The following is a 72,089-nucleotide window of genomic DNA, read 5'->3' as shown; positions in this document are numbered from 1 at the left end:
CTGTAAATCAACTATATTTCAATGAAAAAAAATCTCCAAAAACTCCTCCTTTAGCTATCTTGTTAGTGAGTATTTTAACTCTTGGACTGTCTTATGTATTATAAACATTTTTTCCAGTTCATCATTTATATTTGCATGTTTTTGTATATAGTCATTAAACATTTTTATATACACTTCAATAAAAACACCTCTCAGTAAACTGGGAATAGAGTGGAACTTTCTTAACTTGCTAAAAACTAACTGCAAAACTCTTAGAGCTAACATTATACTTAATGGTGAGAAACTTGAAGCTTTCCCACTAAAATCAGGTACAAGGCAAAGATGTCCTCTCTCACCAGTCCTTTTCAAACATCCTAAAAAATGAAGGAAATGGACTCCATGTTCATCGATAGAGAGCCTCAATATTGTCAAGATGTCAGTTCTTCCCAACTTGATCTACAGATTCAATGCATTCCCAGTCAAAATTCCAGCAATTATTTTACAGATATCAACAAACTAATTTTGAAGTTTACATGGAGAGGCAAATGATCCAGAATAGCCAACACAATATTGAATAGAAGAGCAAAGTGGTAGGACTGATGCTACCTGACTTTAAGACAACTTAAAGCTACAATAATCAAGATAGTGTGGTATTGGTGGAAGAATAGACAGATAGATCAATGGAATAGAATAGAAAGCCCAGAACTATATCCTTTTAAATATAGTCAACTGATCATTGACAAAGAAGCAAAGGCAATACAATGGAGCAAAGGTAGTCTCTTCAACAAATGGTTCTGGAACAATTGGACATCTACATGCAAAATAAATGCATCCAGACACATACTTTATACCCCTTCACAAAAATTAATTCAAAATGGATCATAGATCTAAATTTAAAACACAAAACTGTAAAACTCCTGGAAAATAACACGGGAGAACACCTATATGATCTCAGGCACGGTGATATCTTTTTAGACACAACATCAAAGGCACAATTCATGAAAGAAATAATTGATAAGCTGGACTTCATTAAAATGAAAAAGTTCTGCTCTGGGGGATCCAATGTCAAGAGACTTAGAAGGCAAGCCACAGATTGGGAGAAAATATTCACAAAGGACACAACTGATAAAGGACTCTTACCCAAAAATACATAGAACTCTTAAAAATCAACAAGGAAACAATTTAAAAATGGGCCAAAGATCTTAACAGACACCTAACCAAAGATACATAGATGGAAAATAAGCACGTGAAAATATGTTCCACATCATATACAGGAACTCTCATACATTGCTAGTGGGAATGCACCAGTGGGGTACAGCCACTTTGCAAGACAGTTTAGTGGTTTCTTACAAAACCAAATATACTCTTACCTTATGATCCAGCAGTTGCACTCCTTGGTATTTACTTAAAATAGCTGAGGGCTTCCCTGGTGGCACAGTGGTTAAGAATCCACCTGCCAATGCAGGGGACACAGGTTCAAGCCCTGCTCCGGGAAGATCCCACATGCCGCAGAGCAGCTAAGCCCGTGCGCCACAACTACTGAGCCTGTGCTCTAGAGCTCGTGAGCCATAGCTACTGAGCCTGTGTGCCACAACTACTGAAGCCATGCGCCTAGAGCCCATGCTCCGCAACAAGAGAAGCCACCGCAATGAGAAGCCTGCACACGACAACAAAGAGTAGCCTCTGCTTGCCACAAGTAGAGAAAGCCCACACGCAGCAATGAAGACCCAATGCAGCCAAAAATAAATAAATTAAATAAATAAATTAAAATATATATATATAAAAATAAATAAATAAAAATAAAATAGCTGAAAACTTATGTCCGCACGAAAACCTGCACCTAGATGTTTATAGCAGCTTTGTTCATAACTGCCAAAGCTTGGAAGCAACAAAGATGTCCTTTAGTAGGTAAATGGATAAATAAACTGTGACACATCCAGACAATTTAATATTATCTGGCACTAAAAAGAAATGAGCCATCAAGCCGTGAGAGGACATGGAGAAAACTGAAATGCATGTTACTAAGTGAAAAAAGCTACATACAGTATGATTCCAACTCTATGAAATTCTGGAAAAGACAAAACTATGGAGATAGTAAAAAGATCAGTGGTTGCCAGGGGTCAGGGAGGGGCAGGAGATGAGTAGGCAGAGTCTAGAGGATTTTTAGGGCAATAAAGATACTCTGTATGGCATTATACTGATGGATGTATATCATTATATGTTTGTCCAAATCCATAGACTATACAACACCAAGAATGAACCCTGAGGTAAACTATGGACTTTGGATGATTAGGAGGTGTCACTGTAGGTTCATCCTTGGTAACAAATGTGCCACTCTGGTGAGTGATGCTGATCTTGGGGGAGGCTATACATGTGTAGGGGGAGGGGTGTATATATGGAAAAGCTCTGTACCTTCCTTTCAATTTTTTTGTGAAACTAAAACTGCTGTAAAAAAAAAATACAGTCTTTAAAAAAGAAAACAACTTAGATGGCTGGATGTAGGGTTGTCTAAGGGTCCTTCCTGGGGTAGGACCACTGTCTGCAATAGAACAAGCCTCCCCCATCAGATTCTCTTGCAGCAGAAGCAGAGGTTCTGTGCACACCCGGCCCATTGCCGCGGGCTGCCAGTCCCGTCTTCCGTCTCATTCAGTTTGGACACTGCCTCAATGGTAAATACTAGCGTGCCCAACCTCCGCCCTTGATGCAATCACTGCTGCCTTCAAGAGCAGCTGGAAATCCTTCCTGCCAGGTGTATTTTGTCTGATAATGTTGGTCACTGTGGAGGTGAAAACAGAACTAAAAGGCTCTCTGTGTTTCAGGGAGCTGTGAAAATCTGGGGCCAGGCAGGTGGGCTCCAAGCACCATTCCCAGAAATAGCAACAAAGGGATTCTTTTAAAAGCCTGGTGTTTTCCTTTTGATTGAACACTCTCTTAGCGACCAGGCATTTTGCTCTGGACAGAGAAATCTGTGTGCCTTTCTTTGTTATACAACAGTCAAGCAGAGCCAGGACACGTCAGTCAACCGCTCTGTGCCTCAGTTTACCCATCTGTTATAAATCACCTCTACTTGGTGGGAAGCATGTCATTTGTACAGTGGGGAGGGAGAAGGAGGGAGGGAAGTAGAATAGAAATGAAAAGCTTCTTTTTTCTTATTTCAGTCCATGGCCAGAATGTAAACAGCAGCCTATTTCTAAAACTCAGCCGACAGAGGAATAGCCGTGAGCCGATGCTGGCGGGGCCCAGGACCAGCCTGACCAGAAAAGACTGACGTGGTTCTATCTTGGTCCCTTCACAAATAGTGCTCACTGGGGGTTGCTCCTCAAGGCCAGGCCTCCTGGGCTGTCCTGGGCGTCAGATGGAAATGATTTGGGCACATCCGGTATGGCCTGAATTTGATCCTTTGGGTAAGATCCGAAAAAGAAAAGAAAGAGAAGAGGGAAGGCAAACCAATTCCCTTAAAAACTATGCATACTGAAAGCTTGATATTTAAGGCTCACCCCTTAGAGCTGTATTCCTAACTCTGGGTTTGTAAGACACAACATGTTTTTCCCCTAATCCTTTCCAAAAATGCATTCCATAAATTGTTAACATCCCTGCCAATGGCCCCAGTAAACTCACATACCAGCTTTAAAGTCAACCCCTTTTAAACCAATGCATCAGTCCTTTGAGTTAAGGGGATATTATTTCCAGATTCCTATAGCTGCTAGCTTCTTTTTAAAGTTGCAAATGATCTGTTTCTTTGTTGCTGTTAATTTTTAGAGAGAAATAGATACAGTGGCAGCAATACATGTATACAGTAGCTGTGACATCCTCCACGGCCCCTTAGTATCCTAAGATGCTCTGACAACCCCCCACCACCTGCCTCCTTGTTTAATCGCCCCTCTCCCAAGGGCTCAAAACTCTCCTTGTTCAGAATGACCAGAAGTTCCCATATATGGTATTACTGTGCCACTGCTATTATTATTTGTTTTATAACAGAGAGTGAAGTGTGGTGGTTTAACACATGGGCTCCAGAGCCAAACCACCTAGGTTTGAAGTCTAGCTCTACCACTTACAGCTGTGTGACCTTAAGCAACTTGCTTAACCACTCTGTGCCCAGGTTTCCTTATCCATAAAATGAGAATGATGATAGTACCTTCTTTATTCACTAATGTATATAAAGCAGTTAAGCAGGGCCTGCACAGAATAACTTCCACACAAGTGCTAGTTGCTATTGCACAATTTTTCTAGGTAGTAAATTCAGCCATCGGGCACGGCTCTAATGAGTCAACCATCAACATGGAAAATGTCTAGAAAGATCTGGGGACCAGTTAAAATGTATGCAGGGAATACAGGAAAGCAAGCCTCATGACTTATGGCCCCTCAGGGTCACAAAGGCTGCTGAAGGAGAGCATCTTAGACTTTATGGATCAGGGTGGGACTCACAGACTGTCAGGCCCTACTCCTCATCCTAGAGCCTCGTGTTGACAAGTTGAGAGCAAACCTAGTGCCAGTCTCTAGGTCTCCATGTTTTCTTTCCCCAGACCAAGTTTTTCCCATTGCCTGGAGCTGCTCTCAGAGCGGAGAGCTGTCATGCCCCACCCAGGTCCTCATCACACCCAGGCCTCGGGTAGTGAGTGTCCCTGTTTGAGTTTTCCCTGCTCTGATCCCCTTTACATCTTTTTGCCAGAATAGTTTTGCTCAAATACAATTTTTTCTCACTGAACTCCAACATCTAAGGATCTGCAGGTCTTCTCTCCTGTATGTGACGTGCCACTGATTTTCATGGAGACATAAAAAACCAGTTTCATTGCTTCTCATTTTTTATGTGACTTCTTTTTCTCTCCAGTGCTTAATAATTTGCTTTCCCAAGGGGTAAGTGTTCAATAAATGCTTATTGCCAAAAAATAGGACATTGGGGCCCTGAGATATAAATACAGAGACAGAGATAGAGATAGAGACAGAGAAAGAGACAGAGATAGAGATCCTCTGGCTCCCATGCACAATCCCTGAGTAGAACAAGGTTCATGGAGTATGTGCCTTGCTCTAAAACAGGACTGCCAGATTCTCAAAGCCTGTCTGCAATGTTCTTACAGGAAAAGCTACTTTTTGATGAACTCAAGGAGACTTTATCCATCATCTAGGCCAATGCAGTTCAAACTGTCCCAAAGATCGGATGAGGTACCACACAGGCCAAGCGAGGAAGGCGGGGAGTGAGTAGGGAGAGTTCTGGGGCCCTGGCTCTACTTCCAATGGGACAGCTCTGCTTTCATAGTGTCCTGGTTTAGAAAGAAGGAAACCATAATCTAGAGCACTGCCCAAGGCAATTAAGTTTCAGAGATGAAGCAAGTGACCACAGGTCATTCAGCTAGTTAGTGGCAGAGCCTGGCGTCAAACCCAAGTCTTGGGGTCCTTTGCATCTCTCCATGCTGTACCACCAACTGTCTCATACATAAGGTATCTCAAGCATTCTGTGGAATGCTCAAATACTGCTTTTTAAAAAGCACTAGGAAAGAAAGCACCAAAATCTCCATAAAGCGTACACAACACTATCTATTGCCAACAGCCCGAGACAAAGATATCTTCACATCCAGCTTGAAAGTGTACTGTTTTCTCTCCTCCATCCCAACTGAAGATAAACAAGGCCAACGCTTACTGTAATCAGCTAGTCAGTAACTTTGTTTTCCAGGTCTTTCTTCAACATAATGCTTTCCTCTGCTTTAGCATCCTTTTCCTCTGTTAAAGCAGAGAGAAATCTACCACCAATAATTTTACCTGTGGTTCAGTTTACTGACTACTTTTTTCCTTATGAATGGCTGTCTTCAGTATGCTCTGTTCCTTAGTGGTAATTGCTTTAAAAATTTTATCTCTAATGATTTAATAAAGATTTTTGGTCCCTTATTAAAGGAATTTCAGGCATATGTGATGGAAAAAGGAAAGATACTTTTTCTTAGTGGTTGGGAAGATCTTGTGATCATATTAGGTACTCATTCAAGGTACCCTTAAGGTGACTTAGAAGAGCAAATGCTATTTTGATCTTTCAAAGGCAGAAATCCCTACCTAGTCCTCTGGATCTGCGTAGAACTTGGAGCATCCCTTGCTGATTTTTTCAACCACAGGCTACCTCAGAAGCCCTCACATGCATATTTGCCAGAATTCTGCCCGGTGGGGAGAGAGACATAGGTAGCTGGGGTGCTCTATTCCCCCTCCCCTCGTCCAACTCCACCAAAAATCTGAACCTTCCCCTGCCTCTGACAATTCCCCTGTTCCAGGAAACGAGGAGTCATTCTTTATTTCTTGCTCCATAAGGGGAGGGCCCACGTGACTCCCTGTGGAAGGGGACGGTGGGGTGGGGAGGCTGAGTGGCTCCTCGAGAGCCCACAGCAGCCCCTGCTCAGGCGTCCTCGGGGAGGACAGGCTCTGTCCCTTGCAGCTCAGCATCACCAGCCTGGAGACTGACTCCCCTTGGTACAGCCCCACAGCAGTGTCCTCTTTCCCCTCTCGTCTTCCTCACACATCCCGCCTTTACTGAGCTTTCCCCTCCCTCAGCCCCAGGGCTCCTGCTTGCATTCTTTCTATCTTCTGGCATTTTTTTCATGTTGTTTTACTTTGTATTTAATAATAGCTCCACCTTTTTTTTCTTTATCTGAAATCAAGAATCATGCCTGTATCATGTATTGCTTTGGGAATAAAATTTATGGCAATGTTTGCCATTGGATTAATTGCTTTTCATTAGTTTCATACTTCTTAATGATTACAAATTGTTTTGCCTGTACAAGAAACAGTTCCATCCTGTTCTCTGAATTTACTGGCCTTCAATTGCAACCAGAAACTGGAAGTCTTGGATTGCCCGTACTTGCGGAATGAGGTTCCTGGCTTTTTGCATCAGGGTCTGGCTATACTGAGGGTGGGTAATCCTAGATCTTTAGACTTCAAAGCTCAGATCGTGGTCCATGGGCCAAATAAAAAGTGAACTTAGCTTTTCTAAAGCATAGACTGTTCTGTGTCTTGGTTCTCAAATCCATAAAGTGGAGTGAGAAAGACAGAAAGACAAGATATAGATATTTAATAACCAGTTTACTTTAAAATCAGTTTCAAAAAACCTATACTTCATATAATGAATGGGGTTTTAAAAGCAAGCAGGAAAGAATATACCCACCAAAAGGGAGCAGCAGAATAAATCCCAATGGAAAATGTGTGCCTTTCTGTGGTTGGAGTCATTTGGTCAAGAAATGATGAAATTACAAATTTCTGAAAAGGGTGTGTGTTTTGGAGTTACTGAGGTCCAGGTCTCAGTGTGAGATTTAGGCAAGGCCAGCATTTAACTTCAATGCAGAATAAAAAGAAGGAAGTGGTCACGACCAGCATTCTTTCCCACCAAGGCAGCACCTCCCTGGTCTAATGTTGCTCATCAGTCTCTTGTCTCCTGAACTTGGAATCCAGCTCTCTCAGCAAGCTTGTGCGCCCAGCATTCCCTGCGAGATAATTCGTCCTTTAACTCTATATGGGAATGGTTGGTAAAGAGTGAACTGCGGCTGGAGGTGTAGGGGAGCTCAGCCGTCTGGCCCTGCACAGAGGACCTGTGTGTGCAGCAGTATCAGCAGCTCTGGGAGCTGAGCGCTGGCGTTGGGGAGCAGCGGGAGTTGCTCCGTGCAGAGCAGCACCGCTGCCCTTGCCCACAGCCCAGCTATTGACTTTAGTCCTTTCAGTAACTAGGATCCGCCTCGGACTAACACATAGGAATAGAGGAAAGTAGACGCAGAAGAACCAAGCACTCCAGACCAATCTGTGTGTTTTGCTCCCATAAACACAATGGTTCACTTATTCAATCATCCAACAAACAATTGAGTACCAACTGAATGAGGAAAGAAGCTAAGCTATTATGACAGAGAGGCACACACTACACTGACACTGGCTTAAGTCTCTCTCTCTCTCTCTCTCTCTCTCTCTCTCTCTCTCTCTCTCTCATCCCTGTTACATAAATCCTTAACTATTGCTAACCTCTTTTCCCCTAGCGCAGTGCTATTCAAAGTATGGTCCAGAGCTCCCCTGGTGGCGCAGTGGTTAAGAATCTGCCTGCCAATTCAGGCACATGGTCCGGGAAGATCCCACATGCCGCGGCGCAGCTAAGCCCGTGCACCACAACTACTGAAGCCCGCGTGACACAACTACCGGAGCCCGTGTGCCTAGAGCCCGTGCTCCACAACAAGACAAGTCACTGCAATGAGAAGCCTGCACACTGCAACAAAGAGTAGCCCCCGCTCACCGCAACTAGAGAAAGCCTTCGCTCAGCAACAAAGATCCAACGCAGCCAAAAATAAAAGTAAATAAATTTATATTAAAAAAAAAACTACGGTCCAGGGATGGGCAGCATCAGCATCACCTGAGAGCTTGTTAGAAAGTTCAGTTCTTAGGCCGCAATTCAGAGCTATTGAACCAGTATTTCTGGTGGCTGCACCCAGGAATCTGTGTTTTACCAAACTCTCTAGGTAATTCTTCTTTTTTCCTTTCAATTTTTTTTATTGTGGTAAATTACACATAGATTTACGATTCTAGCCATTTTTAAGTGTATAACTCAGTGGTATTAAATACATTCATAATGTGGTACTACCATTACCATCAGCCACCTCCAGAATTCTTTTTATCTTGCAAAATTGAAACTGTACTCATTAAACAATAACTTCCCATTTCCCCAGCCCCTGGCAAGCACCATTCTACTTTCTGTCTCTATGATATTGACTACTCTAAATATCTTACATAAGTGGAATCATACAGCACTTGTCTTTTTGTGATTAGCTTATGTCACTTAGCATAATATCTTCAAAGTTTATCAATGTTGTAGCATATGTCAGAATTTCCTTCCTCTTTAAGGCTGAATACTGCATTGCATGTATATATCATATTTTGCTTATCCATTCTTCTGAACACTTGGGTTGCTTCCATGTTTTAGCTATTTTAAATAATTCTTCTGTGAACATGAATATGAATGAATATCTCAAGAGCTTACTTTCAGTTATTTGGGATATATACTTAGAAGTAGAATTGCTGTCAAATTGTAATCCTATTTTTAATTTTTAGAAACCACCATACTGTTTTCCACAGCTGCTGTATCCCTAAACATTTTCTACAGCTGCTGAATGTAAAATTCCCATCAACAGTGTACAAGAGTTCCAGTTTCCCTACATCCTCACTAACACTTGTAGTTTTCTGTTTTGCTTTTGTTTTTGATGGTAGCCATCCTAAAGGGGGTGAGGTGGCATATCATTGTAGCTTTGATTTGCATTTCCCTAATGATTAGTGATGTTGAGAATCTTTTCATGTGCTTATTGGCCATTTGTATATCTTTGGAGAAATGTCTGTTCAAGTCCTTTGTCTATTTTTGAATTGAGTTGTTTTTTTATGTTGAGTTTTAGGAGTTCTCTATATATTCTGGATATTAATCCCTTATCAGATAGGTGATTTGTAAATACTATTTCACACTCTGTGGGTTGTCTTTTTACTCTGCTGATACTGTGTTTTGATACACAAAAATTTTTAATTTTCATTGTCTAATTTGTCTATTTTTTCTGTTGTTGACTGTGCCTTTGGTGTCACGTGAAGAAATCATTGCCAAATTCAATGTCATGAAGCTTTCTTCTAAGAGTTTCATAGTTTTAGGTCTTATGTTTAGGTCTTTGATCCATTTTGAATTAATTTTATTTTTTTTTGCGGTACGCCGGCCTCTCACTGTTGTGGCCTCTCCCATTGCGGAGCACAGGCTCCAGACGCGCAGGCCCAGGGGCCATGGCTCACGGGCCTAGCCACTCCGCAGCATGTGGGATCTTCCCGGACCGGGGCACGAACCCGCGTCCCCTGCATCAGCAGGCAGACTCTCAACCACTGTGCTACCAGTGAAGTCCCCATTTTGAATTTTTATACACAGTATTAGGTAAAGGTCTAACTTCATTCTTCTGCTGGTGGGTAGCTATCCAGATGACGCTTATGCACTTTGGTTTGAGAAGCCCTGGTCTCTAGCACTGTCCTCACTTACATGGTCAGAGCCAGGACTCTGAATGTTTTTGTGCCAGCTTGAAGGAAGGGAGGAGAGAAAGTAAGTCCAGGGCAGCAATTTCCTTTTAAGGATGTGAGGGTGGGAAGCTGAACTCTTCATTTTAGCTCACACTCCATTGGTGAGAACTTAGAAACATGGCCACTCGAGCTGCAAGGGAGGCTGGGAAAAGTAGTTTCTGGCTGGCTGGCTATGACCCTACCTGCAGTGTTTTATTATACAAGGAGAGATTGTGTCTTAGGTGGGTACCTAGTGGCCTCTGCCACTCGTGTCATGTGCTAGGCATGGTGCTAGTGGGAGGAGATGATGCTTGCTCTTCAACAAGACAGTCCACGCACTCAAAAGCGGTCTAATAAGGTGTTCCCTCCTGGTGCAATCATTAAATAACAGGGCCTGAGTATGGGATAGTCCCCTCAAACTAGAGTGCACTAAATATGCAAGTCTCTCATCTTTAAAAAACGGTATTAATATCTATGGACATTCACATCCTAATAAGGCCACCAAAGACATTGCTCCAAAGTGGGGATTGGCCAGCTCTGACCAGTGAACCAAATCAGGCCCACTGCCTGTTTTTGTAAAAAGAAGTTATTGGAACACGGCCACACCCTTTCATTTTCAAATAGTCCATGGCTGCTCTTACACTACGACAGCAGAATTTAGTAGTTTTGAGGGAGTTCGTACGACCTGCAAGGATGGCCGCATTTACCAGCTAGCCCTTCACAGGAAACGTTTGCCAAGACCTTCACAAGCATGCTTAGTTGTGAAGTTCACAAACCATTCTTGGTGGTGGGTGCTTAGTAAAGGCCTTTCAGGTAGTCTTGGCAGATCCAAGGAGACACCCAAAGTTAGGCTCCCCCGTCATCAAGGGAGAAGAGGGAATTCAGGTAAGGAAGCTGTTTATTCTAGGGACTGAATGATAATTTAAACTTTCTTCTGCAGCTAAGCACTATGCTAGACATTTAGATATGTTATCCTATCTAACTCTCACAAAACTCCATAACGTAGGAACCACAGCTGAGCCAAGCTGAGCCCCTTGGCTTCTCTCTTGTGGTCCAGGGCTGTGTTTTTAACTGGTCACAGGACATGCCTATGTAGATAATCTATTGACACCTTAAGCCCAACGTATTCAAAATAACTGATTGTCTGTTTCCCTAAACCAGTCCTTTGCTTCTTCTTTGGACTGTAAACTAACACCTATTTCATTGACTTCTTATCATTAGCAAATCCTAGACTGGTGCACTTATGAATCAGTTCCTTATTAATTAAGGTTTTTCTGGTCACTCCTGTTTAAAACCTACCTTAGTGTGTCTGGTCTTCCCATTTACTCAGATCCCTTCTAATCAGTCTCCAAGTCCTGTGAAATTTATTCACCCCTCTGGCTTCCCGTCCTTCTGTTGTGATCCTTAAAGCTCAGTGTCAATGATATCACCCTCATGAACATTTTGTGAACCTGCAAATGAGCACCAACAGCATTTTATTGTTGCTGTTTCATGACTTTATGCATATTCCTCCTAGAACCACAGCTAACACGACATTATGCATATTCCTCCTAGAACCACAGCTAACATGACATTATGCATATTCCTCCTAGAACCATAGCTAATGACATTATGCATATTCCTCCTAGAACCATAGCTAACATGACATTATGTATATTCCTCCTAGAACCATAGCTAATGACATTGTGCATATTCCTCCCAGAACCATAGCTAACATGACATTATGCATATTCCTCCCAGAACCATAGCTAACATGACATTATGCATATTCTTCCCAGAACCATAGCTAACATGACATTATGCATATTCCTCCTAGAACCATAGCTAACACGACATTATGCATATTCCTCCTAGAACCATAGCTAACACAACATTATGCATATTCCTCCTAGAACCATAGCTAACACGACATTATGCATATTCTTCCTAGAACCATAGCTAATATGACATTATGCATATTCCTCCTAGAACCATAGCTAACACGACATTATGCATATTCCTCCTAGAACCATAGCTAATGACATTATGTGTATTCCACCTAGAACCATAGCTAATGACAAACTTGAGTTAAGCTCCTTAACAGAGAGTAGGCTTCTTGAGGACCAAGAACTTGCCTTGGTATTAGCACTGAGCCAAGATTCCATCCTAGGATCTTTGCTTATAATATGCTGAGCACGTTTACCTACACTGACATCTGTAAGAGTTAACAGCAAGTGAGAAACCATAGCAGAGACCTGTAGAGATTGAGATACTGATTTCCTCCAAATTATGCTTTTCATAGGAGATGTTTGTCTGCTTATTCCCTACAATCACCTGAAAGTATCTCTACCCAAGTCTGGATACTTTGATAATTGTTTGTAAATGATAGAACAGATTTTGACAGAGGGACCATCCTTTGAATTTTAAGAATTTAGATGGTATTTGGAGGAGATAAGACTATATTAGCAGAACTACTGGCTGAGCTGAAGCCATAATTTCTCTTTTGCTTTACTCCAAACAAAACAATATAGTCAATATGTACATTCTGACTAGGGGGTCAAGGTAACTTCCATTCTAGACCCAGATTTTTATTTATTAGCAGTTTGATATTTGGCAGGTCATTAAGCTTCTGTGGAGCTCAATTTCCTCCCCTTGCAGTATGGGGATTACATACCTGCCCCTCCTGCCTTACTGGGTTACTGTGAGCAGAGTAAAGTGAGATAAGGTAAGTGAAAAAAATGCATAGCACATAGCTTTTGCTGCTGATACCCTAAAACACAGTGGCTTACAATAATAACCATTTATTTAGCTTATGACTTTGTGGATTAGCCGGACTGTGTAGTCTGGGTCAGCTTAGTTGATCATTGCTGGGCTCACTCATGTGTTCATGCTGAGCTGGCAAATTGGCTAGTGGATGGGCAATCTAGGATGGGCTCAATCACAGGGTTGCTGTTTGTCAAGCTGTAGGTCTGGGTAACAGAAGTGACTGGGCCATGTGTATCTCATCATCCAGGAGGTCAGTTTGGACTTCTTCATGGGCAGCCTCAGGGTTTTAAGAGAAGACAAGCTCCATTGTGCACATGTTTTTCAAGTCTCTGCTTATGTCACATTTCCTGACATCCCATTGGCTGAGCCCAGAATTATGTGAGAGGGCATTCAAAGTTCCATGGTAAGGAAGCATGGATGGGTGGATAAGGGAGGAGAAGAATGTATGGCCATTTTTGCCATCTACCAGACCACTGCCAATTGGGATAACAGCAGCAGAATTTCCAGCACCCAGTGAAGACATGCAAGTTTCTCACCTTTTAAAAATGGTGTTAATATCTATGAACATTCACACCCTAATAAGACCACCAATGACGTTGCTCTAGAGTGGAGATTGGCAAACTCTGGTTTGTGAATCAAATGAGGCCCACTGCCTTTTATTGTAAATAAAGTTTTACTGGAACACGGCCACACCCATTCATTTTCATATAGTATATGGCTGCTCTCACACTACAACAGCAGAATTGATGGTAATTTTATTTTTAAATTTTTAAGGAATCTCTATACTATTCCAACATCATTGGTGGGAGCTGCAGTATTTGAATCCAAGTGGCAGGGGCATTGGAGTCCTTGCTGGAGCCATCCCACACTGTGCTTTGTGTATTATTCTCAGCTGAGTGGCCTTCCAAGCTTAACTCTCTGGCCTTCCCAAAGAGTCTGTGAGGCATCTGATCTCTTCTAATAAATTCCTTTTTTGTTTAGACTAGCTGGAGTGGTTTCTACTGTTTCTAACTAACTAAGGATCCTGACACTGATAGTTTTCTAAGGCTGGGGCTCTATGGCTTTAAATACCCTATGCTGAAGAAGGCACAATATTTTATTTTTTTGCAAATAAAATGTTTAGTTTACCTACTCCTAGGTATGCATTCATATAATACAATTAGGCGTTCATACACCAGCTCTGGACTCCCCAAAAATCGAAGATGGTTTGAGAAAAGAAGGAAAGCAAACTCCATTTTCTCCCATTTAGAAAAGCAAACACTTCAATTTTGTTTGAAAAATCTAAGCTCACTAGCTCCACTCAGTGTCCCGATGAACTTATGTGGCACCATATTTGTTTGTAAAAGGATGAAAATAGCTTCGTTGGACAACCTTATTCTTTGGCCAGCTTTATAGTTTTACGTCTTATGGTTAGGCATTTAATTCATTTTTGAGTGAATTTTTATAAATGGTGTAAGTGTCCGACTTCATTATTTTGCATGTGGATATCCAGTTTTCCCAGTGCCATTTGAGAAGAGACTGTTTTTCCCCACTGTGTAGTCTTGGCACCACTATCAAAAATCATTTGGCCATATGTGTAAAGGCTTATTTCTTGACTCTCTATTCTGTTCCATTGGTCTCAACATCTGTCTCTTTGCCAGTCCCAATGGTCTTGATTACTGTTGCTTTGTAGTATGTTTTGAAATCAGAAAGTGCGAGGCCTCCAAATTTGCTCTTCTTTTTCAAGATTGTTTTAGCTATTGAGGGTCCTATGAGATTCAGCTTTAAGATTTTTTTCCCCTACTTCTGCAAAGAGTGCCATTGGGATTTTGATAGCGATTGCACTGAACCTATAGATCTCTTTTGGTAGTATGAACATTTTCACAACATTAAGTCTTCCCATCCATGAGCACTGATAACTTTCCATTTATTTGTATCTTCTTTAATTTCTTTTAGCAATATTTTGTAGTATTCAGTACACAAGTCTTTCTTCTCTTTAGTTACATTTATTCCCAAGTATTTTACTGTTTTTGATGTTATAGTAAACAGAGATTGTTTTAATTTCTTTTTCAGATTGGTCATTATTAGTGTATAGAAACACAAGTGATTTTTATGTGTTGATTTTGTATCGTGCAACTTTGTTGAAATAATTTCTTAATTTTAACCATTTTTTTGTGGAATCTTTAGGGTTTTCCACATATAAGATCATGTCATCTGTGAACAGAGATAATTTTACTTCTTCCTTTCCAATTTGGGTGGCTTTTATTTCTTTTTTGATATCAGAGTAATGCTGCCCTCATAGAATGAATTTGGAGTGTTCCCTCATTTGAAATTCTTTGGAAGAGTTTAAGAAGAATTGGTATTAATTCTTCTTTAAATGTCTGGTAGAGTTCTCCAGTGAAGGCATCTGGTCCTGGACTTTTCTTTGTTGGGAGGCTTTTGATTACTGATTTAATCTCCTTACTAGTTATATATCTCTTCAGATTTTTAAATTTCTTATGATTCTGTGTTGGTAAGTTGTATGTTTCTAGGAATATATCTTTTTCTTCCAGGTTATTCAATTTGTTGGCAAATAATTCTTCATAGCACTCTGTTATAATCCTTTTTATTTCTGAGACATTCTGAGTTGCAATGTCCCCCATTTCATTTCCAATTTTAGTTATTTGAGTCTCATTTTTTTCTTAGTTATTCCACCTAATTTGAAAGGATACATGCACCCTAATATTCATTGCAGCACTATTTACAATAGCCAGGACATGGAAGCAACCTAAATGTCCATCAACAGATGAGTGGATAAAGAAGATGTGGTACATATATATAATGGAATATTACTCAGCCATAAAAAACGAACAAAATAATGTCATTTACACCAACATGGATGGACCTAGAGATTGTCATACTGAGTGAAGTCAGACAGAGAAAGACAAATATTATATGATAGTGCTTATAAGTGGAATCTAAAAATGGTACAAATGAACTTATTTACAAAACAGAAATAGAGTCACAGATGTAGAAAACAAACTTATGATTACTGTGGGGCAAGTGGGGGAGGGATAAATTGGGAGGCTGGGATTGACATATACATTCTACCATATATATATAAAGTAGATAACTAATAAGGACTTACTGTATAGCACAGGGAACTCTTCTCAATACTCTTCAGTGACCTATATGGGAAAAGAATCGTAAAAAGAGTGGATATATGTGTATGTATAACTGATTCACTTTGCTGTATGGCAGAAACTAACACAACATTTTAAATCAACTATACTCCAATAAAAATTTTTCAAAAAGCTCTTGATTTTAATTTTTTCTATTGTTTTCTATTCTCAATTTATCTCTGCTCTGATCTTTTTTATTCCCTTCTTTCTACTAACTTTTGGTTTAGTTTGTTCTTTTCTAGTTCCTTGAGGTGTAAAATTAGGTTGTTGATTTGAGACTTCTTCTTTTTAATGTAAGCATTTGCCACTAAAACTTTCCTCTTATTACTGCTTTCACTGTATTCCATACATTTTGGTATGTTGTGTTCTCATTTTATCTCCAGATAGCTTCTAAATTCCCTTGTGATTTCTTCTTTGACTTGCTGGTTGTTTGAATCAATTATTTATTTCCACGTTTTAGTGGATTTTCCTGTTTTCTTCCTGCTATTGATTTCTAGTTCCATTCCATATGGTCAAAGAAGATATTTTACATGATTTCAACTTCTTAAATTTGTTAAGACTTGTTTTGTGGATTAACGTGTGGTCTATCATGGAGAATGTTTCATGTGCACTTGAGAACGTATTCTGCTGTTTGGGGTGGAGTGTTCTGTATGTGCCTGTTAAGTCTAATTGGTCTGACTGTGTTGTTCAAGCCCTCTGTTTCCTTATTGATCTTCTGTCTGGCTGTTCTATCCATAGCTGAAAGGAGGGATTAAAGTCTCCTATTATTATTATGTTGCTGTCCCTTTCTCCCTTCAGTTATGTCAATGATTCATACATTTGGGAGCCTTAATCTCTCTTTAAATAATATAGGATTTATGATTCTTATAGGGATCATATTTCTCAATAGTGGAATGTAAATGTTGCCTTGGGGAGAAAGTGTGTTCATGTAGCTGAAGCTCTTCAGTGGCAGCGAGGGCTTGGGCCACTGGACCACTCTTCTGTTTAGAAGACCTTCTATATCTTCCATACATCCCACCATGGCCCTGTCTGGCTTCTGTCTACTTCTCCAATCCTATATCATGATGCTTCATTGCTCATAACTATTCTCGAGCTATCCTGATATTATCTGTTATCTGTTTCTTAAACACCTTTTTCTGCCTCAGCACCCACACATGCATGCATGTGCACACACACATGCATGTGTACATACACACACATACACACCTCATTCAAGATTTTTGTTATGAAGATATATTTGTAAAGGTACATAAAATGTTAGCTTGATTGATATTTTAAAATATTTGGACAAATAGTATCAGGCCTCATAAACACTCAGGAAGGGCCTGGAGAGAAGTTATATGAACAGAATTAGTTATTATAGGAGAACATTGAAAGCATCTCATTGTTTCCCTTTGGGACATTTAAATTCTATCCAAATAATGGAATGGTATTTATCCATATAGTAAGACTGTTTGAAGCCCATGAAGCATGGAGAAATGCTTATGATGAAGAAAAGCATACAAAATCAAATATAAATTAAGAATATATCTATATGAAAATGCATATAAGAAAAAAATGAAATAGTTTTCAGGATTGTAGGATTAAGGAGTTTTCTGTAGTTATTTTCAAAATATTTATATTGCTACATTTAACTCTATAATTTGAATAAAAGGCAAGAACACAACTCATTAAATAACCTGTTTCCACACCATTATAGCAGCTGCCTATGGAGAAATGCTCTGAGATGAAGGACTACTCAGCCTCACTTGCCTTCCTATCCACTAGCAGCAGGGTTTCCATCTTTGCTTCCATGGATTCACAGTGGGAAGACAGCCACAAAGCACAGTACAGATTAAGACCAAATATCTCTAGACAAGAAATATTTTAAAATAAATCTACAATAAATGGACAGTTTAATGCTCAAGTGAGATAAATTTGGGGGATTCTTTTTTGAAATTTTTTTAAAGTATTTATTTATTTATTTATAGTTGTGCTGGGTCTTAGTTGCGGCACGTGGGATCTTCATTGTGGCGTGCAGGCTCCAGAGCGCGCTGGCAGGCTTCTTTCTAGTTGTAGTGCATGGGCTCCAGAGCGCACAGGCTCAGTAGTTGCGGCACGCAGGCTTAGTTGCCCTGCAGCATGTGGGATATTAGTTCCTCTACCAGGGATCAAACCCACATCCCCTGCATTGGAAGGCAGATTCTTCACCACTGGACCACCAGGGAAGTCCCTGGGGGATTCTGAAGAGTAAGTTTGCATGACCTTGTCTGGTACCCAGCTTCATGAGGCAGAGAACTTGAATTCATTCAATTCTTCTGCCAGTGAAAAGACAAAGGAACAGGTGAGATCCAGCACAGGTAAATCACAGGCATCCATGGGAGGCTAACAGCTCTGAGGGATAAGCAGATGTTAGGCAGGAAATAAAAAGAAGGCAAAGTGGGGCAGGCAATGGAGGGGAGATGAATGCCAAAGCAGAGCCTTAAAAAAAGATCATGTCTCTGAAAGTCTGCGTGAAGTTCTGTGTGGTAGATCTCGTGAAAAGTCACCCTGACAAATCTTGGAGAGGATTGAAGAAGAGCAAAAGCGGAGGCAGGAAGGTCATCTAGAAGACTGTTGAAATGTTTAAAGAGAGAAAAGATGAGGATGTGACTCAAGGCCTGAGCAATGGGGACAGAGAGGAGATGAATTTGAAAGGTATGAGGAGAACCAGCAGGACTCAATAAGTAATCAGAAGAAGGAAGGTCAAGGATGACGGCCAAATCCTGCCAAACATCTGAGTGCATCCGTAGGAACAACGTTGCCAGACAAGTCTCCAGAAACCAACAAGGACTTGGTATTAGTTTGTATTTTAGATTGAAAACTGTCTGCATCTTTCCCAGGTTACAATCCCATGGGGATCCACGATGTTTATATTTACATTTTATGTTTACCTAGGCTGAGCTCTGTAGTTACATAATCAGAGAAGGAAATCCCACAATCAATTCCAGGACCCTTTAGACATTACCTTTTGTAAATAGCAAGAGCTAGGTTTGCAGTCAAACCCAGAGGCATTTATGAATAAATACTGACCCCCAGTGTCTAAGTGCAGAAATAAAGATTAAAAATAAAGATAAAACACCAAGACTCTTAGGAGAGTACCTGGAATTCCAGCTACAAATAATGTTCCCTGCAATCCAATTCAGAATCCTGGGGCGCTTCAGAAACAGAAATACTGACTAGTATTTTACTATACCGATAGCTAGTGGCTGCCAGGAGAACTCTAGTGAATGTTCTATAGAATAAGTGTCAGAATGGATTTGGTCTCAATCATGGGTGTGTAACTATGTGATGGTCTTGGCCCTTTCTGCTCCAACGTCCAGGTTTAACTACTCCAAAGCGTCTTCTCACTAAAAGAGTAGATTTTTATGCAATTAATTTGACTGATACAAACTCCAGCTCTGTCTTAATCCCCACCTAGGTCAGCATTACATCAAATGAAGATTCCTCTCAAGTGGATGCAGGACAGTGTGGTTGGTGGATGTGCCCTTTTCAGTATCTGTGTGGCTAGAGTGAATTCATAAGAAATTCTTGAGTAAACTCTCTGCAGCAAAATAGCTCCTTCTGGACTTCCCTGGTGGTGCAGTGGTTAAGAATCCGTCTGCCAATGCAGGGGACATGGGTTTGAGCCCTGGTCCAGGAAGATGCCACATGCTGCAGAGCAACTAAGCCTGTGCGCCACAACTACTGAGCCTGCGCTCTAGAGCCCATGGCCCACAACTACTGAAGCCCGCACGCCTAGAGACCGTGCTCTGCAACAAGAAAAGCCACCGCAATGAGAAGCCTGCATACCGCAAAGAAGTGTAGCCCCCGCTCGCCGCAGCTAGAGAAAGCCTGCGCACAGCAACGAAGACCCAACACAGCCAAAATAAATAAATAAATTTATAAAAAGAAGAAAAAAATAGCTCCTTCAGCTGCAGTTGCTGTCAAATGGCATCTGTTTTTTGCAACTGGAAATGAGGCACTGGCTGTTTGGAGACAAGCTTATGTCACATTCTGGTCTATGCTGACGTTTTTAAGAACTTGGCTTTGCAGAGAATTAAATGAAGCCGTCTTGAAAAGGTAGAGTTTCCTTCATGAAAACAGGATCGTTTTCGTGAATGCTGTTTTTAAAGTAAGAATAGACTTCAGGCTTAAGTGGTCAACCACAACATAAATAAAAGGCCAATCTTTAGTGCCAACAGAACCTATTTGACTTCTGCTTTGGGCAATGAGAAGCATTCATTACAGGCTATTGACTCTCAGCAGTCTTAGTAGAAGGAAGCATGGAGCAGCAGTAGAAATCATGGCTGCTTTGAGGTCACATGGATTCAAGCTGGGCGATGACACTGAGCTGAGTGACACAAGGGACACGGGAGGTGGCCACTGCAAGGAGCTAAAATCGAAGGAAACGGAGGCCCAGAGATTAAGTAGAGTTTAGGAGCCAAACGGTGGCATTAAGAAGGGATGCCATCCTAAGGTACTAAAAGATTAAAGTAGAAGGTTTTGTATCAGGAGAAATTCTATTTGTTCAGCTACAAGGTGATGGCAATCATAATCCTATTTTTGACTTGTATTAGCAGAGAAGCTAATTGTCTGATACATAACTGTAGCACTAGACCTAGTAGAAAAAAATGAGTGTACAACTTGTTTCTTGACAATACAAAGAAGTTTTTCCTTTACTAACAAAAACTGAGATTTCAAGAATAAAAAGTATAGAAACCAGGCACCTTTATCCAGTCACTGCATATAGCGAAACATGTTTTAGTGACTGTACTTAATACAAGGTTGTTTTAGTTGCTTCCTTGCCAATTTTTTTTTCTCCTGTCACTTTATTTATTTGGGGGGGGGTTTATTTTGGAAAATGTCAAACCTACAGAAAAGCTGGAAGAATAGTACATTATTAACTCTTTCCTCATCAATTATAATATTTACTATATTTGCTTTCTGCGTCTCTTTAAATACATAGGAGCAATTGTGTTGGCTCAAACATTTTAATGTGAGCTGCAGACATAATGACACCTCACCCTTAAATTTTTCAGGCCCCCAAAATATCCTTTATAACTTTTAATTAAAATATCGAATTAAGGTTCAAATGTTAAAACTCTAATCCCCGGTGTGATGGTATTTGGAGGTGGGGCCTTTGGGAGGTGAGCAGATTTAGATGAGGTCGTGAGGGTGGATCCTTCACAATGAGAACAGTGTCCTCCTAAGAGGAAGAGACCAGAGCCCCCTCCCTCTCTACCATATGAGGACACAGCGAGAAAGCGTCTTTCTGAGCACCAGAAAGAGGGTTCTTATCAGACACTAAATCTGCCAGTGCCTGGATCTTGGACTTCCCAGCCTCCAGAACTGTGAGAAATGTTTGTTATTTAAGCCACCCAGTCTGTGGTGTTTTGTCACAACAGCCTGAACAGACTGAGACAAATGTTCTATAATCCATTCTTGTTATTCTTTTCTTTCATCTCAAACGGCCCCAGATTTGGCATTTGAAGCCAATTTTTGTGTCCCACCAGTCTTTGGGCATTTTTTTCTTTTCTGACTCAAGATGTTCTAAACTCACCTTATACTTTATCTGCCTCCAACCTGGAATCACCGATTTTCCCAAACATGCCTGGGTCTGTGGAACAGTATTTAGAAAACAAGATCAAGGGAACTACGTGTCCTATTACTAGGTTATGGCTTCTAGGCCCTTTCAGAGCACAGAGCCAGAGCTGGGGTTGGGGGGTGGGGGAAAGGTGGGGTGACGTTGCGAAGAAAGAGAGAGGAAAATGCACACACATTCCTACAGGTATCTCCAGCTCAAAACTAGTAACACGGGGGTCTTCTTTATCTTCCTCCACTTTCTATCTCCCTTCTCCCATTGGGAGTCACCTAATTTACAATGACATCAACAAATTTGCTCAATTTTTTAAATCTATGAGATTCAGAATTACATCCTAAAAACAGTCTCAGGAACATTTTCACCTTTAAACACTTGAATTTAACAACAGCGGCACCATATCATCCCAAATTATCCCACAGAAGTCGCACAGAACAGACTAACAGCTCTTTAAATAGCAACAAGAGATAATGCACCTATATATAGGACTCGAATTGGACAACTTAGCAATGGTTGTTTCTTGAGAGGACCAAAGAGGACAAATTTAGAACAGATTACGGTGGCTTCTGCTTTAACTGGTTGAGAATATTTGAGGTGTTTTCTTTTTCAAAATTTATCCTGTTTGACGTTTGGCATTTGTTTCAAAGCAATCCAGTGGACAGTGTGAGAAGATACACATAATGGTTAATGAGGTGATAGTGGCTGATGGGTGAGTGTTCTTTGTGTTATTTATACTCTCAGCTTTTGGGGATGTTTAAATTTTTTTATAATAAAAAGATTTAAACATATATATTCCTGTCAAATCAGAGTAAGCATAAGCTTAAATGGCTAGCCCCAACTCAAATAAATGGCAAATAAGATGTGGCTCTATTATGTGAAAATAGGAAGTATTGATGACAATCTAGCTTATCTTTAAAAACTTGTCTAAGGAACTTTCATTTTTTTTGGACTTAAGTTCCATGTTTTAAAGGTTAGTCTACATAGCTAGATTATCCTCCAATAAATAAAACTTCACCAATTGTGGAAAAAGATTGACTTAAATTCTGCCTAACAGTTTGCCAAATAGCTTTGTCACTAGAGGGAGATTGTATGATTAAAATATTCTTATAGAACGGATGCTTCATATTCCCCTTGGGATCAAAGTCCCCTCACAGACCGATGTGGAAACCATCAGGCTACAGCATAACATGGCATCTGTCACAGCCAGATCTTCTGAGAGGCCAGGCATGATTTAATACAACGAACAGTGTTACATAAGTGAGCCCCAAACTTGCAAAATCCAACCATGCAGAAGACAAAAACAGGAGAAACGATCAGGGTCTGCAATGTTGAGGTAATCTGAACATATGAAAGACTTTCCAGGTCAGAGGAAAGCTGAACTTTGAAAAGAGGCTTGCCACTTTATGTAAAAGCATAAAAATAAATTAAAAATGACGCTGGAGATGATGAATCTTCTGTCTAGTAAAGCTGGTTCCCCTACCTCATTCTGTCATAAACACAAAGGAGCTAGAAAAATAAAAAACTATAACTACATAGTAGGAATGGGGGGAAATGTACATGACCTCTGGCTTCTCTTTCCTGAGACTGTCATCGTGATCAGGAGGACTTCTGCTTCTGGCCACCAAGTTGCCCAACTGCTGTCCGATGGGGCAGTTGGGTTAACCAGCTCACACACTGACCAAAAAAAAGCATTTTCACAAAAACTATAGAGCCTGGGCAGGCTTCCCAGGCCAGAAGACAAATAACCACTGCCATTAATGTGCACATGGAGGGACTGCATTTTAATAAAAGTGGTCATGACCCAAGATGAGAAATAGTCTGCAAATCTGGAGCAAAAGAATCTGGTTGAGCTTGGAAATAGCCAGATCATGTTAAGAAATTTGCCTCATACATCTTATCAAGGAAACATACACGACATTATGTACTCTAACCGAGGATGCTTTGTTAATTCAGTGCTCAAATTAGTACTGGATGATGCAAGAACTTCCATTTTCTGAGGCAGAATTTCTGTTCTTTCAGAAAAACAAAGTCTGAGTGTACTGGGATGCACTACTCATCTGAGACATTTAAAAATTAAAACTCTAGGAGTAGCATCTTGCTATGGCTCTTATCTTACCACTCTGCACCTACATGAAACAATCATTACAGCCTGGGCAAAAGAGACGTGTCTAACTGGCTCCAGGGCAAGCCCAACCTGGCAGCAGGATGGGCTGCTCTCTCCAAGGACCAAATTTCTGGATAAGCTGTCTATCATTTTTTAAATTTAAAAAAATCCCCATTTTTTTGGTCCCAGCTTGACGTGGTACAGAAGGATGCCAAGATGAGGATGCAGGTTAGGCAGATTCAAGATACCTACATCAAAAATTCTGGATCCAGGCTTCCCTGGTGGCGCAGTGGTTGAGAGTCCGCCTGCCGATGCTGCCGATGCAGCGGACACGGGTTTGTGCCCCGGTCCGGGAAGATCCCATGTGCCGCAGAGCGGCTGGGCCCGTGAGCCATGGCCGCTGAGCCTGCGCGTCCAGAGCCTGTGCTCCGCAACGGGAGAGGCCACAACAGTGAGAGGCCCGCGTACCGCAAAAAAAAAAAAAAAAAAAAAAAAAATTCTGGATCCCTTGTAAGCCATGCAAAGAAAACAGATTCACTAGGTGGTCTCAAGGTTGAAGTGCTGGAGTCGTTAAAAATAATTTTACAGCAAGTTTTCATAAATATCTCTTCATTTATTTCAGCCAAGATCTCAAAAACCAAATTGTACCAGAAAGTGTCAGCAAAAATTATCCCTCTCTTAGGAAGTCTGTAAGATTCCAAAGTGACTGGGTGTGAGCACAGCTCTGTGTGCAGGAGCACATCATGCTGCCAGGTGTCCACTGGAGGTGGATATCTAGATGCAGGACGAGGGAAGAATCCAACTCTAGGCTCTTAAGCTGTGTTAAGACATGGTCACTTCTTGGGCTGGAAAATTCAGATGCCAATTCCAGAGATGAAGCTGTTCAAAAATGGTCTGAGTTGAAGCTTAGCCATAGGTTTGGAATTCTAGGAAGATCTGGTAGTTGTATTCTTGGCCCTGATCTCTGAATTACAAACAGTGTTATTTGGTTAGGCAACAGAACTGTGAAAAGAAGGACTACGGCAGAAAAGCCAGTAGTTGGTCAGGAACGTCAAGCATCCACGTTCCATGTCCTTATGCATCACAGATGCAGCCAGCTGTGAGCAAACTAGGTTCATTTCTTCTTTTCAGCTGATGCTCTAAGTCTTGATTTAAGGATCAGTAGAGACCAAGCAAGCAGTAGCAAGGGTTTTAGAATTAGTTTCCTTCTAATGACAGTATTACTATAAAATGGATACAAATAAACCAATCCACCAATGGAAAACCATGAAAAACTGGTGATATCTGTAACAGCTTTTATAGTTGTAAATTGTTTACATGACTTTATCACTGAAATATATGTCACTTGCTCTGAAATAAGGCAGTAGCTTAAAGAAATGATCACTTACCTATCTCCAGCATCTAAAAACATCCTATATCATTAAGATTGATAAGCAGTCAATTCTGTCTGTGGCCTACCCTGAATACTACAGACTACGTACCATAATGTTTTGCCCTCAGCAGATAAAGAACAAATGTACATGACAAGTGCGAATATACCATTTCCCCTGTTCAAGTGAATAAAATTACACCCACTATATTCTACCTTCCCCCGACCTGACCTTCAATTTTTAGAGAATTAGGCATGTCTATGTGTTGAAACAAGTACAACTCTTTGTGTTATAGGAAGATAAGAGCAGAGAATAATTCAGCAGCCTATACTTAATATTTATGAATCATATGGAAATTCTTGGGATGGTACCATTTTCAGTCACAGAACTTATTTTTAAATTAATTTTAAAGACCCCAAAATTAAAGTTTAAAAAACAAAAATAAAACAAAAAGAGAACACGAACAGCTATAGCTGTCTATATGCTGCTAATTCTAGCAGCCAGAGAGGAATTCCACCAAATGTCATGAGGCAAAGGGCCTTGGTGTTTGTTGTTGGCTGTCTTGGAGGAATCCATCCATGACTCTCCCATTTAATGGGCCTCTGGTCTTAACCTATCAAAGCATCCCTCTCTCTAGAGGAAAAGACTAGTAATAAATACTTAAGTATAGTGTGTTATCTAATGCCCTTTATTATCATCCTAGAAAGTCTCAGTAAATATAACTGTGAACTACTTATTGGAGTAAGTAGTGCCTGTCAGTGGTCACTCTATACTGATTTACTGAATGAGGAATACCTTGAACTTGACCTCCACTTGTTGCTCCCCCATCTTGGAAACTTATGACATTGATTAAGCCCCACTGGTGACTAACTTAGTGACTAATTCAAACGGGGCCGGCAGGGGCTAACGCATAAGGCTTATGACATTAGCACTCAGGCATCCTAAAGCCTTTATCTGGGCCAACATAAGTTACCTAGTTACTTATACAAACTCTACCCCACAGCCTAGATCTGGAAAAATCAGGAAAAATCAGCGGGGGAGGAAAAAAAAAAAAAAAGTGAGCTCAGCACCCATAACACACCGCATACCACTCCTTCTGCAGCTATCCCTAGCCAGCACGTGGGAAAGATTTTATTTGTCAGCGCGTTTCACTTTTCCTTGATCCTCTACTTTCTTAATGGCTGCTTGGATAGCCTCTTGGTTGCCCAGGAACTGGTGAGGTCCAACGGCATGCAGGTTCTCATCCAGTTCCAGGAGAATGGGGACTCCAGTAGGAAGAGTAATGTTGATAATGTCTTCATCTGAGATACCTGGAGATTAAGACAGGGAGGAGCAAGGCGTTAAAGACAACCCAGGAGGAAACTGTGTTTACTTAATTAACTACACATTCACTTAGTCCCATATTAACTGCATGTTTGGAACCACACCAGGTACTGTGAGGGATTCCAGCTACAGTTGCTGGAAGTCAAGGGCGTCCCAGAAGTTTTATTTATTTACTTACTTATTTATTTGGTTGTGCCAGGTCTTAGTTGCGGCAGGCGGGCTCCTTAGTTGCGGCATGCAAACTCTTAGTTGCAGTATGTGGGATCTAGTCCCCTGAACAGGGATCAAACCCTGGGCCCCCTGCATTGGGAGCGCAGAGTCTTATACACTGCACCACTAAGGAAGTCCCTCAGAAGTTTTTTTTTTTTTAAAAAAAGCTAAGACAGAAATTCAAATTACATTAAATCTTGGGACAGTAAATACCTTTTGGGGCAAACTGTTCCTGGTTGTTTCCTATCTAAATCTTAAAGAAATGAAAATTATTCTCTCCATGCTCATATGTGTGTTACTGGTTTTCCGCAGAAATCAATCTTGAAAAATCTGAAAGTGAACTAGGGGGGTTTTCCGGTTTTTTTCCTTTTATATGTTGTCCCCAGGCTGGCTAAAATTAACCTCAAAATCTAGTTCAATTGATTAGAAAGTGGCTGGTTTTCCAACACTGAGTGAGCATGGGATGCCCTGGGCTAGACCCAGTCAAGGAGGAACTCTCCCCTAGGTGCTCAGGAAATACAATCAGGAGGAATCAAAAGAAGGTTGATCGACATGCCTTGTAAACAGGTCTCGTTCTCCTGCTGTCCCTTAACAGCCCAACTGCTAGGAGAGAAAGGTATGTGTAATGGACAAATCACCTTCAATTCTTTTTTTATTTTTTAAAAATTTTACTTACTTATTTATTTATTTATTTACTTACTTACTTATTTTCGGCATGCTGTGCATCCTGCGGGATCTTAGTTCCCTGACCAGGGATTGAACCCACGCCCGAGGCAGTGAAAGCGTGGAGTCCTAACCCCTGGACCACCAGGCAATTCCCTCAGTTCTTTTTTAAATAGCCTGAATCAGGGAATTCCCTGGTGGTCCAGGGGTTAGGACTCCGCGCTCTCACTGCCAAGGGCCCAGGTTCGATCCCTGGTCGGGGAGCTAAGATCCCACATGCCGTACAGTGCGCTCCCACAAAATTTTTTTTAATAAATAGATAACCTGAATCATAGGTTGTTCAATTGACCAGAAGAGCTAGAGTTGTAGCAAGGATGGTAGCAGCAGTGGTCGTGATAAGGTTTCTATTATTATGAGTGTTTTTAAAAAACAATAAACAGCTAACATGTACTGAGTACATTCCGCATGCCAGGTACTCTTCTAAGCACTTTATGTGTATTAACTTATTTAATCACCGTTGCAATCCTAGGAAGATATGCACCATTATTTTTCCATGTAACAATTTCTGACACACAGAGGTTAAGCAAACAACTCAAGGTCACACAGGCAGTAAATAGCAAAGCCTAGTTGAAACCCAGGTGTATGTAACTAGTGCACAATGTCTTTCAAGTTCCTCTGAGTTCAAAATGGGCAAAGAGAAGAGAGGAGACCTAAAAAGATGGAGTTAAGCCAATTAAAAGGTGACTGAAAGTATTCAAATTATCTACTTTAAAAACACACTTTTATTATATAGACTTCTAAATTCTAACCATATACTTCTGTTCTTTATTAATAGAAAGGACCCAGGGTAGAGCAAGTTCTGAGGGGAGTGCAAGGGTCCATCTTGGAAGGTGAGAATGGCAGAATAAGTTAGTAGCAGTTAGTTATCAATGCCCTGTGTCATTTTAACTTTGGTCATAACTATGGGCACCAGTCACAGAATCATAGCACTGGATCTCAGCCGCTGGGGTGGTTCTTTATTAGAATCTCATTTCTAGGTTCAGAAGAGCTGCCTAAGAACTCTTATGCACAAGCTGTATACTCAAACAGCTATGAAACAATGGAAAGGATCATAACTTGAAAGTCAGGGTCTATTCTAAGTCCACATCCCATCTCCTCCTTTGCTAGTCCCCTTCCAAATACTAACAAGTATAATATATAACTTTAGGTAAGTAACCTCTCTGGGCCTCCACTGCCTCTGTCTAATTAAAAAGAGAAACACACACTCTTCTCTACCACTATTACAAACCCTGTGGGGCAGGAGGAATGGACTTAAAAGAGAACATACATGAGAAAGTATAGCCCAACAAGTGTTTCTTCTTTCTGTACTACGAATTCTCTTCTAGGTAGAAGATTTAAAGGGTAGGCTACTAAAACACTCCTTTGCCCTGCCAAGCCCCCATCCCCACACTGCAACCCTACACAAGATTACCATCCCAAACTAAAGCTGGCAAGAACAGATAAATTCAGACCAGACAGGCAGCTGTTTAGCTGGGAGATGACTGCCTGGGATTCTAAAAGCCCTCGGACCCTCTCAGGTCAGATCTGTCAGCTGGCCGCATAGTAGCTGCCACCCACATCCCCTGGAGATAGCCAGAGAGGAATGCAACAGCACATGGTTTAGAGCCAGGTGACCGCTAAGGATATAGAGAAACTGAAATCCTAATACACTGTAAAATTAAGAGTATAAAATCCTGTGGAATCTTTGGATAACAAGTCTGGCAATTCCTCAAACAGGTAAGCACAGAATTACCATGGGACCCTGCAATTTCACTCCTAGGTATATATATATATACCCAAGAGAAATGAAAACACATGTCCACACAAAAACCTGTACACGAACCCTCACAGCAGCATTATTCATAATAGAAGATGGAAACAGTCTAAATGTCCATCAACTGATGAGTGGGTAAATTAAATGTGGCAGATCCATGCAATGGAATATTATTTGGCAATAAAAAGGAAAGAAGTGCTGATGCATGCTAAACATTGACAACCCTTGAAAACATTATGCTAAGTGAAAGCAGCCAGTCACAGAGTACATATTGTATGAGTCCATTTCTATGAAATGTCCAGAATAGGCAAATCTATAGTGACATAAATAGATCTGGGGTTGCTTAGGGCCAGAGGGAATGGGAGGACTGGGCAGTAATAGCTAGGTATGGAGTTTCTTTTGAGGGTAATGAAAATGTTCTGAAATTGACTGTGGTGATAGATGGGTAACTCTGTGAATATACAACTCTGTGAAAATACAGCTCTGTGAAAAGCCACTGAACTGAACACTTTAAATGGGTGAACTGTATGTCATGTGAATTATACCTCAAGAAAGCTGTTTAAAAAACTACTAAACAGATCCAGAGAAGTTAAATAAAACTCTTCGAGTCACCAGACTGTTAAGGTAGTAAAATCAGACCTTTTTTTTAAATTCCCAAATTCCAGGACTTCAACTCTGGTCATCTGACTTGTCTATGGCTATGTCCACCACAGCGTAAGGAGAGAGGAGAATGTTTGTGTTCATGCTCTGCACTTGTGAAGGGCTGGGTGCTAACTGGACACCAGCACCAAGTGTTCTCATGTTTTCAAGACTAGTAAAGGGATCAACAGATTTGTCTGATCCCCTTGAAATACCTAACACACTGGGATCATGATGGGCCAGGTTGAGGGTTTGCAGTCTGTGACCTCAGAAAAAAGTTCTGGGTCTTTGGCAGGGGGAGAGGGGCACACATGGAACTCATCTGACCATGGCCTCAGATCCAACCAGATCTAACAAGCCCTTTCTTTAAGGGCACCACTCTCAAGCTCATGCCTATGGCTTAGATAAAAACCCACTTTTGTGTGGGACCAAATGGAAGAGCCAACTAACAAAGGCCACGAGAACTATAATGTTTCACTTGTAAAGAAAGGAGGGCTCAACAAAAATAGAAATGTTTCCAATAAATAAAGTTGACATTCCACTTTAATGACTACTCAAGCCATTCACACAGCAGACTAATTACTTCCAAATATTTAAAATACTTAGACTGGTTAATAATCAGTCAATGAGACTTAAGCGACTGGCTTTTTAAAATAGCAAATGAGGAAAAACCACAATGAAGCCATTACTCATTACTCAGTTTTGGCATAAGCCACATTCTTTGTCCTAAGAGAGTTAAGCAAGCAGAACTCCTAAGGCTAGAAAAATGCATCTGCATTGGATTAAACCAACCTGAATCGATACTATATTATGTAATATCGTATTACAAATTCATTAACTGGAACATCATTTGAAAGTTAAAACGCATGGCCAGATATCACATCCTCTGGTGATGGCTTAGATTGTTTGATACAGCATCCAAGAACGTTCTGAAGGGAAACATCTAATCCTGCATCGACCCATCTCTATCACTGCCCCTTCTCCAACCCCCAACCATTGTCTTTAATTCTTGAATCTTCATGTAGGAGCGTCTGGGAGTTAACTGCTATCCATTTAAATGATTGGGATATTTTAAATAAGAAATAATGAAAATTTGGTGGTAAGTCAAAGCAGTAGCTCAAAGCCAAAATAGGAAGAAATTCAAACAACTTCATTTTCTGCATACAGGACTAACTTCAGAAAGTCAAATCTGTACCTTTGACGACTCCCCTGAGTCACTGTAGCAGGAACAGGAACCACAGACAGTAATTAAGATCACTGCACATATATACAGCACTCCCACTCGCCTTCTGTTAGAAGTGGCTGAGCAAATGCTCACTTCTCCCACCGGGATTATAAGGGACCATGTTTTATACATCCTTGTGTCACCCATGCTCTCAAAACAGTGCCTTATATGCTGCAAGACTTTAGTAAATGTTTGTTCTACTGTAAGGAATTCTATCGTGTGTTGCTGCTAGGATCCAGAAATGATTTAGCTTTATGATCCAATATCACAACTATATGTATTATATGAATCTACTTCTTACAAATAAAGGCTATTAGGAATAAAATGTTAACTAGAAACGCTAATGCCTAAAGCCTATATGTGAAAGCACTCTGAGGACTTTCTCGGAGGTACAGTACCAGCTAAGTTTCAGAAGGAAATCAAAAGGGAGATGTATGCTCCTCAAAAGTAAGGACTTTGTATGTCCAATTCTAGGTGCTGTATCCCTGTACCAAGAATAGTACAGTACCTGATTTAATGGACCCTTGGCACATAGCTGAAATGAATGAATCTGAACTCTCTGAGCTTTCAAATTAAATCTAGTCCTTTACTGTTGAAGCTTTGGTTAAAGATTGTGTTTCCTTTATTACCTTATTAAGAAAAAAAGTCAAATTAAATTTGTCTTCTATATATTTTCTTTGGTGTTCTCCAAACTGTGTGCTCAAAATCTTTGAATATCAGGAAACAGGAGGAAAGATGTTCAGGGAGACATCTGTTACAGGACAAGAGGAAACCCCAATTCCATAATGCTTATTTTTGAGGATGACAGAGACAGAGGAAAACAGCTCCGATCAAATCATTCAGCTGTGAGGTTTCACCCATGCCCCGCTTCCCTTTCCCAATTGAGTTAGTCTCAATCCAAACCCCACTGATGGGTGATCTGTGATAAGAGTACTGTATTCTTCTATTGCCAAAATAAGAGCTGACAGAAGAGATTCTGAATTTCATATATGGCTTACCTATTTTTAATTATAATTCTTTTAGGTTTGAATGGTATCCATGTACAACTTAAAGATTGGCTGGGGAACAACTGGAAATGGGTTATTTGAATCATGTAACATGATGACAGTATAACGGCCTCTAATTTAGAATAAGGTAGAGAGAAGAATCCATTCTACATCTAATTTTATAGTTAAGTGGCCTACAACTTTTAAAAATGAAGGTTTCTATAAATCAATTATACTTATAATAAGAGAAAGCTTAGCCACACCACTAGATAAGCATTTGCTTCACAGAAGACAGGCCTGACTGCTACTTCTGAAAATATCCCACTACAGAATACCAAAGGTGACTGACTGGTCAGTCCCCATCCCCACAGCAAGTCCCAGCTGACCTTTCCTCCAGTCTCTAATTTCACCTTGTCACTTCTTTGCCTTGTTACATGTGCAGCTGCACACAGTTCTTCAGGGGTCAAGTCTGTCTTGCATGCCACTCTTACTCCAAACTTGAAACTGCCTAGTCCTTTCTTTTTTTTTGCAGTATGCGGGCCTCTCACTGTTGTGGCCTCTCCCATTGCGGAGCACAGGCTCCAGACGCGCAGGCTCAGGGGCCATGGCTCACGGGCCCAGCCTCCCCGCGGCATGTGGGATCCTCCTGGACCGGGGCACAAACCCGTGTCCCCTGCATTGGCAGGTGGACTCTCAACCACTGCGCCACCAGGGAAGCCCTGCCTAGTCCTTTCTTGAACCCAGACTAAACAATCCACTTCTGCTGGCAAGATGCAGACTACATCCAGTGCTTCAGTTCAGTACCTGGCTTCTCCTTCAATGTGGGCCGGCAGGAAACAAACACGAAGTGACTACGCCAACCGCAGAGAAAGAAACACACACCTGTCTGGAGTGCTAAGGAACAGGGTGTTGTTAGACACTACGCCTGGGTTAGGAGTGTTCGTGGTGGTGCTTGGCAAGAGGTGGGCCCTGCTGTAATCCGGACTTGTTAGGCAATTGTTTATGCTGCCACAAATCAGTAAAGCAGTCCCTTAAGCAGGAATTTTCTCACTATATAATATTTCTTATGTCTGTTTTAAGTCTTCTTTATTCTGAAGGGATTAAGAACTACTATCAAGTTAAAAGTAAAGCATTCCATGGGACTACACCAAACTAAAAAGCTTTGGCACAGACAAGGAAGCTATCAACAAACCAAAAGGCAGCATTCTGTATAGGAGAACATATTTGCAAATGATATATCCGATAAGGGGTTCATATCCAAAATATACAAGGAACTAATATACCTCAACATCAAAAAACCAAACAACCTGATTAAAAAACGTGCAGAGGACCTGAATAGACATTTTCCAAAGAGGAAATACAGATGGCCAACAGACACATAAAAAAGATGCTCAACAGTACTAATCATCAGGGAAATGCAAATTAAAACCACAGTGATATATCACCCCACACCTGTCAGAATGGCTATCATCAAAAAGACAACAAATAACAACTGTTGGCAAGAATGTGCAGAAAAGGGAACCCTGTGCAATGCTGGTAGGATTGTAAATTGGTGTAGCCATTATAGAAAGCAGTATGGAGGTTCTTCAAAAAATTAAAAATAGAACTACCATATTATCTAGCAATTTCACTTCTGGATATTTATCCAAAGAAAACAAAAACACTAATTCAAAAAGATACATGTAATTCCCTGGTGGTCCACTGGTTAGGACTCTGCACTTTCACTGTCAAGGGCCCGGGTTCGGTCCCTGGTCAGGGAACTAAGGTCCCACAAGCCATATGGTTGCGGCCAAGAAAAGAAAAATTTTTTTCAAAAAGATACACACACACCGATGTTCACTGTAGCATTATTTATAATAGCCAAGATATGGAAGCAACCTAAGTGTTCATTGATGAATGGATAAAGAAGATGTGGTGCATATATACAATATTACTCAGCCATTAAAAAAAAGAAAGCTTGCCATTTGTGACAACATGGATGGATCTAGAGGGCATTATGCTAAGTGAAATCAGAGAAAGGCAAATACCGTACGATCTCACTTATATGTGGAATCTAAAAAACAAAACAAACAAAATAAAATGCAAACAGTCAACAATTGCTCAAATGAAATTTAAAAAGCATGACTTAGCTACATTAAATAGCAGAGTAAAACAAAGTATTGAACAAAGTCAAAATATTGAACCATAGCTTTCCAGTGAGTTCAGAGACTTGTTCTAGTTCCTACAAGAAACAAGATACATATGCAAAATGCCTAGAACTGCATTTAGCACACAGTGTGCACTCAAAAAAGGGCCACCTGGTATAGCTATACTAGGAAGTGTCATTCACAGACCACAATGTTAAGGTAAAAGCAATAATAATGTAAGACTCAATTAGTTGCATGAAACTACCTTTTTATGGTTTACTTGCCAAAGATACTCTTGACTCAGCTTCTCACAACGTACTATTCCGAACAGAATAGATCAACAGAAGGGCTACTTTTTAGAAAAAATTTAAAACAAAACAGCCCAGGCGGTAATTGTGTGTGGAGGCTCAGTGAACTGGGTTTAGGCGGAATTCATGACTCCAAATACTTATTGTGATCATGGCTAAGCCATCTGAGGTCTGTCTGGGTTTCATTTTCCTTCAACAGCATCTGTCTTCTTTCCCACAAATGGAAGAAGTGTCAGGCAGGACTTGACTGACTATAGGGTAAAATCACAGCACCAAATATTTGAGAAACAAAATAACATCTAAGGAACTAACAACACTCTCCACTGCTGAGGTACATACAATCTAGAGTAAATTAGTAACACTAGTATACTCTTAGTCAAAGATCTTAAGGCACTTGGAGACTTCAGGGTAGACCAATTTCTTAATTAGCTATGTGACTGGGTCATCATTCTTCCTTCAAAGTTACAATAAAGTATTTTTATGATAGGACAGTATGCTGTCATTGATTCTATCAGTTACCACACTCCTCCCTAGCAGAAGGTAAGATGCTTGAAGTCTATCAAGCATTTTAAGGACAATATGGGGAAGAATTCCCACTTCCTTGAAAGATCCTGTTTATATGGGAGAATCTTACATAAACATATCTAGAAAACATGACTAGGAATCAGATCAGTCTACAACGACATGCATTTTTACTTTTGTAATCAATGCAAAGAATTTAGCAACTTTCATATTTATAGGGAATATGCAATCTGGTCACACCCATTTCAAAGATTCATTCTTAATACAGATGAAAGCTAACTTTCTTATAACGTGACCATATTATCCTCCAAGCTGGGCACTTTTGAAAGTGAAAGGAGATGCTGTTAATAATTGCAACGGATAACAGGTATTAACCAGAAAATAGGGGGGTGTGTAGTCATATAAATTCACTATAAAAATAAATTGACAATTAAAATGTTACATTTTATGACATTTTTTAACACCATAAACACATACACACAAATAAATTAGCCAGTAATCTTTCCTATAAAACAAAAATCTATATTTTCCCCTTAAAGTAAGGGAGATTCACTTAATATTTGGAGTCTTGGAAAGTCAGTATCCAAATTCAATAGGATGTTTTCTTTTAGGTTAAGAATTTGTCAAGTACCACAGGAAGCCTTCATACATGAACTCTTGAAAGTTAGACATGCGAGCAGAAGCAAGAAGAACTAAAATCCTGCAGCCTGTGGAACAAAAACCACATTCACAGAGAGATAAACAAGATGAAAAGGCAGAGGGCTATATTCCAGATGAAGGAACAATATAAAACCCCAGAGAAACAACTAAATGAAATGGAGATAGGCAATCTTCCAGAAAAAGAATTCAGAATAACGATAGTGAAGATGATCCAGGACCTTGGAAAAAGAATGGAGGCAAAGATCGAGAAGATGCAAGGAATGTTTAACAGAGATCTAGAAGAATTAAAGAACAAACAGAGATGAACAATACAATAACTGAAATGAAAAAACACTAGAAGGAATCAATAGTAGAATAACTGAGGCAGAAGAATGGATAAGTGACCTGGAAGACAGAACAGTGGAATTCACTGCTGCGGAACAGACTAAAGAAAAAAGAATGAAAAGAAATGAAGACAGCCTAAGAGACCTCTGGGACAACATTAAATGCAACAACATTCGCATTATAGGGGTCCCAGAAGGAGAAGAGAGAGAGAAAGGACCCAAGAAAATATTTGAAGAGATTATACTAGAAAAATTCCCTAACATGGGAAAGGAAATAGCAACCTAAGTCGAGGAAGCGCAGCGAGTCCCATACAGGATAAACCCAAGGAGAAACACGCCGAGACACATAGTAATCGAATTGGCAAAAATTAAAGACAAAGAAAAATTACTGAAAGCAGCAAGGGAAAAACAACAAATAACATACAACGGAACTCCCATAAGGTTAACAGCTGATTTCTCAGCAGAAACTCTACAAGCCAGAAGGGAGTGGCATGATACACTTAAAGTGATGAAAGGGACGAACCTACAACCAAGATTACTCTACCGGCAAGGATCTCATTCAGATTCGATGGAGAAATCAAAAGCTTTACAGACAAGCAAAGCTAAGAGAATTCGGCACCACCAAACCAGCTCTACAACAAATGCTAAAGGAACTTCTCTAAGTGGGAAACACAAGAGAAGAAAAGGACCTACAAAAACAAACCCAAAACAATTAAGAAAATGGTCATAGGAACATACATATCGATGATTACCTTAAATATGAATGGATTAAATCCTCCAACCAAAAGACACAGGCTTGCTGAATGGATGCAAAAACAAGACCCATATATATGCTGTCTACAAGAGACCCACTTCAGACCTAGGGACACATACAGACTGAAAGTGAGGGGATGGAAAAAAATATTCCATGCAAAAGGAAATCAAAAGAAAGCTGGAGGGCTTCCCTGGTGGCGTAGTGGTTGAGAGTCCGCCTGCCGATGCAGGGGACACGGCTTCGTGCCCCGGTCCGGGAAGATCCCACATGCCGCGGAGAGGCTGGGCCCATGAGCCATGGCCGCTGAGCCTGCGCGTCCGGAGCCTGTGCTCTGCAACGGGAGAAGCCAGAACAGTGAGAGGCCCGCGTACTGCAAAAAAGCAAAACAACAACAACAACAACAACAACAACAAAAAAAAGAAAGCTGGAGTAGCAATACTCATATCAGATAAAATAGATTTTAAAATAAAGAATGTTACAAGAGACAAGGAAGGACACTACATAATGATCAAGGGATCAATCCAAGAAGATATAACAATTATAAATATATATGCACCCAACATAGGTGCACCTCAATACATAAGGCAACTGCTAACAGCTGTAAAAGAGGAAATTGACAGTAACACAATAATAGTGGGGGACTTTAACACCTCACTTACACCAAGGGACAGATCATCCAAAATGAAAATAAATAAGGAAACAGAAGCTTTAAATGACACAATAGACCAGATATATTTAACTGATATTTATAGGACATTCCATCCAAAAACGGCAGATTACACTTTCTTCTCAAGTGTGCACGGAACATTCTCCAGGATAGATCACATCTTGGGTCACAAATCAAGCCTCAGTAAATTTAAGAAAATTGAAATCATATCAAGCATCTTTTCTGACCACAATGCTATGAGATTAGAAATCAATTACAGGGAAAAAAACATAAAATACACAAACACATGGAGGCTAAACAATACATTACTAAGTAACCAAGAGATCACTGAAATCAAAGAGGAAATCAAAAAATACCTAGAGACAAATGACAATGAAAACACGACGATCCAAAACCTATGGGATGTAGCAAAAGCAGTTCTAAGAAGGAAGTTTACAGCTATACAAGCCTACCTCAAGAAACAAGAAATATCTCAAATAAATGTAAGACCGGACACTAGAAAACTCTTAGAGGAAAATATAGGAAGAACACTCTTTGACATAAATCACAGCAAGATCTTTTTTGATCCACCTCCTAGAGTAACGGAAATAAAAACAAAAATAAACAAATGGGACCTAATGAAACTTAAAAGCTTTTGTACAGCAAAGGAAACCATAAACAAGACGAAAAGACAACCCTCAGAATGGGAGAATATATTTGCAAATGAATAATCGGACTAAGGATTAATCTCCAAAATATATAAACAGCTCATGCAGCTCAATATTAAAAAAACAAACAACCCAATCCAAAAATGGGCAGAAGACCTAAATAGACATTTCTCCAAAGAAGACATACAGATGGCCAAGAAACACATGAAAAGCTGCTCAACATCACTAAGTATTAGAGAAATGCAAATCAAAACTCCAATGAGGTATCATCTCACACCAGTTAGAATGGGCATCATCAGAAAATCTACAAACAACAAATGCTGGAGAGGGTGTGGAGAAAAGGGAACCCTCTTGCACTGTTGGTGGGAATGTAATTTGATACAGCCACTATGGAGAACAGTATGGCAGTTCCTTAAAGAACTAAAAATAGAATTACCATATGACCCAGCAATCCAGCTACTGGGCTTATACCCAGAGAAAACCATAATTCAAAAAGACACATTCACCCCAATGTTCATTGCAGCACTGTTTACAATAGCCAAGTCATGGAAGCAACTTAAATGCCCATCGACAGACAAATGGATAAAGAGGATGTGGTACATATATACAATGGAGTATTACTCAGCCATAAAAAGGAACGAAACTGGGTCATTTGTAGAGACGTGGATGGATCTAGAGAGTGTCATACAGAGTGAAGTAAGTCAGAAAGAGAAAAACAAATATCGTATATTAACGCATATAGGTGGAACCTAGAAAAATGGTACAGATGAACCGGTTTGCAGGGCAGAAATAGAGACACAGATGTAGAGAACAAACGTATGGACACCAAGGGGGGAAAGCGGTGGTGGTGGTAGTCAGCTGAATTGGGAGATTGGGATTGACATGTATACACTAATGTGTATACAATTGATGACTAATAAGAAAAATAAATAAATAAAAAATAAACATTAAAAAAAGTTAGACATGCAAGAAAAGAGGACAGATGCTAGTATTCTTATTCCAGTGAGCATATACATCTACAATAAATTTTAAAAGGGCTGAAATCTCACTAAATTAACAGAAATGATGGGAGAAATAACATACACTATTTCTTCTGATCTTTGGGAAAGTGACTTATGCTTAATTCTTAGAGCTGTGACATAGAATAGTTGGATCTAATTCTTCAGTACACACTGCAAGAGAATTCTATTAGTGGCGATTGGCCTTTAGAGGACCCCTAAAACAAAAGATGACAACTAATGTATGATGTGATCCTAAAATCTAGTCCAGTCTATTTCAGGCACATGAAGTAATTCTTCCATGTGAGGCATGGAAGTTAGTACAGGGAATCTTAGCAACATCAAAGAATTTGATGAATCTTAACAACAGTACCACCAGGGGGTACTATAGGCCAAAAGGGAACAAAGTTGTTCTCCTCCCCAGGATGGCTGAGCTGAGACTACAAACCACTCTTATGTCTTCCTATGAACAAACCGCAATCCTCACTCCACTTCATTTGCTTCCCCAGCTATTCGCTTGTGCCTAGTGGTATATTCTGACTTTTCTGCCAGTTTTTTTCCCTGAATGTCTGCCATCCTCCCTGGCCACCAGCCCTACCATTTCTATTGCCTGTCTCCCTCCCATTCACCTCCCTTCTCCTCTCCTTCAGGCATCTGCCAGCCTCACACCTTTCTCTACACATACTTCCTACTCTTTGTACAATTTACCTCTTCCAGCATAAACACCACTGCTTTAAATCAATTATCCCCCAAGTAAAAACATTTTCTAGGGGCTTCCGTGGTGGCGCAGTGGTTGAGAGTCCACCTGCCAATGCAGGGGACATGGGTTCGTGCCCTGGTCCGGGAGGATCCCACATGCCATGGAGCGGCTGGGCCCGTGAGCCATGGCCACTGAGCCTGCACGTCCAGAGCCTGTGTTCCACAATGGGAGAGGCCACAACAGTGAGAGGCCCGCGTACCGCAAAAAAAAACCCCCAAAAAACATTTTCTATATAGCCTATTTATAGTGATAGGGATAGGAGTTATAATTTAAGGTCGCTTCTATTTCATTAATCTCTGAAAGTTAATTTAGTTCTGTACATCCAAATTAAAAAAAAAAAAAGACCTTCAGAAGAAAAGTTAAATGAAGCCTGAGGATAAATGCCTGCTTATTTCTCAGTAATCCCTGTAAACACATTTCTGGTCAAAGCTGTGTTTTAATTCTTTTCTTTATTCTATACTCCACATCCATGCATATCTCCTTTGTTATCTGTCACTTCCACGTATTTGCCCTAAACTATTGCTTTCTAGGCCAATGTCAAATCCCTTCATCTTTAAATCTCATTGGTTAAATTGTTTTGCAGCTTTAATGAGATAATTCACATACCATACAATTCACCCATTTAACGTATACAATGGCTTTTAGCATGTTCAGAGTTGTACAACCATCGCCACAGTCAACTTTAGAACATTTTCGCCACCCCAGTAAGAAACCCTGCACATATTAGCAGTCACTCTTCAATCCACCCTCTTCCCCTCCACACCAGTCCTAGGAAACAAATCATCTATTTTCTGTCTATATAGATTTGCCTATTCTGGAGATTTTATACAAATATAATCCTACAATACGTGATCCTTTGTGACTGGCTTCTTTCTTTCTTTCTTTCTTTTTTTTAAACAGGGCAGACTTTTCTTTTCTTTTTTTAATAAATTAATTTACTTATTTATTCTTGGCTGCGTTGCATCCTCTTTGCTGTACGCAGGGCTTCCTCTAGTCGTGGCGAGCGGGGGCTACTCTTTGTTACGGTATGCGGGCTTCTCATTGTGGTGGTTTCTCTTGTTATGGAGCACAGGCTCTGGGCATGCGGGCTTCAACAGTTGTGGCTCACGGGCTCAGTAGTTGTGGCTCGCAGGCTCTAGAGCACAGGCTCAGCAGTTGTGGCACACGGGCTTAGGTGCTCCACAGCATGTGGGATCTTTCTGGACCAGGGATCGAACCTGTGTCCCCTGCACTGGCAGGCAGATTCTTAACCACTGCGCCACCAGGGAAGTCCTGGCTTCTTTCATGTAATCATGATTTCAAGGTTCATCCATGTTATAGCACGTGTCAGTACTTCATTTTTTTTTAATGCAGAATAATATTTAATTGTATGGACATACTGCATTTAACTTATCTAATCACTTGTTGATGGGCATTTGGGTTGCTTCCACACTGTGGCTGTGGCTGTTATGAGTAATACTGCTTTGAAGGTTTGTGTACAAGTTTTTGTGTGGACATATGTTTTCACTTCTCTTAGGTATTGTTATGAGTTGAACTGCATTCCCCCCAAAAAGATATGCTGAAGTTAACCTCCAGTACCCCAGAACGTGACCTTTCTTGGAAACAGGTCTTTAGAGAGGTAATCAAGTTAAAATGAGGTCCTTGGGGTAGGCCCTAGTCCAATATTATTGGTGTCCTTATAAATAGGAAAGTTTGGACAAGAAGGAGAGACACACAGGGAGAACACCAAGTGAAGATGGAGGGTTGCACTGATGCATCTACAAACCAAGAAACGTTACAGATTTCTGGACTTCCCTCGCAGTCCAGTGGTTAAGGACGGTCCAGTGGTTCTACTGCAGGGGGCACAGGTTCAATCACCAGTCAGGGAATTAAGATCCCACATGCTGCACAGCGTGGTCATAAAAAAAAAAAAAAAAAGATTTCTAGCAAACACCAGAAACTACAAGAGGCAAGAAAGGATTCTCTCCTAGTGTCATTAGAGAGAGCAGGACCCTGTCAATACTTTGATTTAGGACTTCCAGCTCCCAGAACTGTGAGACAATTATCTGTTTTTCTAAGCCACCCAGTTTTGGGTACTTTGTTACGGTAGCACTAGGAAATGAATACAGGTATGTACCTAGGAGTGGACCTGCTGGATCATATGGTACCTCTATGTGTCACCGTCAAGGAACTGCCAGGTTGTTTTCCCAAGCAGCTATACCATTTGATTGTTTTTCAATAAACTATTAATGGTTTCAAAACCTCCCTCAAATATAGACAGTCAGCTTTTCTATGTGTTACCTTGCCCTCGACAGGTAGTTTTCCCTGCATCCCTACAATGGTGGCAGTCTTCTTCACCACCATTTGTTAAACCTTCCTATTTCTTTCAAAAATAACAGTAACAAGTGGTTAAGTTACCAACACACTAATGGAAGGGGATATCTAGAATATGCTATGGTCGGGGCTGCAGAATAATCTTAGTGCTCTAAACCTGAAGATGGGTAAATGGTACTAACCAGCAGGAAACTGTCTTTAAAAGGAGGATTTCCTAGCTGAGATGGGGAAGAAAAGAGGATCCTGAAGGAGATGATGGCCTTTTCTTGAGGGAAGGGAATCTGGCCACAAAGAGATCTAAGTCCCATCTCTGGAAAAAAGGAATTGGCATGGAGACAGAGAATACATCTTCTGGCAGAAACTTTGAAATTCTGAATTTCAGTTTGTTGTTGTCCTAAGAGGAGCTTCAACTCTTCTTCAAACAATAAAGTACTATAATAAATCCAGTAATGATGAAGTTATATATAGATATTTAATCAAATACATGACTATTCTGAACAAGGAAGAATAATACCATTTATATAGTTGAGTAAATAAGGTATATACACATACACAAACAGATCAAGTGCCATGTCTGGCCAATGATGTTTTAAATAGCCGATAAAGCCTGTAGATTTTAGATCTCTGCACAATGAATGGAGGTCAGGTATATGAGTAATGACTTGGCTCTTGGCCATGTTATAAAAACTAGGGGGAAAAAAACACATGCTAAAAGGTTTACATTAAAATCTTATAAAGATCAGTTCATTTTGTTAACAATAACCTATTTTCACTTATTTCATGTGCAAGGTCAACTTTTTCATTTTTCACAGCCACATATAGAAAAGTAAAGCAGAATGAAAAGGGAATGTTGGAGAAATGCATTCTAATGCCAGTGGGCTGACTGCTGACAGTGACGATAGACAGGAAAACACCAGACAGAGCGGATCACTCAAAATGCACAACCGTCCGGGATTATTTAGTGAAGGGAGAGAGGGGAGGGAGAAACCCCCTGAAGGTGTCACTGTGCAATCACTGGTGCCCAAAACTGGTGAGCTCAAGTCCTCAGAGGAGTTCATTTAGTTCATGTTACTTAAGAGGAAGGTAACAACACAGTACTTTCTAGAACATAACATCAAGGAGTTAAAATAAAATTAAGGCTACTAATTATCTCCAATAAGCCATCTTTTTATTTTCCTTCTCCTGAACTTTCTCCCAGTCGATGACTAAGCCTGGTCTGGAACAAAGAGAAGACTGGAACAAAACAATTATTCAGGAAACCTAGGTCTGAAAACACAGCAATGATTGTTTAAAGTTGGAAGAACGGGAGCAAAACTGAAGTCTATATGATTTTACTTAACTTGAAAGACTCAAAAGAAAAAAAAACTTACCTTGCATACCATTTCTACAAAAATTTCTTCCCTCCCTAGCCTCCTCTTACCCTGTTACAACAAAAGCCACAGAATCTTTTAGATCAGTGGTTCTCAAGCACTTGGAGAAGCCCAAGCATCATTATCAGCACCACCTGAAAATTCCTTAGAAACGCAAATTACTGGGCCACACCCCAGGCCTACAGACTGAGAAACTCCAAGGGTGCGGCCAGAAACCAGTGGTGGTCCCCGCGCTCCCTCCCACCAGGTGATTCTGATGCTTGCTGACGTTAGAGAATCACTGCTTCAGATAACACGAATGTAAAAGGCCCAGGATTTTTGACTGATAGAACAAAAGGATCCTGAAAAGACTGAAAGGACAAAAGGTAATAGGGAAGGAAAGTCTATTACGTAAACTGTGCATTATTAGCTTAGAAACCAGTTCCTTTCTAGATTAAGGCCCAGTAGCAACCTTCAGTAAGTAGTAGCATAAAGATGGTACCTTCCAGATGTTTCAGGAGTGCCCGGCTGCTATTTCCATGAGCAGATATCAGAATGGTTTTACCACTTAATACTTCAGGAGCAATCCTTTCATTCCAATAAGGAAGGAGTCTCTCCAGAACATCCTTTAAGCTCTCGGATCGTGGCAGCTGATCCAAAGGAGTGTCGCACACTTTATATCTCCGGTCGTTGTAGATTTCGTGGTAGTAAGGATGGGACTCCTCTATGGGCGGTGGGGTCACACTGTAGCTCCTTCTCCACAGCCTCACTTGTTCCTCGCCGTGATTCAAAGCCATTTGCTCCCTGTTGAGACCGATCAAGGCTCCATAGTGACGCTCATTGAGACGCCAGGAGCTTTCCACGGGAACCCACTCCTGCCCCAGCTCTTCCAGGATCAGCCAGGCTGTGTGGATGGACCGGTTCAGGACGGATGTGAACACAAGATCAAACTCAAAGTTTAGCGCTTTGAGTTGCTTCCCACAGTTCCGAGCTTCTTCCATTCCTTCACTGTTAAGTTTCTGATCCACCCAGCTACAAAAACGGTTCTCTTTATTCCAAGCACCCTCTCCATGTCTTAACATAATCAGTTTGTACTTGGACATACTGATGGCTGAGCTTCTCTAGTGCTTTCCAATGGGCCAGTGTTCAGTGACAGCAATACATCTAGAAAGAGAAGACACAAAAAGTATAAGTTATATTCTTCATTCAACTAACTACCTGGGGGTGGAAGCACAACTTTTCAACAGCCAGTTTCTAAAACACACTGGAATGATTCCTTGAACAGTTTTGACATCAGACATTCGGCAACTCATACATACTGTGGCACATACAGGCAGAGTCTACAGATAATTACAGGGAACCTAGTTAGTTGACAAATTTTCTGATGGCTGGGTAGTAAGTTAATTGTATGACATAAAACAACAGAACACTTCATTCTATTGGCATGCTACATTTCCACCAGATAAAAAGGCAGTTTCTGCTTACAGAAGACAGGATTTAATAGAATGAGTTTTAGGTGTCTAAAAGGATGACTCGTAGTTGGGAACTCCCAGGTCTGAGAAGCTGACTCGAGACTGAAGGCACCCTTCTCATTTTGTTTCCCCCTCTGGTGGAGAAATAATTTACCAGTCTCGTCTTATTATTGAAGTTATTAAACATGTTAATTCAATAAACCACCACATTCATCTGGTATGTAAATCATTGATTGGTGGCAACTAGCTCTTCAATGCCACAGGCTACATCACATACAAGAAAATCTAAGGTTCAACATTTAAACATTAAAATGATTTAAATCAACATTAACACCCAATATGGTACTCACCTAAATAATCTTTCACCTGCCTCAAGATAGAGTTTTTGGCAGGAATAAATTGGATGCAAAACAAGCTATCAAATTAAGCAGCTGAGAGATGCTGCCTGTAGAAACAGATTACCAGAAGGAGGTCTGTAGGAGTGAGAGGAAGCACACTGATAAGGAGGCCCCCCTCTCCTTCTCCCAACCCTTCAGCTGTCCTACACATGCCAGCCACATCTCAGCAGGCGAAGACTCTAGTAAAGAGGGACAGGCAACCCTAAAGTGTTTCTGAACTTCCTAAGTGAAGCTGCCGGCCCAAAGATCTGCTGGGCCCACTCTGTCCCCTGGAGAATCTTCGGGCTGGCTGCATCAGCCTGCCTCGCTCTCCTTGCAGTGGACAGATCTACACTGACAAACCCTGCTCAGTTTACTTGCCCAGCGCTTTCCACCTCCAGCCCAGCACTTTCCACACTGGAGAGTACAGATTATATGAACATCAGGGCCTGGGCTTCTGCCATTCTTGGCAACTTCCATTAACTGGAGATTTTCTGTCCCACTTAAACTGTGATTCACCCACAGTTATATAACAGTCAATGACAAAGTTAATTGGAATCTAGATCTAATTTCTTCCTTCCTTTAGTAATTCCTAGAGATTCTCAAGGGGGAAAAATGTCTTTAAAACAAAGCTTCCAATTTCAGTGGAGGGCCAACAGAGGACCCAAGGGAGGAAGCAGATTGAGGTGATTTGCAAGTGGCTGAAAGGCTACAATGGTTAGGTTTATGACTTCCCTTTCTCATCAGGTATCAATAAAATTTGACGCTTTATTTAGTGCATGTGAAGTGGGGAAGCATCAGGTCACTGGAAGAAGCTGGGCTAAGGACTCAGGTGAAGGTACCTTGCAGAGCTAAGACTTTCCAGAGGGAAAGCAATGTCTCTATTCTCAGCCCAGATGGGCATCGGGTGGCAGAACAGAGAATGGGATGAAAGAACTGGGCAGTGTTTGTCTAGGGGATTACCAGTGCCCGGAAGAGGAATAATCATGAAACTAATGAAGCTCAAGTTTCAGGGCCCCTCACTTGAACAAACTCCTTCTAAGGCACTGGGAGAGACCAAATAATGAATTCACATCGTTGAGAGAGAGAGAGAGAGAGAGTGTGTGTATGTGTGTGTGTGTGTTTAATCAGCAAGACACTTCTGTATTGCTTTTTTTTTTTAAAGGGCCCACCCCAATCCACTAAGTACTAGAAGTTTCAGGCCCATCAAAAACTGGATCCATGCCCACGCAACATTTACTGTTTTGTTTTCGGTGGTGGTGAGAAGGGGGATGGAGAAAAGAGAAGTTATCAATTGTTCTCTACCTCAGCCCTTACTGTGTCTTGTCAAACAAGAAGCTCCTTAGGCTGATGAAGCTACTTTCCCTTCAAATGAAGAAGGTGTGATAGACAAATATTATAGGCAGAGGCACTTCTCCATCATCTTTTGATTAAAAACTATATGGAGGCAACAAAAAAAATGTAGCAATAATATCATGAACACTGAGGCAACTATCACCAAGCTCTGCAGTATTTTAATCTGCTCTATTTGCTTACTTAAAGAAATAAAACAATTTCTGTTTCTTCCCCTCAAAATATATATATTGGAGCAGAGAAATAGTGCTACAGCCACAAGGACTCTACAAATAAATACACACCTGCGCTTTACTCCGGTGGACAGACGGCGAATACAGGATAAGGTACCAAACTGGAACATCTACCTCAGGTCAACAGAAAGTCCCTTCCCTCTCTCCTCCTTGCTATCAACTGATCTTTGCCATTTAATTAACTACTGAATATTCACAAAGGAGCTGTTGAGGTTTATAGTTTGCATTCTTTACAATTTAATCATTGTGGGAGCTGGATGTCAAGTGTCAACAAACATAACACTGTAGTCAGTTTCATTTAAAGTTTCAGGCTGATCTGTGAGGAGCAGTGCTGTGGGGCTGCAAGGTGGTAGGAAAAGTGCTGAACTGCAGGGAACACGCGCTTTTCTGATGGAAGCAACTCGTGTGCATGGACAAAGCATTTGTATAATCTGGTCTCGCTGAGCTAAGGGTACCATTCTAGAACTTTTCTGGAGAACAAGGAGAAGCCAGGGCTGCTGAAAACAAAGACTGGAGAGAATGCAAGACTCAGACCAGACAGAACCTGTGGATTCTGTTTTGTTTTTAGGGTAAATGTCTTTTTTTTTAATGTGATCATTTCAGTTCTTAGAAGCTCAAATGAAAAATGAAGGGAGTAGCTGCTACTTAGCTCCAGCCCATTTCTCTGTGAGACTGAGGAACTGGGGTCCTCAATCTTCCAATTCTCAAAAGAACTGGAAATGTGAATTTTATGTGATATCTAATACAAATACTAGCAACTAATTTGAATACATTTAAAAAATGTGAGCTAAACAAGACATTTCTGAGGGTAGATTGAGTCTGCTAGTGTGTGACTGTGACTTAAAGAGAAACCTCCTCCAGGCCACAGGTGAATGAGGACCACCCCCCCCAGCCCCGCCTTCCTGCCCCCTGGAGCTGGTCAGACCCCAAGCCTCCAGGCTCTAACCCCAGCCTTCCTCTGTGGTTGTCCAGCACACTCTTTCAAAGGACAGACCCTCTAATCCCCACGTGTGCCAGGCTTCCTTGTCCCTGACCCTCTCTTCACCAAAACTTCGCCAGTGCCCTGCAGAGTCCCAGCTCTGTAATCAAACTCCTACTCAACTTTGGACTCTTCTGGAATGTTTGTTTCCTCTAGCTCTCAACTTTAACCAAGCTGAAAATGAACTGAACACCAAACTATTCCCAGGTGTCTGCTTCTCTCTTCAGCAGGGGTGTTCGTGCCTCGTATCCTGGGGCAGGGGCTGCTGACGAGCAGGGTCCCGCTCCCTCCCTCTCAATAGTACTTCCTGTCCAAATGCCTCCATCCCCACCATCTTTTGGGCAGGTGGGGGGAGCTTTGATTCTGAGCCTTGCAATATTCAGCTGTAGCTCTCTTGCCCTCATGTATTAGCTACAAACTTCCTGAAAACTGAGTACCCTATTTAAAACCCTCAGATTACTTCCTGTTGATCTTAGGACAAAGCTCAAAATCCTTAATGTGACCTGCAAGACTTTGGTTTTCTTTTATTTCCTTGAACATGCCATGTTCTTTCTGGCCTCGGGACCTCTGCACACACTGTCTCCTACACAGAACCCTCACCCAACACCCCCTCCCCTCTACCCCCACTTCAGTCCCTCCCTGCTTTGGGGGCCTGCTAGTTAGCCTTTCGATCAGCTGTGTCCAATCAAAATGTAACGCAAGCCACATATAATTGGCTTTTTTAAATTTGTAATTTAAAATTTTCTAAAAGCCGTACTAAGCAGCAAAAATAGGTGAAATTTTAATAATACATTTTATTTAACCCTTTAGGTTCAAAAGATTATCATTCTAACATATGACCTATATAAAATTCTCAATGAGGTATTTTACTTTCTTTTTTCTTAGTAAGTCTTTGAAACCTGATGTGTATTTTATACTTAAAGCACATCTCCATTTGGACTGACCACATTTCAAGGGCTCCATAGCCACACGTGACCAGTGGCTACTGTATTGACTGGTGTAGCTTTAGTGCTTAGCTTAAATGTTATTTCCTCTAGGCTAGTCGTCCTCAAACTTTAATGTGCATCAGAATCACCAAGAGGACTGGTTCAAACAGGCTGCTGGGCCCCACTTCCAGAGCCTGAATGAGTAGGTCTGGGGCAGGCCTGAGAATCTGTATTTCTAACAAGCTTCCAGGTGATGCTGAGGCGGCTGGTCTGAGGACAATGTTTTTAAAGCCTCTGCAGACTTCTCTGCCCTTCTTTCCCACCCACTGGGAAGTGGTGAGGTGCCTCCACAGCCCCCTGCTTTAGGACACTAGGTACCGTTGTGATGGGTCACTTGTGACAGATCACTTGTTCCACATCTGTGTGCCCTGTTAGACTGTAAGCCGCATCAGGGTTGGTCTGACTCACTGTCCCGTCTCTAGAACCCAGCATGACACCTGACACATACTAGGTACTTAGTAGGTGTGTTGACTGAATCAAAGGTAGGCAAAAAGGATTAGCTTGTGCCAATAAGGCTAAGGCCTGACATTTTTAGTGGTAACTACCAAACCAAAAATAGTCAGGCCCGAGACTTTAGGAAGCTTTAACTCAAGAATTCCAATGTATTTGATGGCAAAGGCAGCGCCAAGAATAATCATCCATTATATTTTTCTTTTGTTACAGTTTAGTATAACAACTAGACAACTAAACATGAAAGGCCATAATAATCTCCACAGAGAAAAGAGAGACACTGGTTGACTTGTCCAAAAACACAGAGCCACTAAATGGAATTGGAACTGCGATCCAGGTCTGTGCCTCTGACACCCGCACTCTTTCTGCCTCACCACGGAAGATTTGTGAGTCTGGGTGTGAGCATCTAGGCTCACTAGGCTTCCCTTCACAGGAGAATCTCCAGTCACAGCTTGTCTCCCCAACCCAGGCAGACATTTCATGAAATGCACACAAACAAGGTGAGTATAAAGGAGGGCTCGGCGTATGACTGCCTGAAGAACCTCAAATCACAAGGTCAAGTCAGGCAATAGTCACCCCCAACTTATAATAAGGTGCCAGGCTAAGAATTAAAAATTATCCTTTCTAAAAATCAAGCTTTGTTTTTTTGTGTTGCTTTTGGTAAAGCTCACCACGCTGGAGTTGGTTCTTAAGGGTCCTCATTTATCCGTTGGCATGGGTTACTGGCACTTGAATTAAGCACTAATTTTAGTCAATGATTTACCTCATACCCCCAAAGGGCCACACGGGTCACTGAATTACCATACCCCAGGGTTCCTTCCTTTTTAAAGTATGGTGTGGCTCAAAGAGAAAAATTTAGTAAACAAACGTATCTTTTACATGACGCTGCATCTCATCTTCCTGCCGCTTCCTCTTGGCTGTTTTTCCCTTCCTCTGGCCATTACTTTTTTAGTCCTCTGACACCTAACTTATACCTTGCCCACTCTACTGAAATGCTCTCTCAAAAGACTGCTGATTGGTTACTTCTTACTAAGTGAAGACCATCTTCACTCAGGACTTACAGGGCTTTGACCCCTCTGAAGCTGACTATTTCTATCAAGGGAAGAAAAAATCTTCCAAGATTTTGGTGCTGCATTTCTCCCAGCTCTTCAATTGTTATGTCCCAGTGTTGAATCTATATTTTCTTTTTTTTAAATTTATTTATTTTTTATACAGCAGGTCTTTCTTTTTTCCAATAAATTTATTTATTTATTTTTGGCTGCATTGGGTCTTCGTTGCTGCACATGGGCTTTTCTCTAGTTGGGGCGAGCTGGGGCTACTCTTTGTTGTGGTGCGCAGGCTTCTCATTGCGATGGCTTCTCCTGTTGTGGAACACGGGCTCTAGGTGCACGGGCCTCAGTAGTTGTGGCTCACGGGCTCCAGGGCGCAGGCTCAGTAGTGGTGGTGCACAGGCCTAGGTTGCTCCGCGGCATGTGGGATCTTCCCAGACCAGGGCTCAAACCCATGTCTCCTGCATTGGCAGGTGGATTCCCAACCACTGCGCCATCAGGGAAGCCCCAGCAGGCTCTTATTAGTTGTCTATTTTATACATATTAGTGTATATATGTCAATCCCAATCTCCCAGTTCATCCCACCACCAACAACAACTACACCCCCGCCCTACCACTTTCCCCAGTTGGTGTCCATATGTTTGTTCTCTACATCTGTGTCTCTATTTCTGCCTTGCAAACCAGTTCATCTGTACCTTTTTCTAGATTCCACATATATGCGTTAATATACGATGTTTTTTTTTCTCTTTCTTACTGAATCTGTATTTTCTGCCCCTCAGCAACAGTACTATGACGATGAAGACAGCATATGACACCATAGCCGCTACCTTTCTCAGAGTGCTCACTGTGTGCTTGGGACTATTTAAATCCTCAACCACCATTCTGCAGAGAAGTTACTATGATTACTCCTGTTTTACAGATGCAGAAACCTAAGAGGTGAGGTTAACTTGCCCAAGATGACAAAGACTGTAACTGGCAGAGCTGGATTTCAATCTCAGGCAGGCTGGACCCCAAAGCCTATACATATGCCTTGACCCGCTCTGCTCCACCGCCATATTGGCACCCAAGGCTCTGTCCTCAGCCCTTGGAAACCCAACTTTTCTCACTACTTAAATTACGTTAAAATGGATGATTTATACATTGACATTCCCAAATACTCATCAGTCTACCAAGTTTGGTCAATTAACTCATTCTTCAAACGTGTTACAAACTCCATTTGAACATGGCATAATGCTAGGCCTGTGAGGAATACAGAATCCAACATGAATGATGTCTCCAAGTGACTAATGGGGGAAAGGATATGTGTGTGTATCACTAAAGCAGAAATTAACCCACATCATGAGAAAGCAGTTCATGTATATGGGAGATGGAAAAGGAGAGTTTTTTTTTTTTTTTTTTGCTGTACGCGGGCCTCTCACTGTTGTGGCCTCTCCCGTTGCGGAGCACAGGCTCCGGACGCGCAGGCTCAGCTGCTCCGCGGCATGTGGGATCTTCCCGGACCAGGGCACGAACCTGTGTCCCCTGCATCAGCAGGCAGACTTTCAACCACTGCGTCACCAGGGAAGCCCCAAGGAGAGATTTTTTACTTGAATAATGCTTCACGGACATGGCACTATTTAAGCTGAATTTGAAAAGATGTTTAAGATTCAGATTTATAGAAAAAAGAAAAAGAATTCCAGGATGTTTAAGATTCAGATTTATAGAAAAAAGAAAAGGAATTCCAGCCTAAGGGAACAGTGAGTAGAGGGCAAGGGAATAGGTGTTTATGGAGAAATGGTGAGCCATTCAAACTGGTTTGCCTAGAACAGTCTTGCTTTAGGCCTGTTTTCCCAACATACTTATTATAGGGCCCCTTTCACACTTGAAGGTCCCATCTGGAAAATTATATGAGCATCTTAAACTAAGTATAGGGTATAACAAGGAAGTAGGAGGAGACTAGTCTAGAAAGATAAGACTGAATAGTGGCCCCAAAAAGGGCCTTGTGCCAAAGAACGCAGGTTCTTCTGTAAGTATTGGGACATCGTTAAAGGGTTAATAATGTGTATTTTAGGAGGATCAGGCAGCACCTACAAGTAAGAGAGATGGGAAAACCAGGGATGTGAATACTTGTGAGGCTTTTGCAACCATTCTGGTAACATTTAATGAAGACCTGGACAAGCATAATGGCTCTTGAAAAGGGGTAAAGGCGATGATGTGAAAGACACTCCAGCTTAGCTCAGGTGGGGGCAACTTTCTCTGTAAAAGGCCAAAGAGTAAATTTTTTAGGCTTTGTGGGCTATGTGGTCTCTGTTACAATTACTCAATTCTGCTGAAAGCAGCCATAAACAATGCATGTATGAATAAATAAGGCTGTGTTCCAATAAACATATTGGAACATTTTGTCTTTTACATATGGACAAAGAAATTAGAATCTCATATAATTTTCATGCACATGAAATATTGTTATACTTTCATTTATTTCAACCATTAAAAACCATTCATAGTTTGTGGACTGTACAAAAACAGGTAGTGGGTCAGAAGGCCTTAGTTTGCCAAACCCTGGCCTAGCTGGGATTATTCAGATCTACTAATCACATCAGCATTTTGAACCTTTAAGTATCCTGTCATGGGATAATCCCAACATTATTAAATCACCTGCTTTCATTCTTAGCCAGAACTGCAAGTGCCTTGAATAATGGAATCCCATTCATAACTGTTTTTATCCCTCACAGAAGATAGTACTGAGCACATTTAAATCAGTCTGAGTAGTTTATTTTGCTTCATCGAATTTAATAATGGGTTCAAGATAGAAGAGGGAAAAAATTATTCATCTTGTTAACCAACTTCAAAAATATAATCTGTCATTTTGACATGCATTACTTTTATTAGACATCTTTATAAATGCTTCACACTTCAGGTGAATGTATACCTGCTCAGGAATGGGTGCTATGGAATTGCCTTGGCAAAAAAGAAACAAATAGGCGATTTGAAGAAAACACAATTTGCAGGTGACTCATATTTTCAAAGACCTTTTGAAATATATACACGTATATGCATTTGTTCCCACCTAAATTGGCGACAGGGTAAAAAATATCCTTTCCATAAATGTCACCGTAAAGTCGAGTTATGTTTCAAGATTAGCATCCTTTTAGCAAGGTAGGGATGGAGAGGGTGGGTAGGTAGGTAGGAGACTGGTACATATCAGGCCATTGCGTTTACTGAGGTTACTTCTACAATACTTCCAGAATCTCTAGGTAGTATCAACAAATGTAGCTAAAAATCTTGCTGCTGCCTCCTACACCTGCTCCTCATTAAACCATATAATTTTACGTACCTCTCCCTCACCCACCATAACTGAGTCTCGTCCTCTCTCCCAAACCAATGCTCCTAGGACAGTGCTTCCTCCTTTCCTCAGGTGTTTGAAAAATAATAATGTCTAATACTCTAGTATGGCAACTCATGAACAGGTGGGGAAAATTATAGGATAAAGTCCAGTCTAAACACTTAGTTTGTTTACTGTTTCCAAAATTGAGTAAGAAATGTGATCAATGATATAATGTTGAAGTAATATAAAATAAGGCATGCAGAGCCAGAGTTGCTTTGAGCCAAAGCTTACCCTTAAATATTAAATATTCAAATCCTACCCTAGACCACTTGGATGTTTTCCCTGGTCCAAATCCTCACTACATACCTTTGAACAGCTCTTAACCTCCGCTGCATTAGGGATCTAACTCTATAAAGATAGGCTGGCTAGATGTGAGGATAGGAAAAAGAGAGGTTAACCGTGTCTCTGATAGATTAAAAAGGAACAGTGGAAATGAAATCTGGAGCTCATTTCCTTAGGGTCTTAAAATATGCCTTACCCAAGCCCAGCTCATTACGAAAAGTTCAAACATGACTATATCCCAAAGTACCTATTGTTCCATAATCTATTACTTTTCCTAAAGCTTTATGGGAACTGTTCCATTTGTGTTTGCATTATAAGAACAACTCTTTACCAGGAGCAAACGCTATTACTTACAGGTGTTTTCCAGACACTATTACCCTGTCATTCTCCAACTTTATACCTATTAACCACTTGTTACAAAGGTAACAAACCATAGCAGGTAGACCCCTCTTCACAGGAAAGGGACACACATGTGTAATGACATATGTGTGTGCCTGGGGCATGTGGCCTGTTCCAGCCTGCGTGGCATCACCCATGTGCACAACACCCACTCATGACACTTCCTTCCTATCTAATTACTATTCTCAAGGGGCTATGAAGAAGACTAAATGAGATTATGGTGGAGTGGTCTACCAAAGAGTGTGAGGTATTCTGGGTTGAATGGAGCAGACTTTGACTAACACATGAACACTGACACAGACCTCAGGCCCTTGAGAGTGATCCTGACTTGCTGATGGTATGAGCAGAAGTAAAAGCTGGGAAAAAAGCAAAATGAGGGTGGCAGTAAGGAGAAAAGGTTAAATTAGACAGTGAAGTAGGAATGCAATCAAATGTTGTGTTTCCGGAAAGAGGCGTTGCCAGTAAGATACAGTCCTAGAAGCATACCAAATACTAAGCAATATTCTACAATCCAAATGCTTTAGTGAAGTGGCTAACATTTATTTTACATTTTATAAACTATATTTTATCCATATTTGTGGCCAAGTTTCAGTTAAAGAGTTTTGTTATTAAGTGATACTTTTAGTCCTATTTCCCCATATAAATATCCCTTCACACCAGATTTCATTCCAAGGATGTTCAAGTGACCTAACAGTTCAGACACTGGCGTGTCCTCTGTGCTCTAGGCACCAGACACACAAAGATGAGGGCATGGCTGAACTTAGATGTCATTACTTAAAATGAAACATGCCACTTAATTTCAACCAACCATAGGAGGCAAAAGAGGAAGAGAGACTGAAAGATCTACCCGGACACCAACAGTGGTTGCCTCTGAGTGATGGAATAAAGGATGACATTTTCTGCCACATTATACTTCTGTACAATGTTCATTCTGAACAGCAGCCAAATTTTCTACAATGATCCACTTGGTTTGGTTTAAATATGGACACAAAAGAACAGGTACTACTGTTGTAGCTGGGAACTTTTATTTGCTAACAGACTGGTTAGGAATTTACTGCAATGAGATTTTGCTGATGTACTTGTGTTAGAAAACGTCTAAGGATCTTTAGTTTAAAACAGACTTTGAACACAGGCATGGACCTTGGAAATAATCCAATGCGACATCCACTTTTTAAAGATGCGAAAATTAAGAGACAGAGAACTGAATGACTTAAGATCACACAAATAGCTTCAAGACTAAAACCCAGGTGTCTTGACTGCCAACTCAGAGCTCCTTCCACGACACCATTTGTTTGAATTATGCTTCTCTCAACCCCACCACAATTGAGTAGCATCTGTGGTGTGTGAGGTGCTACAGGAACACAAAGATGGATCAAACCTAGTCCCCTGGCCTCAGGGAAGACAGTTTTAAAATAAAAGACAAAATGACATGTGTTCTGCTTTCATTATAGAAAACCCTAATAGCTACTGGTGAAAGATAGCATTTGATTTTTTTCCCCAAAAGTGTGCATTCAGTCAGTTAACATTCTGGTACCACTCACAAGCTATAAAGCCTCCATAATTTGGAAGGGAGGTGGTAGGGGAATGAGAGTTACAATAAGTTAACTAACAACCAATTATCCTTAAAACGTTAACTGTGAACTTCACTTCCATTACACATTTCTGTTGTCCTTCTCCAGTAATACGGCCCCCATCCCTTCGAAAGGAGAAGAAATACACTTATTTTTTCATTTGTAGTGGTTCGAAGAACCTGTGATTTAGCTCCAGACTAGAACCCTCCATAAACCATTGCAGATATTCACCTTTCTCCTTTCATGACGTTCAAGTTTTTTCTGTCTACTGAGACTTTTAGGGCCAGGTCTGCCATGGCCCTCAATATAGTGGCACAGCCCTGAAAACACACCGAGCTCCCTCCCAGTGGGAGCCCTACTATTTACGGGGCTCTGTCACCCCGTGCCTCAGACGTCCAGGGGAGTTGAGTTCATCACTCCCTTCAATTCCTGTTTATTCTTGCCGTCAAGGTACCTCTACCAAGCGGAATCCTCCTTTCGGCTGTCAGACCAGAGAGTCTTATTCTGACAAAGGGACAGCTGAGCGGGACCTGGGGGACAAGTGAGGGTCGGAGCTTGAGGGGTGGACTGAACCCGGGGAGGAAAGGAACTGGCCCTCCCGCACGCCAAAATAAACCACCACATCATTGAGAAATGGAAACGTTCGCAACAGCAATATTAAAACCACTCACCTGCAAAAAGGCCACCAGCAGCAACCGCTCCTCGGAACCGCCAACCCGCCAATACCTCCCAACACTCATCACTGCTGCCGGCATCGACTCTCTTTTCTAGCCCCGGAGCCACAAGGGGCAGGTCCTATGGCTCTGACTATTGGAGGGTCAAGCTGTCACTCATTCACAGCCCCACCCTACTCCCAGGAACAGGTCGAGGTCTTTTCCGTTTTTCAAATCCCCGGCGTAGAAAGTAAGGCTCTGAATGGCTTGCTGAGGAGACGAGCACACTTTCGGACCAGTGAGGAGCTAGCTTTGACGCTAGTGGGCGGGCTTCTGCCTAGGGAAGTAGAAAAACAAAGCCGGGAGCGTCGCCACGGCAATTGGAAAACTTCAGGAGCTCTTAAGCGGTCTAGGTGTTAGAAAGTGTTTGGCGTCGTGAAGGAAATACCTGCCAACGTAGAGAAGGGTCGACGGAATCTTGGAAGTGATGAGGTGATGCCTTCCTTTACTCTTGGGAAACTGCAGCCGGCGGATGAAGGTGGGCACTCCTCGCGGAGGAAAGCGCCTGCTTTCCTCATGGTTTTAAGTCCTAAACGGTGATTAAAGCAAAAGCCTTTAAAGTGCCCGATTTATGGGCAGTAACTCGTCCTCACTCTCTCCTAGTGTTGATAATTTTATAGGGATTTCCCCTTAGGCAATCCCCCAAGATTATTTTGGTTGGGGGAAGAACAGTGAACATGGAAGGCACTAAAACCTTATAGAACAGACGAAGAGAGGATGGAGTGATATGAGAATGATAAATTGGGGGGCCACAGTTACTGAACAAGGGAAATCTATGAAAATACTCGAAGCTGGGCACAGGGCCTCGTAAGCTTCTTCAAGTAGGATTGAACTACCACACAAGCCTTTGAAGCATAAAGTGTCAGAACCTTTGGGTGGGTGTGAAAATGATAAGGATTGGTTTGTTTGCCTGACCACATGGGAAATTCTGCTTCTTGATTTCTAAAAGCTGTCCTACCTAGTGTTTAGTATCCTCTTTTGAGTTTTTCCTATTTCATCCTCATAACAAGTCCAGTAGATACGTGATGGCCAAGCAGGTCCTCAGAATAATTAAACATAAATTTGAAAAGCTAATTTCCACATTTTTAACCCTGTGACACATTATGTATTGAATTCGTTAAGATGTAAGCATTGGTAGTTAGTTCTGTATTTCCTTTATCCTTCTTAGAGCATAACAATTCCTCCTAGGATGTCAAAGAACAGACCCTTACTTCTGGGAGAGCACAAATCCAAGGCCTGACAGATCCCAGCAGGTGATAGGTACCATCTAGGGACAGTCAAATTAAACTTGTGTGGGATTAACTACAGGTCAGGTCAGAGCAACTGGAGGAGGCAGCTTCTGGTCTTGACTCCCAAGAATGCAGCTTCCAAATCCTATACTCTTACCCACTTCCTCTTCCTTTTCTCTGTACCAGGTGAGGACAAAGTGAAGGGAAACCTTTTCTGCTAGTGTAACATCAAAGCTTCCTACTTAGAGTGCCCACCATCCATACTCTGGAGGATAAAGACAGGATAAAGACAAGTGTCAGTCTTATAGCATTTAGCGATACTTTTCTGGACTTAAGGGCTCACTGGATTTTGTTTTACTGTTATGTATACCTGTGGAATGCTGGTTTGTCACATAGAACATTAACAACATCAAACATCACCTGCCTTTTAGAATCTCCTTGTACAGGTGAGGAATCTGAAATTTAAGAAGTTTATTTAGAATTACTTAGCTGGTTGGGGGCAGAGCCTGGGCAAGGATCCAAGGTTGCTAATTCATAATTCTGGGGAAAATGCTTCCTCTCCTGCTGCCTCTTGCTCCCCCCTAACACACACACACAAAAGCAATATTTTTTTAAATCAAGATTACTAATTTGAAAACTTATTTCCATTGAGACCAGTCATGAAAATTTACTTCTGATGTAGCAAACAGTATAGATAGTATGAAAATAACTCAGGGTCTCAGTTCACTACTTCAGACAACTTTTGGTATAGTCCCACTTTCATCCAAATAAAAAATGAAAATGCAGTAAAGTATTATAGCCATGTTGTCTTTCTTTCTGTTATGTGAGTGTATCAAAAAGTCAATGTTAACACATATAGTACTTTAAGGATTAGTAGCAGATTGTCTTATTCAGGACCTGAATAAAATACAATTTTATGAAAGCCTACATACTAGGCCTAAATTTCACAGCTATTTACACAGGGCCTTTGCAGGTAGGGTTGAGCTGGTCCACCTTGCATCAAAACATCATCCAGAGACCTAGGCTATTCTGCCTTGGCTCTCTCCTTCCCTCCAGCAAACTCCAGAAAGTAGTTGATCCTATATCCCCTTTACAGATTGTCTCCTTGACAATCTTATCGTCATGATCTGGTTGTTTGCTGCTAGTATCTAGCCTCCCACCACACGCTACCGTCTTTCAGGGTCAGATTAAAATATGCTCCCCGTAATCTAGTGTAACAGGCCCAAAGTGTTTGGCTCCCACCTATTGACCTATTCAGTACACGACCCCTCTACTGAAACCAAAAACTGGAAATGCCCTTTGGGATCAGCCATGTAGAACCTTAGAAGAGACTTTGAAGCCATCTGTCCCTTCATTTTACAAGTTAAAACAGAATGCTCATCTCACAGAGTAGTGCAAAGAATAACTGAGGCCATGTTGAAATAGTTTTTCAATCTCTGAAACACCTTACGTCTGCTACTTCCTTGCACTGGGAACTTTGGCACGTTGTCTGACCTCAGCCTGTGTCTTTATCTGTGAAATAGGGATAATATCTAAGTGGCCATTGTGAAAATTAAATGAGATAATGCAGGATGTACCTGGCACAAGGAAAGTGTTCAGTAAATGGTAGTTATTCTTAACTACAGTAATGATAAATGTAAAGTGTTTTAACTACTTACACGTACTCTTGTTTTAAGAACTCAAGAAAGTCTAGGCCTTGTGCTTTCCTCCCCTTTCCCTGCTCTCTATTCACATGGAGACCTGGCCTCCTGCAGAGATTACAGGACAGGAATTTCCTTAGTTATCTTGCTGCCACCCAGAGAGGTGACTGTCAAGATGTGAATGCCAAAGAGAGTACAGATGCACTGCGGGGCTGGGAGCCTCTGGTGTTGGGAAGTCTGAACTATATGAAATTTCCCTACTGTACAACGTGGAGCATCAAGGGGTGAATGAAGTTGTCATAATTTCTCCTTGTGGAGTTGTTTTTCAAATGCTATATCAGATTTATGTATTATACTTTATATTAAAAATATTATGTTTATTGCATAAGGCTTAGAAAAGAAAAAATTTTAAACACCTACATTCCTACCACTTAGAATTTATTGTTAATTTTTATTTCCTTCTATTTTTTCCCTATAAATCAACTATTTTAAAAAGACAGGAATCCGGGCTTCCCTGGTGGCGCAGTGGTTGAGAGTCCGCCTGCCGGTGCAGGGGACACACGGGTTCGTGCCCTGGTCCGGGAGGATCCCACATGCTGTGGAGTGGCTGGGCCTGTGAGCCATGGCCGCTGAGCCTGCACGTCTGGAGCCTGTGCTCCGCAATGGGAGAGGCCACAACAATGAGAGGCCCTCGTACCGCAAAGGGAAGAAAGAGAAAGGAAAAAAAAAAAAAAAAAAGACAGGAATCTGTAGTATATATACTGGTTCATGGCAATATTTACTTAATTCATTATGAACATCTCCTCATGTCATTTAATATTCTTCTTCGATTAAAATTCCATCAGGTGACTGTGCCTTTGGGTATTATGTCTCACAATTCAACCAGTTTCCTACTCTTGGGCGTTGAGGTTGTTTCAGTTTCTTTGAAAGATTCAGGGACGTAAATGGGCTGCTGCTTTCCTTAAATGACAGGGTGCTCTGGGAATGTCTGTTGAACCAAAGGTACTGGCTGCTGGCCTTCTCTGCAGAGAGGCTGATAAAGTCGCCAGGCATTCTTTTCTCTGTGGCCTGGAATTGCAGAGCTAAGAAAGCCAGGGAAGCCTGAAAGCTCCTGTAGGGTAGCCCCTTCACCCCTGCTACCCCCAGAGTTTCCTGCTTTTCAACCTGAAGAAAAGGTATTGAGGTGAAAGAAATTGAGGGAGGGGTTGGAAATCAGGGCTCAATTAATAAAACCTCACAAAACTGCTGGCATATGTGTCTCCAATTTACAGATGAGGAAAGTAAGGCACAGAGACAATCTGTGCAAACCTGCACAGCTACTTAGAGAGTCCGAGTTTGACTTGGTTCTGAAATTTGAACTCTCCCCACTATGCTTCCTACTTCTAAAAACGGATGGCTATAACTTCATTCTTCTTTTTTTTTTTTTCTGTGAGAAATTTGTTGTCAGTCTCCTAAGATCTATTGGTTATCTGCTCCCTTAAAAAAAAAATTCCCTCCTGACTGTCCAAGGATTTCTTCTGCCTCTGGATTTCCCAAGTTGGCTCCCTCTTTGCCAAAAGAATATATCCTCATTCTTTGATAAAGAATCAGACAACTTAGCTTTTGTTCACCCCTGCCTAACATTTGCTAGTTTTCTTACCAAAGTGTCCTCACTGTATGCCTTGGAAGGTCAAACTCATAAAAGGAAGTTCTCATAAAGCCTGCATAAAGTTAACAATATTACACATAGTTCCTTAGCTTTGGGGATTTATAAAGTATGACTATATAGAGAGCAATAAGTCTGTTTTTCTGGTTTGGTTATAACCTGGTTCTAAAGGAATTTCTAAAAGAGGCTTTACAAAATTGTTTAGAGCCATGCAGCATCATTAAAATGGGTGTATAACCTACCAATATGACACTTTTAAGGCAGTAACACATATTTGGAAGTGTAATTTCTGGAATGTTTTGTTAAAGGCTCTATATATAATCTAATCAGAATCAGTTTCAATCAAGAAGATACCTTTTCTCGCTCTCTTTTTTTTTTTTTTAGTATTTATTTGGCTGTGCTGGGTCTTAGTTGCAGCACACGGGATCTTTGTTGCGGCGCACGGGCTTCACTCTAGTTGTGGCACGGGGGCTCCAGAGCGTGAAGTCTCAGTAGTTAGTTGTCCCAGGCATGTGGGATCTTAGTTCCCCAACCAGGGATCGAACCCGTGTCCCCTACACTGGAAGGCAGATTCTTAACCACTGGACCACCAGGGAAGTCCCAAGAAGATACCTTTTTTCCATCCTCCCTGCCCCACCCCCCATACTATACCAGTACCCTAGCCCAAACTACCATCACCTCTTGCATGGATTTTCTCAGTAGCTTCCTCACAAATCTTCCTGAATCCACTTTTGCTCTCTTTTAGCCAGGCAGGGTGATCTTTGTGATCATGGTACAGCTAACCCCCTCCTTCCCCCAGCTTGAAACACTGCAATAGCTTCCCACTGTCCCTGGTATTGGCCTTCTTTCCTCTTCCCTATGGCCATTAGACCTTGGCACAAACATTTTCCCTACCTAGAATGCTCTTCCTTTCCAGGTAGTTAAAGCGCAGAATAAGAACCCAATTTTCCTAATTCCCAGGCTGAATCTCTAATGTAAGTGTGTTCCTGGGGATTAGTTGTTGTCCAGCGGGGGGAAAACATGATTTGGAGGTTCAAAGGAAATTCAGTAGCGCAGGGGTTAAGAGTGTGGGCTTTGGGGCCAGTCCGCCTGGGTTCCAGTCCAGTACTAACCATATGATCTTGGGCAAATTTTTTTTTTTAACACCCTTGCCTTATTTCTTCTGTTGTATAATGGGCCATGGTAAGGTTATCTACCTCATAAAGCTATATTGTTTAAATAAGTTAACACATGGAAAGAGCTCAGTAAATTTTAACTTTAACAATAGTCTCAACAATAGATTAAGGGCCCAATATAATTTCTTATGTAGAGAGTAAAATCAACCTTGTTAATTTTCTCTTGTTTTCTTCTGGGGAAAAACAGATATAGCAAGCAACTGGGAGGCCCTCCTAGGGCAGCGGAAGGCTGGTCCTAGCAGATAAGGCTTCAGGGTCTGCACTATGTAGGGAAAGACACATGATTACGTAGTCAAAACAGGTGCCAGGCCACAAATGCTAGTGAGCTAACATGAAGCCTAAGGGATTTAAAAAATACACAAGGAAAAATAAAGAAATCTAAAATAGTATAAAAAAATCACAATAGCGGACAAAAGATAATCTGTTTACAGATGAAATCATTTTCAGCTTCTAAACTAAGCCCTGTCATATAAAATATCTTTTCCATGTATAATAAACATTTTGGAGGCTACCTGAGGTCCCAGAATTTTTTTACCAGAATGTTCTATGGTAGCTTTGAGATCTGTCATTTCTAGCTACTTCTAGGTACTATTTTGTACCTAGAAGAGAGAAGCTACTTTACCTGTAGACTGTTACTCCAGCTTGAATGAGACAAAGTTCTTTATATTCCCCATTTAAATCCGTACAGAATCCTTATTAAATAAATTTAGAAAATAGTTTGACTGCCTTCACTTATTAGTGAGTTTTCAAGTAAAGAATAATGAGAGTACAGAATTTGTTACCAGTTTGATAACCATCAGTGACTTCCGGCCACTGGAGTGTTGGTCTCTTTATGCCAGTTGAGTCTCCTAACTAGTCTCTGCCATCATCTCTCTGTGAGGTCAGATAAGAGGAACAGGTAAGTCTCCTGTCAGTAGCCACAGGATATAAAAATTAGCAAGAAAGGCTATTCTCATACGTGGTGTTCTGTAGACTGTTATTAGACTTACGAGTAATGGCAGAGGCTCTAACACTTGATGGTTCTTGGAGAGATGATGGGCTGAAACTCTGGTTGTTGTGATCCATGATTATTCAGTGACAGCTGGAGCAGAGAACTGCAATGCCAAATGACCTACATTTCTTCACCTTCGAAACTTTAAGCAATTATATAAAGGCCAAGCAGCTATAGCTTGCTAAAACTTCCCTACTGTTGAAAATTATTTTTAGGACCATTAGGAAAAAACCTATGTTCTCAGATTCAAAGTCAGTTATATTAGGCAAAATATTAATAACGGACCAACTTTTAACAAAATATTATGGTAAATATTTCATTTTTTATCCAAAACTGGTAACTGTTGCTTTATATATATATATATTCCTCTTTGCCTAAACACATATATTTCTTTATGCTTTGTTGCTTCTCTACCTTCTCTAAAATGGGTGACAAAGAAGGACAAAAAAAGGAAAAGGAAGAAGGAGAAAATAAGTAAAACCTTCAGAAATGCACAGGTCTGGTCCCAACCAGCAAATCAATCCAAAAAGTAACCAATTATTCATTGAATGAAGGAAGAGAATTAACAATATTATTAATGCCTACCATAAGCTGTGCCAGGAGCAAGAGATATTAAGATACATGAAACATGATCTTTATCCTCCAGGAGCATGGCCCAGTAAGAGCAAAACCAACTCATGAACTATGAATCACGGTCCAACAAATACATGTGCAAGTGCAATCATTGAGGACTCACAGGGTGTTTTGGTTGGATGGGGGAGGGGGAGTTCTTAAGTGTGTGTGGGGAGGGGCTGGGGGTGAGAAGAGTTGGCAGGGATGTGAGAATTATAGATACATAATGGAAGAGGTAAAGTCTGAGCAATGTTAAGAAATGAGTAGACTTCCAGCAAGAATCCAAAACTGGATGTGGTGATAGTTGCACAATTGTATTAAACTCGCTGAAACTCATTTGGATTATATGCTAAAAATGGGTAACTTTTATGGTATATAAATTATATCTCAAACTGTTTTTTTTTTTTTTTTCTTAAGAACACTGGCTTTAGAAACAGACACATGTGGACAGATTCCTGCAATTGGCTTGTTTCAGAGAGAAAGTGCATGAATGATCTTATTTGTAAAGCCACTGCCTTTGCCCGATAGACCTCAGGGTCTAGTGCCGCCTGTCTGGGTGGATAGTCAGTCTGTCTAGGTCTGGGGATGGTATTAAGAAGCTTATTGTTGCCTCATACTTGAGCCACATTATCCAACAACTTTATCAGGCATACAGCTGATATTCTACTTCCTACCTTTATGACACCTATTTCTTTCCATACTTAGTTACCAATTTTACAACTTTGGACTGGTGAAAAATTTATGTCGAACTAAATTTAGACTGATAGAAAAGTTGCTGGAATAGTACAGAGTTTCATGTATCCTTCACCCAGCTTCCCCTAATGTTAACATCTGACATAAGCATACTACAATCGTCAGAATCAGGAAATTAACATTGGTACAGTACTACTAGCTAAACTGAAGACCTTATACAAATTTTGCCACTAATTTCCCACTAATGTCCCTTTTCTATTCCAGCATCTTATCTAGGATCTCACATTGCATTTAGTTGTTAGTTATCCTTGGTGCCCTGAGGTCTGCAATAGCTCCTCAGTCTTTCTTTGTCCTTCATGACCTTGATATTCTTGAAGAGTGTAGATGATTTTGCCAAATGTCTCTCAATTTGAGTTTGCCTAATGTTTTTTCATGATTGAACTCAGTTCTGCAGTTTAGGTGAGAATACCATGAAATATTGTGTTCTCTTCACTGCATCATATCACAGGGTTCATGATGTTGATATATTTTATTATTGGTGGTATTAACCCTGATCACTTGGTTAACATGGTTTCTGTCAAGTTTCTCCACCATAAAATTACATCTTTCCCTTGGTAATTAATAAGTATGTTGGGGGAGATCTTTTGAAGTCATGAAACTTTATTTCTCCTCAAACTTTTACCCACTAGTTTTATCATCTATTGATGCAATTTGGCTACAACAGTTATTATTGTGGTATTTCATGGTGATTTTATATTTTTCTCTTTCCTTTTACATTTATTAATTCAAGTTCTACCGTAAGGAAGAGTTGTCCCATCTCTACCATTTATTTATTTCATTTATTATTTTTATCAGTGTGGACTCATTTATTTATGGATTATAATCTAATACTATAATTATATGTTTTGCTGCTCAAATTGTTCCAGCTCTGGCACTTAGGAGTTACTTTGCCCCTGTGTTTTGTTTTGTTTTTGGAGCATGTTCTTACTTTCTGGCAAAAGATGTTCTAGTCTCATCTTATATATTACCTGCCTTGGCCCTGTAATCAACTATTTCCCCAAGGAACTCTGGTTCCTTTTATTAGAGAGTGGTGTTTAGAATCCAAGATCTGAGCACAAGGTGTGAAATGGGCTAAGATTTCTCACAATTCCAGGTTGATGAAAATGGGGACTAATTGGAATTCATATGCTTATGGGAATTGGTACAATCAGTTTGGAAAACAATTTGGCATTAGCCACTAAAACGTAGGTAGGTACATTCCATGAGTCAGTAATTTCACTGGAAGAACTCTTGCACATGTGCAACTGGAGTTGTATGCAGTTTCGTTTAGAATAACACATAACTGAAAACAACCCAAACGCCCATCAGTAGGAGAACAGATGAATAAAGTGCAGTATATTCATACAATGGAATATTCTAAAGCAGTGAAAATGAGCTACAGTTATACACATCAACAGGATTGAATCTCAGATGCATATTAGCCAAAAAGAATACAGACAGTATGATTCCATTTACAGAAAGTTCATCAATATGCAGAATAAAGCAATATCGATATTTGTAGGGAAACATAAGTGATAACATGATAAAACTGGAAAGAAAAGGTAACGATAACTACAAAATCCAGGATAGTGATTACAGTAGGGGGTGGAATGCATGGGGCTTCAGAAGTGTTGGTAGTATATTTTTTAAGCTGAATGGTGGGTTAATGGGCATTCATTTTATTTAGATCAGACATATATATATGTGAAATATTGCATGATGAAGAAAAAGGGGGAGGAGCTGGGGGAAGGGAAAGAAGAGAAAAGAAGAAAGGAAGAAAAGAAGGGAGGGAAGGAAATAAAAAGGGAAGGATGGAGGGAGGGAAAGAAAGAAACAAAAGAGCATTCCTGTACATGATGTCTTAAGATCTGGGTGGCAGTTCAAATTCTGACACCAAATATCTCTTTGGCTTTGAAGGAGTCACTAAACTTTCCAGAGCCTCAATTTTCACACCAGTTAAACAGGTAAAATGTACTTTGTCCTGTGTACTTCACAGTGTTATTTTCAGGAAAAAATGAAAATATGTATAGAATAGTACTTCAAAGAAGTACTATTCTAAAATATAAAAGGAAAAGAAAGTTAATACCTCAAATTACCTTGCTTCCTAATGCCAGAAACCTAGTGTATCTCGATATTTATATATAATTTTATATTCAATCACTAACTTATATCCTGCCCACTCCTTGCTGAACTAACATATCAGGAGGAAAGCAGGCACTTTGCTTATGCCTTTCAAGAAGGTTGGTTTGCTCTTCTGACAAAATTCACGAAGAGTGGCTTAACCAGAGCATTCCTGAGGTCTCAGGCTGCAGAACTTAAGGGCATTTCTCACTTGGGAAGGGCAATGTTGATGTGCTCTCCGGTGGTCAGAGGAGAAAGCATGTGTAATGAAGCGGTTGGCGATTGGCCTCAGTTTCAACAAATACAATAATAATCAATGTAAGATAAGGGCTACTATGCCTTACTACGGGCCAGACTTTGTTCTAACTTCTTCATTTTCATTATCTCATTTAATTCTCATAACAACCCTGAGAGATATGTCACGTTATCTCCATTTTACAGATGGGAATATAGACTCGAGAGTTGAAGTAAATGACTCAAGGTCACCGAGTGAGTGACGAGGGCAGATTTCCTCCTCGGGGCCACCTGTAGCCAAAGCCCACTCTGGACATCTAACCCAAATGTCTGTTGATCTACTGAGTTCTCCTTAGAGATCTTAACATCTCATGGGTATAATCTCTGGGCTAATGTGACTTCTCATCACCAGCCAACTTCACAAAGAAATCTGTGATTTTATTAGATATTACTATTTTTTTTTTAATTCCAGCTGTACTGGTAGCACACCAATGGGAACCTCATGGGGAATACTAAACAGCTTGAATTATTTGTGCTAGGAAGGATCTTCCTGTTGTAGTTGAAGGACCCCTAAGGGAAAAAGAAAAAACAACAGGAAAGATCACCAAATGTCTAATTTACCGACTCAACCCGTATACTTTAGTTTTCTCACTGTCCCTGTTGTTTGCGTGGAATAACCCTTTTCACCTGTTTTGACTGGACCCCCTGGCTGCTTCTTCAGCCTCTGATTTCTGCTATAATGACTGGCTCCTGACCTTCTGCTCTTTTTAATCTTCTATTCTATTAATAAAATTCATTGGTTGATCACTTTATAGATATTCTAGTATTTATCTTTTAATTTCTGAAGTAAAACATATTTGGGCGCACTGTGGTTTACAAATATGCCATTAGAATCAGTTGTTATATATTTTATTTATAATTTTTAGTTTATAATTTTTAAGAGGCTGTTCTACAGTTTTGAATGATTCTTGGGAAGATTTTGGTCCTGAGGTTATTCTAACCTTGTAAGATGAATTGGGAAAATGCCTTCTTTTCTGATGCTTTGGAATAATGTGAATATCATAGATATTACCTGCACTCTGAATGTTTTTTCTTTTTTTAAAAAAAATTAATTTATTTGGCTGTGTCGGGTCTTAGTTGCGGAATATGGGATCTTTTAGTTAAGGCATGTGGGATCTAGTTCCCCGACCAGGGATAGAACCCGGGCCCCCTGCACTGGGAGTGCAGAGTCTTAGCCACTGGACCACTAGGGAAGTCCCCTGAGTGTTTGATAGCATTCTTTTGATTAATCATTCTAGCTTGGAACTTTTTAGAGGGTAGACATTTTTACATACTTTTTACCCTTTCAATCCCACCTCTCACCCCTGGTGCAACCCAGTCTACTAAGGTTTCCTTTTTCTTCTTAAGTCGGTTTTTGTAATTTGTGTTTCCTATGTAATCAGACATTTCTTTCAAGTTTACGGCACCAAAATTTTATGTAGTGTTCTCTTAGAACATTCAGATATCCTTTTGACTGTACTTACAACCCTTTTGTTATTCAAGATGGTATCATTTCACTTTGGCTGCAGTTACCTCCTGACTAGTCCCCCCATATCCACTCTGACCACACCCTCTCTATGTGTATCTGCCCCATCTTTTATCATTCCCTGCTATGTCCATCAGTGGCCCAATGGGACTATTTAAGTAGTAAAACAGGGGTAGTTTCTTTCTAGATGATCTGTTACTAATCCTGGCTGTGAGCTGTGGGAAAGTCTTATGTCTATTCTTGGACTTCCAGAGTTGTCATTATGTTACTTACATCTCTAGCTCTCCTCACCTATATATACATACACCTGTCCTTCATGGGTCCTTGCTCTACTCAGCCCAGCTGCATCTATCCTATACATCCTCCCTACCCTGCCTCCATAGCTCATTTCTGTTACTGGGGAAGGAAATTAAGATGCCCTGTACATGTTCTCTTGGATTCCTAGTATTGTGTAAAACAAGTGAGTACCTAATGGTCAAATGAGAGTTCATAGTGCTACAAGCAAACCCTCGACCATGTGGCAGCCTTTTACTAAAGAATCACTAAGGAAACTCCAGTTCAGTTCTACTCAGCCTCACCATGAAGGGAGGTAGAAAATAGACAAAGACAGTGTACACTGAGTCTTCACCTCTTCAGAACTTCCCCCAAATCTGCTAAGCATATCCATCTTTTAGAATTTTAGGTCCCAGCCTGACCACCTCACACATGTACAGCTCTTTCTTTCCCTCTTCACCTCTTTGCTATTTATGTCTCTGTCTGAGACACCTTGATTCTTATGCACAAATCAGCTCTTTCCTGATCTCTAACTGAAGTTCTATTTCTTGCTTACTCCTGGGCAGTATCCTTAACCACTGAGATTAGGAGTTGAACTATTACCAAAAAAATTTTTTAAAAATTTGCGCTTACGGTGCAAACTGTTTTTTAAAAATATACAATAGAGTGTTTATATTCATAGAAAATATGTGCTTCTTTCAGCAAACAAGGTTATGTATGAAGTCATCAGTTCTGTAAAAGGAAAAGAAGAAAAACAACTAGTTCAAAGAGAGGATTTTCCCCCTTCTTTTTGGTATGCAGTGCCACACACTTGAACAATTCATACTGACTCAATTCAATGATATAGTGTGGTGTAATACACACGCGTGGCCTGGAGTCAGGAGATTTGGGGTCTACTCCCACGATCTGCTATACTAGCTGTGTGACCTCAGGATAAATTGCTTAAAACTGTTATCCAAGTTATTTGTCTGTAAATTTAAGATGTTAAACTACATAACCTTTAAAGATCTTTTTAATATAGCAGTCTTGGATCCCCCAGAGTACATAAGTACGTATCCTATGTTGGGGCCCTGAGTAGTATGGGAGAAATATAGTCTTTATTCTCAAGAAGCATATCATCTCATGAAAATGTGACTTATTTTAAGTAGTCAGTTATAAGATGACATTTTTCTTTTTTGCTCTTTAGGGTGAATTTGGTTCAAGCCATTTTAGCCCCATTTATAACTAACTTTTCTTCATCTGTTCTGCTGTCTCTCTTTCTAGAAAAAGACACATGATACAGTCATGGTCCAAGAAACCAAATCCTGTTATTCAGCACATCTACATGGCTTATTATTTGTTTCTCACTTCTTTTTTCTTCCAAAGTTACAACCTTCAACTGATATAGATTAAAATTTTTCTAATGCTTTTCACAGCTAAGATTATGATGGACTAGACAGAATGACTCTCCCACTACGAGATGACTAGAACCTGGATAAATTTCAAACATAGTTTTAATACATCACTGACATACAAGAAATAAGTGGTATCCCCATGTGCCAAAAATGGAAAATGAAAACAACTAAATTTGGAATGATGAGCAGTTTAAACAAATGGAAAGGCTACGATTGCCTTGAGGGAAAAATGTCAATACCAGCACTGGGATTAGAAAATTAAGCCTTGGGATTTCTGCAAAGTGGAGAAATAGAGACACAGATGTAGAGAACAAATGTATGGACACCAATGGGGGAAAGTGGCGGGGGGCGGGGGAGATGGTGGTGGGTTGAATTGGGAGATTGAGATTGACACACGTACACTAATATGTATAAAATGGATAACTAATAACCTGCTGTATAAAAAAATAAATAAAATAAAATTCAAAAAAAGGCATATTTCAAAAAAATAAATTAGAACCTTTATAAATAAAATATAATTATTGAAATTAATAACTCAGTGGATGAAGTAAACAGCAGAATATATGCAGGTGAAGAGAGAATTAAGTCTGAAGGAAATGCTCAGACTATAATGCATAGAGACAAGGCAGTAAATTTGAAAGAGAGGTCAGCTACATGGAAGATATAATGAGAAAATATAACACATCTAATTGGAGTTCCAGAAGGAGAAAACAGAAAAAAAAAAGGCAATATTTGTAGACACAAAGGCTGAGAATTTCCCAAAACTGATGAAAGGACATGAATCCACAGATAGAGTCCAAGATAGAATAGATACATAAAAAGAAAGTCATACCCAGATATATTTTAGTAAAACCAAAGAATATCAAAGACAGAGAAGATCTTAAAAACAGGCAGAGGAGAAAGGTAGATAATTTACAAAGGACAACAAGTAGATATCAGGTTTCTCAATAGCAGCTATGGAATCCACAACACAGGAGAATGATAGCTTCAAAGTTCTGAAGAGAAAATAACCATCAACCTAGATTTGTAGGCTTAGCAAAACCTTTTTTCAAGGACAAGGGAAACAAAGACATAGACTGACATAGATTGAATTTACCTCCAAGAAACCTTCCCTAAAGGAACTTTTAAAAGAATGCACTTTAGAAAGAAGAAAAATGATTCTAAAATCAAGTTCAGGATACCCACATGCAAAAGAATGAAGTTGGACCCTTATCTTACACCACATACAAAAATTAACTCAAAATGGATCAAAGACCTAAATGTGAGAGTTAAAACCATAACACCTTTGGAAGAAAACATAGGGGTAAATCTTCATAATCTTGGAGTTGGCAATGGTTTCTTAGATATGACACCAAGCGCACAAGCAACAAAAGAGAAAATATACTGGACTTCATCAAAATTAAAAATTTTTGTGCATCAAAGGACATTATCAAGAAAGTGAAAAGGCAACCACAGAGTGGGAGCTATTATTTGCAAATTATATAAATGATGTGTCTAGTATCCAGAATTTATAAAGAACTTGTACAACTCAACAACAAAAAGACAATCAAAAAGTGAGCAAATGAGTTGAATAGATATTTTTCTAAAGAGGATGTACAAATGGCCTACAAGCACATGAAAAGATATTCAGCATCATTGGTCATTAGGGAAATGCAAATCAAAACTGCAATGAGATACCACTTCATGCCCAGTAGAATGGCTATGATTATTTTTTAAATAAAAATAAATATCACAGGGACTCCCCTGGTGGCACAGTGGTTAAGAATCCACCTGCCAATGCAGGAGGCACAGGTGTGATCCCTGGTCCAGGAAGATCCTACATGCTGCGGAGCAACTAAGCCCATGCGCCACAGCTACTGAGCCCTCGAGCCCGTGTGCTGCAACTAGTGAGCCCGTGTGCTGCAACTACTGAGCCCATGCACTGCAACTACTGAAGCCCGCACACTCTAGGACCCACATGCCACAACTACTGAGCCCGCGTGCTGCAACTGCTGAAGTCTGCACGCCTAGAGTCTGTGCTCTGCAACAAGAGAAGGCACCG

General features: G+C 40.7%; 1 protein-coding gene across 2 annotated transcripts; it reads right to left on the bottom strand.

Annotated features, from left to right (window-relative positions):
- Positions 1-20,069: 20,069 nt before the first annotated feature.
- BPGM (bisphosphoglycerate mutase) lies at positions 20,070-56,552 on the bottom strand. Of its 2 annotated transcripts, none has more exons than XM_079932678.1 (3): positions 56,436-56,552; positions 43,752-44,413; positions 20,070-26,273 (listed from the first exon to the last, which is right to left on the bottom strand). In XM_079932678.1, exons 2-3 carry the CDS (start codon positions 44,350-44,352, stop codon positions 26,095-26,097), a joined length of 780 nt encoding a protein of 259 aa, XP_079788804.1. In that variant the 5' UTR covers positions 44,353-44,413; positions 56,436-56,552; the 3' UTR covers positions 20,070-26,094. The 2 variants fall into 2 exon arrangements, with proteins under 2 accessions (XP_079788804.1, XP_079788805.1); XM_079932679.1 differs by lacking the exon at positions 56,436-56,552 and adding an exon at positions 45,072-45,179.
- Between the last annotated feature and the right edge of the window lie 15,537 nt (positions 56,553-72,089).

Source organism: Stenella coeruleoalba, assembly GCF_951394435.1.
Source record: "Stenella coeruleoalba genome assembly, chromosome: 9".
Lineage (NCBI taxonomy): Eukaryota > Metazoa > Chordata > Mammalia > Artiodactyla > Delphinidae > Stenella > Stenella coeruleoalba.
The sequence above is the reverse complement of the archived record's forward strand: the minus strand, read 5'-3'. Positions and strand labels throughout refer to the sequence as shown.

Excerpts from the sequence above, each read along its gene's own strand:
- BPGM (XM_079932678.1), bottom strand. The coding sequence starts at position 44,352 with ATGTCCAAGTACAAACTGATTATGTTAAGACATGGAGAGGGTGCTTGG. Across the intron at positions 26,274-43,751 it reads ACTCCTGAAACATCTGGAAG|GTATCTCAGATGAAGACATT; the intron begins GTACCATCTTTA and ends CTTAATCTCCAG.